General features: G+C 34.4%; 6 protein-coding genes and 1 long non-coding RNA gene across 10 annotated transcripts in view; 3 read left to right on the top strand and 4 right to left on the bottom strand.

Annotated features, from left to right (window-relative positions):
* Nucleotides 1-11,623: 11,623 nt before the first annotated feature.
* Nucleotides 11,624-12,668, bottom strand: LOC122580571. Its single transcript, XR_006320823.1, has 2 exons — nucleotides 12,440-12,668; nucleotides 11,624-12,165 (listed from the first exon to the last, which is right to left on the bottom strand). It is a non-coding gene; the product is annotated as an uncharacterized LOC122580571 (long non-coding RNA).
* Nucleotides 12,669-20,710: 8,042 nt separating this feature from the next.
* On the bottom strand, nucleotides 20,711-22,012 carry LOC122609712. Its single transcript, XM_043782660.1, has one exon. It carries the CDS (start codon nucleotides 22,010-22,012, stop codon nucleotides 20,711-20,713), a length of 1,302 nt encoding a protein of 433 aa, XP_043638595.1.
* Nucleotides 22,013-25,541: 3,529 nt separating this feature from the next.
* On the top strand, nucleotides 25,542-45,961 carry LOC122579917 (nuclear transport factor 2-like). 4 transcript variants are annotated; one of them, XM_043752181.1, is made up of 8 exons: nucleotides 25,542-25,673; nucleotides 27,652-27,841; nucleotides 29,671-29,968; nucleotides 30,061-30,489; nucleotides 31,005-31,126; nucleotides 31,211-31,276; nucleotides 44,849-44,912; nucleotides 45,415-45,961. In XM_043752181.1, the coding sequence occupies exons 2-8, from the start codon at nucleotides 27,656-27,658 to the stop codon at nucleotides 45,660-45,662; spliced, it is 1,413 nt and encodes a 470-aa protein (XP_043608116.1). In that variant the 5' UTR covers nucleotides 25,542-25,673; nucleotides 27,652-27,655; the 3' UTR covers nucleotides 45,663-45,961. The 4 variants fall into 4 exon arrangements, with proteins under 4 accessions (XP_043608116.1, XP_043608114.1, XP_043608113.1 ...); XM_043752179.1 differs by having other exon boundaries at nucleotides 27,619-27,841; XM_043752178.1 differs by having other exon boundaries at nucleotides 27,569-27,841.
* Nucleotides 45,962-48,925: 2,964 nt separating this feature from the next.
* On the top strand, nucleotides 48,926-49,833 carry LOC122609707. Its single transcript, XM_043782655.1, has 3 exons — nucleotides 48,926-49,025; nucleotides 49,131-49,254; nucleotides 49,296-49,833. Exons 1-3 carry the CDS (start codon nucleotides 48,926-48,928, stop codon nucleotides 49,831-49,833), a joined length of 762 nt encoding a protein of 253 aa, XP_043638590.1.
* A 5,944-nt stretch (nucleotides 49,834-55,777) lies between these two features.
* On the top strand, nucleotides 55,778-58,258 carry LOC122578613 (ninja-family protein AFP3-like). The gene is made up of 2 exons (XM_043750608.1): nucleotides 55,778-56,486; nucleotides 57,553-58,258. Exons 1-2 carry the CDS (start codon nucleotides 55,955-55,957, stop codon nucleotides 57,951-57,953), a joined length of 933 nt encoding a protein of 310 aa, XP_043606543.1. The 5' UTR covers nucleotides 55,778-55,954; the 3' UTR covers nucleotides 57,954-58,258.
* A 1,350-nt stretch (nucleotides 58,259-59,608) lies between these two features.
* Nucleotides 59,609-63,306, bottom strand: LOC122579183 (LRR receptor-like serine/threonine-protein kinase RPK2). The gene has a single exon (XM_043751297.1). It carries the CDS (start codon nucleotides 63,138-63,140, stop codon nucleotides 59,886-59,888), a length of 3,255 nt encoding a protein of 1,084 aa, XP_043607232.1. The 5' UTR covers nucleotides 63,141-63,306; the 3' UTR covers nucleotides 59,609-59,885.
* A 6,573-nt stretch (nucleotides 63,307-69,879) lies between these two features.
* LOC122578243 (exocyst complex component EXO70E2) overlaps nucleotides 69,880-72,089 on the bottom strand; it is a 2,304-nt gene continuing 94 nt past the window's right edge. Inside the window, exon 1 of the mRNA XM_043750157.1 lies at nucleotides 69,880-72,089. This exon is cut by the window's right edge and continues 94 nt beyond it. Within this exon, the coding sequence (XP_043606092.1) occupies nucleotides 70,018-72,015 (1,998 nt within the window). The 5' untranslated portion in view covers nucleotides 72,016-72,089 and the 3' untranslated portion in view covers nucleotides 69,880-70,017.

Below are 72,089 nucleotides of genomic sequence, written 5' to 3'. Positions count from 1 at the left end.
GTCGCCGCATTGCGCGAGCATAAGTCTAGTCTAAGTAAGTAAAAATATCTTTTTTAATTTTAAATATAGCAAATTAAGTGCACACGTAAAAAAAAAAAATTAAAATTTTAAGTTTCTTTAGTAATATAAATCAATGAATGATGAGCGAGTTTTGTTAACTTAAATTTTTAATAAGTTTTAAATTTATTTATTGCAACTTTACAAGGTTAACTTCTCTACTACACTCGCTCACGGGCAGTGAACCCGGTCGTTTATAGTATAGCAAATAGGTAAGACCAGGATCGTTCTCAGGGACTATGTCTAAAAATGCAGCTAGGTGTAATTCTAAGGTTGTTGGAGGCTTTGTCACGACTTAATTAACTAGAACTAGCATAAGCTTCCAACCGCTTGGCTAGCGAGGAAACAGAAAATGATCTGAAAATGAAAGACTATAATAATAATGAAAACAGTACATCTACTTGGAAACGGTTCACATGCCACATAGATCATCTACCATATTACTAACAGATGTTGAACGACTAATCACGACCAAGCTTCCTGTTAAGTCCCTCGGTCTAAATGGTCAAGATTCCTGTTAACTCACCTAAACCGATAATTAAGCTTCCTGTTAAGTCTCCTAATTAAGATTATAAACTAAGTTTGTTTTTATGACCTAACCTTTATAGTTTAACGGGATTCTTGTTATTTCACTCAAGCAGCTTGGCTTCCTATCAAGTCCCCAACCTACTTTAACTATAAATTCATATTCATTCACGTATTTAAACCTAAACATTTATGGGTCGACGGTCAACATAAAAATGGTTCAACAACTATAAATAAATAATATCACTATAAAGGCATGATCACATTATCCAAGCAGATGTAAACTAATTTAGCTACTCATGGCAAAACAAGTACTACTAACAATTATTAAAATAGATAAATTCATAATAGTAATCGCCAAACAAACAAGTCTTGCAATAGTATCTAACAATAATAATAAAAGTAAAGGAAAAATCAAACTAATAATAGAAAAATCAAAGTCACGCGGTCCGTAACCGTCTTGGTCGCTCCTTCGAATCAACACCACGGACCCTAATTAGTTTGACCTAGTAATTGTTGTTGTAGAGAATTGAGGCTTGATCTTCCGGATGATATGAAGGTGTTCGGAGGGTTGAGATATGATGAAAGTGCTTATTGATGATGGTGATGTTGTTAAGGATTGATGGTTACCTATATGTGTGATATAGAGGTGTAAGAAGGGTTTAGATCTGGTGAAAATACCCTAAAAACAGCCCCCAAGTCGTCTGGAAGAAGTATGTTGCGGCTCTTAGGATTTAGGTGGGTATTTATAGGTTTTTGGACTAAACCCTACCGAACCGACTTTCCCAACGGCGCTGAAGAAGTCCCAGCGGCACTCAAGGTATCCCAGCAGCGCTCAAGCACTCCCAGCGACGCTGGTAAGGTCCCAGCGGCACTGGTAAGCTTCAGGATAACTTCCAGCGGCGCTAGAGAGAAATGAGCAGCGCTGGAGGCTTCAGGTTCAACACGAAAGTTGTAGATCTTTCTCTCGTGTTTCCGTGGATAGTTTACTCGTCAAAAAAGGAGTACGTATGAAGAAGTTATGCCCAAAATACTAACATGTGGTCATTTGCTCCACGTCGACCTCAAATTCTTCATGTTCCACTTGCTAGTCTTCGTCCAAATGCCTTGTGGCTTCGTGTTAAGCTAAGTAAAGACGTTTGGCTTCACTTGCACGCCTTGTGAACCTATCATAACATGTCATCCAATTAAGTACCAAAAGTCCACCTTTCTTAACTAATTTATACATCAAAACACAGCCTAATGATATAGGAAATAATTATAAAATGGACGCTCATCAATGAATATGATAGATAATCAATCTTAATGATTTATAGGGTATCTAAATCTAAATGTAAATTTCATTGAAAGAGAATGTAATTTAGTATTTAATACTTACTAGTTTAGTATTTAGTAATTTAGGGAATAAATTTAAAAAAGGTAAATAATGCGAACAAAGTAATTTAAAGGCTAAAATTCAAATTTTTCATATGTGGCTTTTTTAAAAATGAATTTAGGGAGTTACAAATAACAAATATTTCATATGAAAATAAATCAAAAAATAAATGAACTTAAATGTTTGTAATTAAAATTTTACATGAAATATTAAACTAATTATATGTTAAGTTATATTAATATTAACTATATTAGTGCTATTGTATAATCTATTAAGAATATTTCCGAAAAAATGAATGTAAAATCACGGTATAATCATATGAAATAGTCACTATAAAAATTATGAAAATACCGTTAGTGAATAATATTTACATGTTGCATAGCGCGGGAATACCTAACCTTTGATATCATTTTAGCAAGGATGTTTTGGATTTTCACAAACTAATCGCAACATTAAGATAAAATCTCAATGAGATGTAAGCGTTGGAACCTATTGAGGAAGTTAAAAATTTTAAATCGCAATAAAATAAATTTGTAATGAGAAATTAAAACCGCAAAAAAAAACACAAAATTGGAAAGAAAAACTCAAATTCATGAAGAGAAGTTTAGAATCGCAATGAGAAACTCAATATGGTGATTCTTACAATAAACAAGAATTTATACTCAGGCGTTGCCTCGGAAATAAACAAAACGCTGATGACAAAAGTTTAAAAACATTAAGTCGAAACACAAATTTGTGTGACAAAAGTTAGGAAAATAAAAGTTGTAGTCAAAAGTAAAGAAAATGAAACTTTGGTAACAAAGTTTAATAAACAAAAGTTATGTCGTAAAAGCAAATAAAAGAAAAAATTTGGAGCGAGACAAAAAAAAAACAAATACTTGTACTTGAAAACAAAGTTTGTCTGTCGAAATTTTTTAAAAAAAAAATTATGTGACAAAAGTAAAAGGAAAAATGTAAAATAATAGGTTTTGTGTCGAAAGTTTAAAAAACAAAAGTTATGTAGTAAAAATAAGAAAGAAATAAACTTTTGATGTAAAAAGCTTAGAAACCAAAAGTTATGTGGCAAAAAGAAAGTAAAGCAAAACTTTGGTGTCAAAAGTTAAAAAAGATAACTCCGTTAAATATCCTTTTGTAACTACCGTTAGTTAGACCAACAACAGTTAACGATCGTTAAGTCTTTTATTTACTTTGGTTGTGCATTAGCAACTTATACCTTATGCATTAAAAGGAGTATTTTTAGCTACAGTACTCCCTCCTCACATAAGAAAGTTACTTTTTAGTATTTATATATAATTATCATTTTCTTCTTTTAGTTGCGACTTTGATGTTTTCTATTGCGATTTTATTTTTCTTATTAAGGTTTGTTAGTTGAGTATTTTGTGAAAATTCAAAAAATCTTGCTAAAAAGATCTATATTTATAAAAGTTTGAGTATTCATGTTATTATTCTCAAAATGTACTTTATAGTATTAGAAAAATGGATTAATATGTGTGAGAAAGAGAGGCATGATTGTGTATTTTATATGTGTTTGATGTGTTAAGGTTGATTAAAAGTATTTTGGAAATATTTCAAAAAAATGCTTAATTTGCTTAAAATGGGAGGCTAGTTTGTTTTAATATGGAGTATAAATTTAGATAGATAATAACCACTTAATAGAATTGAGGGCAATGTTTAAAAAAACCCTTAAATCAAACGCTTTATATGCACTCTAGATAAAAACATTATATGAGAGTCTAGAAAGCTCATTAGCTCAACTTTGAAGATATACCATTAAATAGATAGTAAATTGAGGTTTCAAATACGTCTTCAATTATGGTTTCATGTAATCTATGCTCCAAATAATCTTTTGTTTTTTTGTTTACAACGATACTAAATAAAATGTCGTGCCAACACTAAAAATAAAATGACATGCATTTGAAGAAAGAAGAAAGTGGAGGTAGTAAAATTATTAAGGGCAAAAGAGTAACATTAAATATTTTGTCATTATAAATGTTAGAGGCAAAATTATTATTAGAAAAAAATTTGTAGTACAATTGTTTTTTTCAAAACCGATACTTGTATCATAACACAGATATCGATTTAGCTAGCAAGTAAAATCATAAGTAAAAAAAATCACCTCCCTAAGAAAAAACACTTCGTACATGAAAAAGACTAGCAATTTCCTAAAAATGGAATCCAATTATCACGCATGTGTACCAAGACAAGATACATGTTTTGCAGGTCCAACCAATTCCATCTTATCGCAAACCTAACAAAAATTCCTTTCATTTGGTATACGTTTGCCAGATCTGATGCAATTTGTACCCTACGATACATGTTTGAAAGTAAGGTAGTAAAAAAAATAGTTTGTACATTTAAATTGAATTCTATCATTTGAAAAACAAATTCTCGTTTGTTTGTCCCTCAAAAGTCAAAATCTATATAGGTGCAATGCGTTGTATTGGATCACGTGAGGCACGAAGTAATTTGTATGACGTATATATTCCGATTCGAAAATCATTATCATGGTTAGAGCATCTCCATCGATTAAGGTGTCTTAGATCTTAAAGCGATGACACATCATCATTTAATTATTAAATTTACCACAACCCATTGACTTATCTATGCTATATTACTATGTTATAAAAAGAATAGCCATTTTTATTTTTGATAATGTTGAAAATATGTAATATTTTCACTTTGCATTCTTTAAAATACTTTCACATACACTACCTCCTTAACATTAATATTCAAATTACACTATCAAACCTTTATGTTTTAAAATACATCAATTAACTCTTTACATCAATTATAAACACAACTCAACGTTGCTTCATCACGAACCGTCGCTCAACCATCACACCGTCGGGGCCACGAATACCGCCGCATCGCGCGGGTACCGTGTTAGTCTTATTAAAATGGAATAGTCTTAGATGTTAAAAGTTACATAATACCATTAATGATTATGTTACACTATCAGTAATTTATCTTTTAAGATATCTCTATTAACTCTTTACATCTAGTACTTTTACATAGAATATTTACACCACTCGTCACCGCCTCTACTATCAGCAATCGTCCCCCACCACCACATCGTCGCCATCACGGATATCACTGCATTGCACGGGTATCGTTCTAGTAGAGTTTAAAGACTAACGTATAACGGTATAGGGATGTTTACGAACCGATTTGATCTGATTTTGATAAATCTCAAACTAAATCGACATTTTCAGTTTCAATATATATATATATGGAGATAAGAAGATAAGGCTGTTAGGTACCTAAGCTTAGGTGTGGAACACTTACATATTATTTTTTTAATCCGTAAAATTCATGGGGCCCAAGCATATAGTCATTAATAAAAAATATTAAAAATTTTGTATATAAGGGGTTCCACACTTAATTTTAGGTGTCAGACAACATTATATTCAATTTCCCCCACCTAAGCTTAGATGGGGAACCCCTCACACACAAATATTTTATTAGTATTTGTATTTTAAACAAATGAATGGGCCCCGATGATATTTATGGATTATATAAACAAATTGTGAGGGGTTCTCCATCTAAGCTTAGATGGGGGACAACCTCTTATTCACTCCCCCCCCCCCCCACATATATATATAGTTTCCTTATTTTGAGAACCATTTTTTTTTGTAAGAACCATGAGAACTCTTAACTTATATGTTTGTTCAAATGTTTTTTTATTCATTCACATGTGAAATAATATAAAAATGTATGTTGTAGAATAAATTTTTTGAAGAAACCTTCAAAATAACTTTTTGTGAACTTGTGAATGAATTTGTTTACGTTTTCTGTTCACATGTGACAAATGGCTATATATAAGGTTTTGAAAAGGAATTTTTTCCACAACATATATTTTTATAATATTTCACATGTAAATGAACAAAAAAAACATGTGATCTAATATAAAATTAAGGAGTTCTCACGGTTCGTCTAAAAAATGGGTTCTCAAAATAAGGGTCCTTTATATATATATATATATATATATAGGGTAACACTCCGGTGAGAACACTTAAAAACATCATTTTGAGGCATTAAAAGTCCATAAAACTAACATAGTGCATAACAAATTATCGTTATTTAAGTGTTTAACAACACATTGATCCTTGAAAATCAAAAAAATCACGTTTTTTATTTTGTGCATCCATCTTGGATGCATATTATCAAAATGATGCATCCAACAAAAAAACGTGATTTTTTTCGATTTTGACGGTTCCATGTGTTGTTAAACACTTAAATAATGATAATTAGTTATGCACTATGTCAGTTTTATGGACTTTTAATGCATCAAAATGTAGTTTTTAAGTGTTCTCATTTGTTCTCATTTTAAATTTGTTCTCATTTGATTGCCACTATATATATATATATATATATATATATATTAAGTTGTGTTAAGGGGTAAAAAAGCATACATCGTTAGCATAAAATGGAGGTCTTGACTATAAGTAAACTATTGGTCTTACTATTACATAAAATAACGCGTTTTGGGTGTATTGGCTATGGATGGGAAGAGAACTCCATAGTTAAGCGTGCTTGGGCGTGACAGTATGCATATATAAACCAAACCAGATTAAATATATTATTTGCACATACCGAACCAAATTATGTAAGTCGGTCCGCTTGGACAGTTTGGACCCCAGATGTTGTAACAAGGGTCACATGTTCGAATCTCATCTTGAGCATTGTTACTAACCAATATTCTTGGTGCACGAGTTGAATTTACCGGGTGAAATGGGTGGGGGGAGGGGATCGGGTAGGCCCTCTGTATCCAATCCGAATACTCGTGGTCTGGCCCTTCGCTGTTCTAAAAATATATATATATATATATATATATAATCCTTTCTTTTCTTTTTATATAACTTTGTGTATATTTATCAAGATTTGTTAAGAGAGAGTCATAACAAACATTCGAAATCAAAGCTATTCATATTAAACGAAGTACTAGCATCTCAATATATTTGTTTTAACATATTCGAACTTTAAGCAAAAACTTTAACTACGTGCTAATAACAGGTATAGAAACCAGATATAGAAAAGGTCTCAATTTATATTGAAAATGGATAACGATTATAAGTTTAAAATATAGGTGTGTCATTCGTAGTGAAATAATAAAGAATATTAAACATAAAATGCATTTTCGTAAGATGTTTAACCTTTATGATTTCAGATAAAGCAACATTCTTCTCGAGTTCTGAAAATATAAAGTACAGTTTAGTCCAGTTTTCATAGATTTTAATAGCTCAAACTGTAATTGGACTAAGTAACTTAGTTTTCTCAAAATTAAACAATCAGATCAAATTTTAACAACTCGATCTACCCAAACCAACTCAAATACCTTAGCTTGACTTTATATGATGGTTAGATGAACACCCATGCTACCGCATGAGGTAATGTTCAATCATGTTTGAAATATAACTGGACTAATAAACGACAAATTATCTTGCTCGTGTTATAAACTACACAACCTAGGACTTAAAAAAATGCGCTCATCCAACCACACATTATTGGAGTAATTAAATTTCGTTGTTTTTTTTTTTTAACAAGGTAAGTATCTTTATATAAACAAAAGACCAACTTGCTAGTAAAGTTCTAGATGTCAAACAGTATAATAAATACAATATAGAGATCTGAAAATACAAAACTTTACACAAATTAGACCTATTCTGAACTACATACCTAATGGTTAATCTATAAAAAGTTATTAATAACATTAAACAGGTTACTTAAGAGATTAAATATATATTATACATATAAAAAGTCTGATTAGACTAAATATTGGTCAACTAACAAGCATAGTCTAGACTCTAGACTAACAAGCATGGTTGTAGAAATCGACTGAAAAATTTTAAATTGGATATAGATCAGCTGTCTCATGAGTTGAGTCGGATCTGATTAGACTAAATATTAGTCGACGAAGATTGGTAAAACTCGGACGACTCGGTCAAAAATCGGCCAAATCAATCAAAAATCAACTTACCCTGGTCAAAACTCATGTCAACTCTGTTAAAATAAAAGTTTCTTTAATAAGTTTCAATAAAATCTTAAATTGATTTGAATTTATGTTAAATTGATTTGAATTTATGTTAAATTGATTTGAATTTATGTTAACTATTTAAACTTTGAAGTATTTATATATATATATAAGACCTAATATGATTTCGCTCTAATCCGATCCTGAGTTTATATAAAGTCCTGACTCTCCACCTTACCAATCCAATACCAAGTTTCTATGCTTGACTGCAAAGGATGCAATATATGCTAAATGCTGGTATTCACGAAATTACCAAGGTGACTCATATCATTTCGAACATTTTGTTTAAAGTATAATTATATAGACGGTAAAGTTTGTTTAAAAATAATAATAAAGTTACACGTGGAGCTGATACATTATTACTTTTATAATTAATCACATTGCATGTGATGTGAATAAAATTTACTTTTTAAAACAAAAATTACTAATTACTCCAAATTATTTAGTGAGGGGAAAATGATATATCCTCATAAAAAATCTGAATAATAATCCTCCTAACTCTATGATCATGGAATTATGAGGATTAGAAAAGAATATTAATGAATTACACTTGTAAAAATCAAATGATGAAATTAGAAAAGAATATTAATGAATTACACTTGTTATGTATTCATGGAATTATGAGGATTAGTAAGAAAATTTTAAGGAAGATATATTATTTTCTTTAATGAGAATTTTACAAACATATTACAAATAAATTGTTATATACAAACACATGTTGTATCTGACGTGGACTAATCAACAAAGAAAGGAAAAGAAAGAAGAAAAAAAAATGACTTGCATTAATTGATTGGTAAAAGATTTTATGTTTGTAATTAATTTGTCAACCTAGCATTGAATGCACGTCTATTTACCCATTGGGAAAAAGAATACATATAGCTCGTATTACGTTCTAACTATAAAATATACCAGTATATATTATATGATAGACTTACAATCAGGGCCGGACCTGGCCATGGATGGGCTGGACGACAACCCAGAGCGGCAACCAATAGGGGGCAAAAAATTTTTGGAGTCTATCAACACTAGATCTGAATATGTGTTCGAATTGACAGTGGTTATTTACAGATTTTAGATGATTGAGGTGCTTTAGCTCAATATCATAGTTGGATTGTTCTCCCTTGCTTGCATTCAAGCTATCTTTCATTCTATGTAGTCATTCGTTCATTCGTTTGGCTATCCGGAATAAGTGTTGGAGGTCGATTCGGATACCCCACCCTTATTATAAGAGAAGTCGACCAAAGAGGTGCCGATCAGTCCATAAAAGTCCCTAACGTGAGTGCTCTAGAATTTGCTAAAAGATTTATGGCCTGCCTGTCTCATATATGTGGAACCAGGTCTTTTTCGGTTCTAACTGTTTTTTCAGTTTGTCGGTCCCCGATTATAAGTTCTTGTTGACCACGGCCTAATATAACTAAACTATGTTTTTATATTGAAATTTGAAAGAAGTAAGTTTTATCTAGTTATGAAGAAGTTGAGTATAAAAATAAAACTTACGATTTGTGCTTCAATGGAGTTTTTTTGTGGGATGGGTTTGTGTGAATACTGAATTGTGAAGAAGAAAGATATTGTACACTAGATTCTTTTTTTCAGTTTCTTTTCTAAAGCCCCTTATAATAAGTTAGATTACATTTCAATCCCAAAGTATTATGTGGGTCGTTTTTAGGAAAAAAGTACCTCTTGACTAGCTTATATTTTCAAGATTTAATCAAGTAGGTGTTTAGTTTACGAATATACGGAGTATAATTTATTTTTTTTTGACTAGTTTTATGTTTAAATTTAAAATAGCTTTTCTATAATGAGATTCTAAAAACTCAATTAGTTATATTTAATTGTTTCTTTCATACTTATGTGTAATTCAGACTAAAAAGGTGTGGTAGAATATAAATATAAATTTTAATAAAGAAAATACAACTCTTCGATTTATATTTATATAAAGGTAGTTAATTATCCAAAAGAGCTAAGAAAGGTATTTTGTTTTTGTTGAAAGCATTACAAATTATATAGATTTCAAAGACCTATCTATTGAAAGTAGTCTAAATAATATCGACTATTATAATTTGATTAATGTAGTTATTACTTCAAGTTCTCACAATAAATCATTTTTGATGATGAGTATTATTATAACTTTTAATTCATAGTTTATTTCTTCAACTTATAGATCTGTAACATTTTATTTGTTTAGTAAGAATTAACCTCCATAACTTGATAATCCTATAAGCTCTTAGGTCATTTGATTACAAAATAAGGGGCAATTTTTGGCTATTTAGCCCTGAGCATTGAATAACTCAGGACTGGAACTGCTTACAATTATATGTTCACTTTTATGTGCGACTTATTTAGCCGGTCAGCTCGATTGCATCGAATAAAAAGTTAACAAGATGCAATATACCCCTTAATAGATCATTATATGACATAAACAATTGCGTGTAGTTCGTTACATTATAAAACCTTTTATTTAATATATGAACTCATCACTTATTAACATAATTATTAATTATCTATAAGAACGTATATAAAAACCCAATGAGCAATGCATATATAGTACTAGAAGAATAAAAATGGTGGATTGAGTGGAATGCGGGCCAATGCTAAATCTAGTACTCCGTAAAAGATTGGACCAAACCATGAAACGTAGCATGGTCTCAATGTGACATGACTTGTGATCCGCATGCGCATATAAATATACTATTGATTATTGAACTTGCCCCTAACTTGTGCTACGCCATTCCACAACTCATACTCGCATCAACTTTCTTTACTTTTTTTTCCCCATGATTATTAATTTATGATATTATGAATGAATCATACGTACGATCAAATTGTTAACCTCGTATGGAGACCTTAATTTATTATATAAATGAAAAACACGTACGATCAAATTGTATATAGGAAAATGATAAATACTCCTAACCAAACCATCTAAAAATCATTCTGATATATCCACTTATTAACACATGTAATCCACTAAATTCTTTTTTTAATCTCACTCTCTGATTTTCCACACGTTACAATTCTATTAATTAGGAGGATTTGTAGGCTAAAAACTTAGGAGGATTATTCATTACCCTTGTATATATGTCGTCCACACACGTGTGTCGGAAAGGAATTAAATTAACTACTTAATTATAATAAATTAAGTTAACGCCTTAAGTATTTGCATAATTCAAAAAAGACCGATACTGGGGTTTAACCAAGTCGCACAAACTCATTTTGGCGTTTTGACAACGTGATAAATCCATAATGAATTAATGATTCTCGTCTTAACCTATTATCCATTTTTTTCATGTACACTGCATTTTTGGGGTATATCATCTATGTTCACTGCTTTTGTTGTAGTTATATACCTAGCTACATTTTTAATTATCCATACTCCTATATAAAAATTATAAGCCCATGTTGAAAGTTTAGAAAAAATAGAACATATGAATTGACCAAAATAACCTTAATGATTTAAATCACCATCAACTCTTAATATTAAATTACACTATTAGTCCATTAATTGTATTATAAAATATCCATACTAACCCCCTTTAAATCAAATATCTATATTGTAACGCCCCAAAATTTAAAACTTTTTTTTATGTATATATCTTCAAAACTTTTAATTAATCATTTCAAAGAAGACATGTAATAAAATCCAAAAATGATATATTAAATATATATGTCAAAAAGATCCAATTTTAATTATTATGGGCACATATAAGTACCAAAAATATAAGTGTAAGGGATCACTAACCCATGATCACAAATAAGTTATATCCTCTAAGATATACTTCTGCACCGCAAAACTTCTAGTCCATCTTCTTCTTGTCTCGATACATTAGGAATGCTTATAGAAATGAGAAGAACTAAACAATAAGCGAATGCTTTATGAGTATATCTATATATTTACATACATGTCATGCCAACCACATCTCATATCACATCATGTTAGGAACGTTAAAGCCAATCGGGTCTTACATAACGTCCTAACCCTCATACATAATATGGATCCATATTAAACCACCAAGCTCATGAATCATTACCCAAGACTTGTGGCCTCACACAATATATAACCAGTTAATCATGGTTTGTTTTTCAAATCATATTAACCCCCATGACAGAATATATACATAAAGATATACTCACCTGAACCGCGACAACTGATACATCCAAATGGTTCTTGCAATTACACCTATCAAGTCAGTTACAATCTCATTAAGTCGCTAAGTTACATTGAATTTTCACTAGCATAATTCGTAGAATCCAATCCATTGTGGTGTCTAACTCAATTCCTTATTCACTTCAATCTTCATTACAACATCATTGTTTTTCCGTTCTCGTTTACATTATGGATTCTATCCATTCAGCCATAAGCTAACATATTATTGATTGATCCATATATAATAGATTGCCAAACACCACAATAGATTTTACAAAGAAAAATTTGCTACCTAATAAAGTATTACCTCAAACCGAACACGAAATAACTTAGAGAATCATAGCAACTAATTTCTTGTTTCTATAGCAACTAGCTTCTTGTCTTCCATGCACAACTCAGCTCCCATTTGATTTTCATTTGTTAATTTGGAAGATTATTATTATTTAACTTTATCTTGTTAGACATGATCAAGTTTATAAAGAAATCACATTGATTTGTAATATTGGTGTTGTTATGGATAAGAAGTATGGTAAAAATAAAATGAAGTGAAGAGATATTTAAGTTTGGATGATAAGTAAAAAAATGAATGATGGCTGGCTGGCTTAATTTGGTGTTAGCCACGTATCAAAAATCCATGTCCATTTTATCCTTTTAATTTCATATTTATCCAAAATAATGTCATTTATATAAATTAAATTATTTATTTATTTTTATATATATATAAAAATATAAATATAAATTGGGATGTTACATTTACCTACATCAATTGATGTTGTCACCACCGTCACCATCCGTCGCCACCATCACACCACTGTATCGTCATCGCCGGCTCGCCGCCGCATTGTGTGGGTACCATGCTCAACTCGTAATCATTAAACTTCTTTGTATACTGATATCTAAGAATTAAGTACGAAATGTGAATGATAAACTTCTAATTGGTATTTCGCTCAGTGAGTATTACCAATCAATATAGGTTTTGAAGTTTGATGTAGGATATTAGCTCAAGGCCGATATTGGGTTGTGCAATATGTTCAATAGAGCCGCAGGTCCATATTCAGAAAAGGCCTATAACTTTATTCCAATTGTGTATATATAGATCTTTTGTAATATAAGAATAGCAAACAAAAGATTATAAACACACAAGAGAATAGAAATTAGGAAGAGTTTTATTGACATACTAAATTTAATTTAACTAATACATACATGACTATATTATTTATAAACCGATCTCTAGTCTTTATCTATACTATCGAATAAAAAAATCACTTTTTTTTTCTTTAAACTTTCTACCATTAAAAAACCAAAAATATTCTTCATCTTTATAGACTAATTTTAACATCTTCATCTAATATACCTATAACACCCTTAATGAAATAATTTACAGTATAGATCCCCAAACACTTAAAATAACTACAATACCACTTTCAACATCAATTACTTTACATTTACCACCATCGTCGCCCCCATCACCGTCGCCACTGCCATCCCCACTACCGCCCCCACCACCGTTACAACCACTACCTTCGCCATCACTACCCCACCGTCTCCGCATTGTGCGGACATATTCTAATGTCATTGTAAACATAAATGAGATATAGGTCAAAGAATATGGATATTTAAACATAAATGATATCCTCTATCTAAAGAGCCGTTGGGAGCACTCTCGGCTTCTCTCTGAGATTGAGAGTAGATCTGAGATTGAAACTACTCCCTCTTTGGCTTGACTCCGTCTTGCCGTCGAGAATTTTTACAAGGGGTAAAACCCTAGGCCGGAGTTCCTTCGGAACCAGCCTCCCTACCTTTGTGTAGGGGTAAAACTGTCTACATCTTACCTCCCTCAAACCCGGCTGCTTTGCCGGATTGAGTACCGTTGTTGTTGTTGTAATATGGATAGCCACAATAAATAACAATACATTTATAACAATATTCTCCCTTGATTATTCATTTTATACACATTAAGATATTGTCTCGTTAAAAATCTTGTAAGGAAAACTCAGTAACTTAGACAAAACCTGCTTATTAAAAAAAAAAGAGCGCGATATGTATTTTCTCCTTCTGATGATAACAATCAATTAAGCTCCTTATTGGGTTGTCGCTTTCCAATCCCATAAATCAACATCTTGAATGTAGAGGTCGAAAGTGATTTGGTAAAAAAGTCTGTTAGATTTTCGCTTTGATATATTCTTGTTTAGGTTGAGTGATACAAGCTTGACTATCTTCATAGACTTTAGTTTTCTAATCCGCAACAACCGCGGGATACGTTTTTACACGACAATATTTTAGACCCGGATTTATGTCAAATATTTAAACCGAAATTTAAAAAAGACAGCTAAACATATAACAATAACAATAAAAAAATGTAAAAAATTAATAATAAGATATATAAAAATATAAACAATAACTATATTAATGTTTTAAATGTTACATGAATGTATTATATATAAAAAGACGGATGAAAATATAAAAAATCAAATGTTTAAAGGTAGAACCGTAACTGTGTAAAAATTGTTTGATAAAAACATGAGAACCCAAAGTTAAGTGTCAAGAAAATGAAACGAAAACTTTTACGTGGGACAAAAGTTAAAAGATACAAACCTTAGGGAGAAATGAAAATTGGTAAATATTATTATGCGTTATATGAACGCTTTAAATATTAGATGAACGTAAGACGTAAAAATGATAAACTTATTATATATTAAAAACGTTAGATTTATAAAAAACGAATAAAAGTTAAAAGTAAAACCATAATTGTTTGAAAGTTTTCTTGGTAAAAACATAAAAACCAAAAAGTTAAGTGTCAATAAAATAAAAATGAAATTTTGATTTGGGACAAAGTGAAAATATAGAAACTTTAAGGGGTTAAATTGATAACCGATAAAAATTATTATGTACTATAGAAACTTGTATATTTCATGCATAAAGAACTTGTATATTTACATAGGCTTTTAGGAATATATTAAAAACATTAGATATATAAAAAGGCGGATGAAAATTAAAGTAAAACCGTACTGTGTGAAAGTTGTTTGATAAAAATATGAGAATCCAAAATTTAATATCAAGAAAATACAAACGAAAACTTTAATGTGGGACAAAAGTTAAAAGATAGAAAGTTTATTAGGTTAAAATGAAAAAATGGTAAAAAAAAATATTATGTGTTATAAAAACTTGTACATTGTACGCATAAAACACTTGTACATTCACATAAGTTTTTAGTATGCTATAAATAACTTATTCAAAACTTTCGTATATAGATCGAAGACTTACTTTTTGCTTATGAAGTAGGACTATGCATAGTTGTCAAACTCGTACGAGTCACGAGTCGAGTCAAAATCAAGTAAAAACGTGGCAACTCGGTGGATGACTCGTTGTGCTCCAGACTCGTAACATGACTCGTGTTTTATTTTGCGAGTCGGTACGAGTCGTACTCCGAGTCACGAGTCACAAAAATAATTTTTTTATTTTTAGTTTATTTTTATTTTTTTTAAATATAACTCTTTTATATGCTTTCAAATTTGATTTAATTTTAATAATGTTTACTATTTTTAGCATAATATATCAATACAATACTATATTTCTACAATAAAAAATTATATATAAGTATAAATTTTTATATTATCAAATATCCTAACTCTTATGATTCGAGTCACGTTTCGATTCACAAGTCGAAAAATCAGATTTCGAGTCGAGTCAAAAATACCGAATTCATAACGAATAAAGTCATTTGACAGGTTATGGAACGTACATGGGAGTGAGTCAATGCACCATTCACAAACATAGGACCGGTCTTATGTACAATATAGGGTCAAAAAAGATCTTACAAAGTGAATGTGATTCGAATGTGCTCTGTATATAGTAAACGAAGTATGTAGTCCAATATTTTTATCTTTAATTTTACCACCGAGGTAACTTTATGAATTGATAATACGTGACGGAGGAGTACGTAATTTCCAATTTTTACTAGTAAACCCGCCTTAACTTTGCTACCAACTACTCATTATATAGTCGTATAGCTTACAATCTTACATGTTATTATTATATAAAAGTACAATTACTATTTAAACATTATCTTTAGTAAAAGTTACATAAAAATATGTTTAATAAGATTAAAATATATTTAATACGAAAATCTCATCATACAACATGTTTCGTTAAATAAATAGACATTATGAAAAAAAAATTTAACTTTAAAGGTGAATTTTCATTAATATGCACAAATTTACAAACAAATAAGAATGCCAATATTCTATCTTACACAAAGGACAACCTATACAAAGAACTACTACTAGGATCAACAACACATTCAAACACCACATACACAAAACAAATCCAGGAGCTACGTACTCAAGTTAGCATTAGAATGAGACCAAGAAGTGTCATCTTGCACCGCTCTCTATTCTCATTCGCACACACTAAAATGAGCGGTCTGCACACCAACAGTTCATCCTCTACTCTATTCAACAATGGCATTCAATTCATTATTTTTCCACATCAAATTCCATCTTCCAGCTACAATATCCACACTTTTTGACTTCTTAATTCTGAGAGATAACATCTTTTGTCTTACATTATCCTTGATCAAATTGGACAAAACATCCTCACTTCTTTCTTTTTTCTTGAAAGTTCTCAGATTCCTCTCCTACCATATGTAATAAACAGTTGCAGCCAACATAAGCTTGCATACAACTACTGAGATATTATTCTAGACTTTCTTAGTTGCAAGCTGACTAATTAAGTCTACCATTCTTATGCTGCCTCTTAGCATAGGAGTCAATTCATTAATGCACTTCCAGACTTTCATGGCATAACCACATTGAAAGAACAAATGATCATGGTTGTCCTCACCTCCTTTACACAAAGCACATTGGTACTCTACATTATGCTACCATACCAACATCTTATCTTGAGTCGTTAATATTCCTTGCACAGCCAACCGCACAAAATGAAAGCATGCCTAGGCACCATATGACTAAACCAGATCACCTGCTTCCACTCCACTTCAGCCCAATCATCTCTTAAATCCTTCCAAGCTTGATTTGTACTAAATTGCACTAAGTTGTTCTTGTTAGTGATCCATTTAACAGAATCAATTATGTTTTCATGTAAAATTGGCTTATTAATAGTATTTAAAAAACTAAATTTCTCCTCCCAACCATTTGGCCACTTCCACCCTTCATTATTACACAACTCAGCAAGTTCACTTAACCTAGCCTCATAAATGCCTCTTGTTGAAATTTTTTCACATAAAGTTCCATTCTCATACCAAACAGAAATCATCCTACCATTACCAATTTCATATCTAACATGCCCTTTAATCTTGTCTCTTAAATCCAACATGGTTTTCCAATCCCAGCTATCCTATTTATCAACTGAAACAGACCAAATACTTTTTCCTTTTAATTTGACTATATTAACCCAATTAGCCGAAAGAGAATCTTTATTTTCCAAAATTTTCCAAAACTGTCTCACAAGCAACACTTCATTCCACTGCTTCATATCTTTCAATCCCAGACCTCCTTGTTGTTTAGGTTTACAAACACTTTTCCATGCCACTCTAGCTTTACCTCTAACAGAATCTCCAGCATTCCACTAGAAACTTTTAAACACTTTCTCAATATCCTTATTAACAGAACAGGGAAACATGAAAACAAAAGCCCAATAAATTTGCATTGAGGCCAAAACAGATGAAATTAACTGAACTCTCCCAGCATATGACAACATTTTATTCCTCCAACATTCAATCTTCTCTTTAACTCTATCAATGAGAACCTTGCAATTTGCAGTCCCCAATTATTTTGCTAATAATGGAACCCCTAGGTATCTAACAGGAAGTCTTCTACATTTAAATGGCAAAACTTGAAGTAATTCATGTCTCTCCCTTTCTGCCATACTTCCAAAAAACATACTACTTTTATTAAGATTGGGCACTAAACCAGATACTTTAGAAAACTCATCTAAAGACTGTTTGACAACCTTAATTGATCCAATATTTCCTTTGCATAAAACCAATAGGTCATCAGCAAAACACATATATGAGAGCTTCAAATCCTTACAGCCAAAATGATACTGATGTGTAAAAATCTAGTTAAATTAAAATCTAGAAATACTCCGAATAAAATACCACACACAATCGAGCAGTGGGCCCGTCCGTATGCAATATAGACTAAAGTAAGTCCAGGTTCGTTCCACAGAGACTACAAAGAGCTAGCGAGATTTAAGTAGCTAAAAAGAGTTTGGTTTTTAAAGACACCACGTCATCTTGATTTTTGTGTTGAAAAGTTAGTTGTTTGAAAGAGTTAGAAATTCCGAAAAATTTATCGAAAAGAGAATTGTCGTATATCGAATAGAATTAAAAGATTATCCACTTCGACTCCATGACACACATTATTTAGGTTGCATCTATATTAAAACCAATTCAACTTGTTGATTTTATAACGAGGTTTAATAAAGAACTCACTAGTTGTACACCTAGCTTATTACCTATCCAACCCATTAACCAATCTTTCGACCCCTAAGTTCCGGTAACCACCTTCACCATCAAGACCTACTAAATTGACGAATTTGTATTGTTATTGTAAACAATCTTGTCTATCGATTTTACTAAACCGTTAACACTTTGAATTCTATTATCTATTGTTGTTTATTGTCTTGTTACCACAAGTCAACACCTATTAATTGTACCCAATTAACTAGAACAATGTACTCCTAAACTTAGATACCTCTAAATCATTCATACATTATCAACAAAACAGTAGATAAGAGCACAAGAACTCAAAACATGAAGATTACGACAAAACGTTTAACAATCAACTATAATTCATAAGATTATGCAACCATTATTCAATGTGTCACTTCATCTCAGTGGATGATGAAGTTATTTAGCTAGACATAATCATAAATAAGTCACAAATAGTAAAAGAAAGAGTAAACATCTTGTACCAAAGTGCGAAAAAGAATGAAAAGCTAAGAAAATCGACGTTTGAATGCCTTGAAACTCATGAGCAACCCTTAGATCTTGGTGGACGAAAAAGCTGCTGAATATTGCCTCAAAGAACCCTAAAATCGACTGGAAGTGAAAGTATATCCAATGGGAGGGTTTGGGTCTTGTATTTATAGTGTTTTGCAAAGGGAAAATTCCATAAAAAGGTAACCTATTTACATGAAATTCATATTAAAGGTAACCTATTTTGTTTTTGTCTATTTAAAGGATCTTATTTTCAAAAAATTCCTAATAAAGGGTATATCGTTAGTTTTTGACAGACGGAGCTCGTTAAGTGCCACGTCACTGATGCCACGTCATCAGTTTTGATGACGTGGCACTTGACTTTGACCGACTCATATAGGCCAGTCAAAGTCAAGTGCCACGTCATCAAAACTGATGACGTGACACTTAACGAGCTCCGTCTGTCAAAAACTAGCGATATACCCTTTATTAGGAATTTTTTGAAAATAGGATCCTTTAAATAGACGAAAACAAAATAGGTTACCTTTAATAGGAATTTCGTGTAAATAGGTTACCTTTTTTTTGGAATAAACCCTTTTGCAAAAGTCTTCTCAAACCGACCTACAGGTGCGGCGCACCAAGCATCAGGTGCGGCGCAGCCGCACTTGGCCTTGTTTCCAAAAATATCTCTGCCCGATATGCGACGCACCACAGGGTTGGTGTGTCGCACCTCCTTGTTTTCTCACATCTTCCAACTCTCTGATCAAAATATGCTCCGCACCAGCTCTGTTTTCATCCAAAACTTGTAATTTTCATTCCGTCTTCACTTGTACACGTCCACGAACCATCCTAATGCATCTTTTAATCATCCGAAAGCCGTTTCTAACCATTTTACCTGTTCTAAGCCTGCAATCACTAACAATACCATCAAAGCATCGAATATACATGCAATTTGCACATAATTAAGCTTAGAACGACTTAGAAACGATATGGGAATGTATATATAAATGGACATATCAATACTTATACTCCTTTGAAGCTGCAATGTTCTTACACATGATCAGGTTGACAGGTTGAAGACTTCCATTACCAAAGTAAACAAATAAGGAGATATAGGATCTCCTTGTCTCAAAACTCTGCCCCCTTTAAAATAGCCATGCACTTCTCCATTTACACAAATAAAGAATTTAGTTGAGGTGACACAGGTCATGATCCAATGCACCATCTTCTCATGAAAGCCAAATTTCTTTAAAATATTCCCCAAAAAACTCCAACTAATTATGTCATATGCCTTTTGAATATCTATTTGCATTTCACATCTCTTTGGACCATGCTTCCTATTATACCCTCTTAACAATTTTTGGGCAATAAGGATGTTGTCTTGGATGTCTACTAGGTACAAAAGCACTTTGGTTGATATGCACAATCTTTTCAAGCCCAGTCTGAATTCTCTTAGTAATTATCTTACTAATGCACTTATAAACCATTACAACATGCAATAGGTCTGAAATCAGACACCCTATTAGGAATAGCAATCTTAGGGATTAAAGCTATTAAGGTAGCATTCATTTCACCCAGCAGCTTGCCATTAATAAAAAATTACTTTACAGCAGCACACACATCCTTTCCAACCACATCCTAAGCTTTCTTAAAAAAGCTAGATGTGAAACCATCAGGCCCAGAAGCCTTATTACTATCAATATCAAACATTGCCTCCTTAATTTCATCATCAGATACTAAATTCACCATTTCAGCAGCTTTCTCATTGGTGAGAATATTTTTGAAAATATCATTTAATAATGGTTCCACTGGATCAGTTTTCCCAAGAAAATTTTCAAAATGTGCCACAAATTGTGCAGCCACTTCATCACCTACATAGCTATTTCCTAACTCATCACAAATCATCTCCACTTTACTTTTATTTCTTTGAGCTTTCAACATACTATGAAAAAAAGCAGTATTTCTGTCACCTTCTTTAAGCCACTGCACCTTCACTTTTTGTTGCAACAAATTCATTTCATCCTTTGCAGCTTCAATATACTCATTTAGAGACTTAGCAGCTTCTTTCCTAAGCTCACCATTATAAGGATCTTTATCACATGCTTCCGGATCCCTCCTCAACTTATCCTTTAGTCTATTTGCTTTCTCAAACAAGTTGCCATTACTCCAACTCATTCTATTAAGGGGTTTCTTTAACTTTTTAAAATTTTGCACAAGTCTGTACATATGAAACCCCATTCCACTATCTTCCCATTCCTTCTTGACCAAATCCAAAAAACCATCCTTTTCAGTAATGAAATTAGAGAATCTAAATGATCTACCTTTTCTAGGATAGTCTTCCTTAAAGATAACTACAACAGGGCTATGGTCAGAAACTAAGTAGGGTAAAAACATCCCATAAGCTTCAGGAATCTGTCTTAAAAATTCCTCATTCACCAAAATTCTAGCCAACTTCTTTAGAGTTTTGCAATCCTTACTCTTAAGTGATTTAGTCCAAGTATAGAAAAAACCATTACTTCCAATATCCTCAACTTCTAACAAATTGACTGTATCTCTGAATTCACACATATCCAATGTAGCATTTGACCCTCCTGCAGAGTGTTCATTAATATTCAAGGTAACATTAAAATCTCCCACAATTACCCAAGGCCACACTCCCACAAATTGCTTTTGTTTATCCAATTTTTTCCAAAGATCCCTTCTCTCAATCCCACTATTACTAGCATACACAAAACTACAAAAGAAATTGACCCTACCCTGACAAGCTTCAATCCTACACAGCATAACCTGCTTACTCATCTCAATCATCATAACTTTCAGATGAGATTCAATAAAAGCACAAATTTGCAATCTTTCTTCTCTAATAAACTTAATGGCCTTATTCTGCTTAAATTCATTATTCATTCCTCTAATATTCCAACATGCGATTTTAAACTCCATTAACACAACAACAAGACATAAATACTCAATTAAACAAGTGAGCATCGTTTTCACCTATTTCATCAGCAATCAACTCCTTAATTGCCTCATTCTCATTCTCTAGAACATTCACTTTATCCATATTCTCATACTCCTCCTGCACAGCTTCCCAACCCTCCTTAAAATAGTTAATCATCACTTTTGACCAATTCTTAGTTACATCAATAGATGGCTGCTGTTGATTCTTAACATACTTATCAACAATCAACTTTTCTCCATATCCAATTCATCTCCTTTTCCTTCCTCCTCCTAAGCTAAGACTGCAAATTTATTAACATTTCTCTCCTGTTCACTTCCTTCTTCATTCTGCTGAATTCTCCCTGCTTCTTTACTTTGCCATACTTTTTTATTAGGCCCATTAGTTTTTTGTTTACCATTATACCATTTATTCCTGTTATTCACAACATGTTTTCTATCTCTTGGTCTAAAAAATGTGTTCCCATTCTCCTTTTCCTCATGTTATTTATTATTAATTATTCTCCTCAGCAATCCTATCACAGTCTATCTCTTTACCATTCACTTTACATTTCTGACTAGTATGTCCAAACACTTTACAAAGCTTACACATGTCTGGCTTCCAACTATACTCCACATCAACAAACTTAGTTCTTTTAGTATTATTTTGCTCATCCTTATACACCACTTTTATTCTGTCTTGTGATTCATGTAAAGCATCAATTTCCACAAGAATTCTTGCATATCCTAATCTACCAACTCCTTTATGACGCATCAAAGCAGTCATAGTGTCCATCTTTAGAGGTTTCCCTAATCTACTGGCCAAGGTACTGATTCCTTTCACATTCCATGTCTCAAGAGGTACATTCATCATTTTAACCCATAAAGGAATTTTCCCATGATCAGTCTTTTCAATATTCACATCAACACTCCATTCTTGAACCACCAATGGTTTTCCATTCACCATCCAAGGACTTTGTTCTATCACATTAGTCATACCTTCCAAACTCCTAAACTTGAAATAACATATCTCATTCAAATCAGACATTATTTCCCCCAGTCCATATTTTCCCCACATTATCCTCAAGTTATACCTCGTTTCATTCAAACTCATTTTACAGCCCATAAAAAAACCACAAGCAGTAAACTGCCATTTCTTACTCCCTTCAGCCACTAATTCTTCCTCAAAAATAACAACCTCTTCTCCTTTCTCATTAACAATTGGTACAAAACACAAATTGTTATCTAATGCATTATTCTTAACAATTTTAGCATATGAAATACTAGGCATTAAAAGATTCTTATCAGTATTAACAACAGATAGAGAAGGAACATTACCAATATTGCCAGCACCATTAATTCCTTCATTTTTGCTCATCTCCTGCTTAGTAACACTTTTCTCTTCTTCACAGCCCTTCTTACTCCCTAATTCCTCTTCTTCTTCATCTTTTTCAGAATGAACATCCTTCTGCAATCCTGTTGATTCTATTGAAATCTCTCCCTTCTCAAAATCATAATTCTTATCAGTATTCTTATATGTATCATTTTTTACAATCATTTTTCTTCTCCAAATTGAAAATGCTGACGTCATCATTCTCAATTCTATTATTAACATCAATATTATCTTTAACTTTCTTATTATTCTTATTATTAATCACATAATCGCCTAAATTTATTGGAGTTTTAATGCTTCTACCAGATGATCTTTTTTTCGGCATTTTAAAACAAAAGCCCAAATTCTAGGGTTTTTTATTGCATAAGGAAACGTCAAAATTACTCCAATAGGGTTATGCGGAATGAAAAATAGATCAAAAATAAGAAAGAATGATGAAATTTGGTGGTAAAATGATAGAGAAAAGAAGGATTTTAATGGCGGAAATTTAAAAACAGTAATTCCCGCCTAAATCGCCATAGCGGAGGAGAGAAAGATAGCTTTTAAATTTGCAATTGTTAATATTGGATAGACATTATGAAATATAAAATATTGTTAGATATTGAAATTAAATATTAACAAATTACATTATGTTTCACACTATTTAATTATATGTGACAACTATCATAAAAACTTTCTAACACCATAAATAGGAAAACTTACTCCTTGGATACTATGTTACTTTTTATATGTATGTGTATACAATACATGCAAACAAAAATGTATGAGATTATGTAAATAATTATTACGAGAAAACTTTATTTTTAGCTTAGTAATGTTTTCTTTTTCTTTTGCCGAAACTTGATAATAAGAGAGTTAAAGGTTCACGTGTGATAAAAGAAAGATAAAAAAAAACTTTTTTTTTTATTGGTGTGCAAAACATATTGGTTAAAAATGGTTATATGAAAAAGAAAATAAACGAAAATAATATGGCAATGACCCATCACTCATCTAGCTAAGGGTTTGTGTCAATCTATTTGATGCCTTTGAGTTAATTAAGCTAGACGTGGAAGATTGCATTTCACCATGATTTGGGCCTTTGTCAACAATTGGGTCAATTTGATGTTGGTGAACCGAAGTTTACTGGTTTTGGACTTTAATGTTCCGTCCATGATGTTAGATCCTCACCTCACCTCACAGACTATAATGCTGAGTTCTTAAGTTTTTTTTGGGAAAAAAAGGGATATAAAGGATTTCAAAACAATTTGTGTTCTTGAGTTTTTTAATAGAAGGAATGGAAATGAAATGAAATGATATGGATGGATTTTTTAGTTGATTTTGTTTCCTAAATTTTCTTCCTAAATATGGGATGATTTGAGAAGATCTCTTCTCTTCTATTCTCATCTCCTCCATTCATTTCATTTCTTTTAAATCAAAACTTGAGAACACAACATAAAAACCCACATTTGTGAATAAGGTCGGTCCCAACGGGTAAAGTTCTTGCCCCGTTACGACGTTCCTGAGTTTGCGTTTTTCACACGATGATCGAGAACGAAGAGTGGTGGGGTTATGAGCGAGTTTTCTAACTTTCTATCGGCGAGATTGATGAAATTTTAATATTAATTAAATATACTGTACGTGTGCCACAATAATATATTACGGGTCACAACATTTGTGCGTGTATATAAAGAACGATTTAACTGTAATTTTGCATTTTATTGAATTTTGTGTTATGTGCTGCAGGATTACTTCCACGATACTAAGTAAACGCTCAAACATTGTCCTTAAAGAAGTTTTCATTCTTTAGTTGTTGTCTAAAAGTTAATGTTAAACGTATTTTATTTTTGAGAAAGATATATGCAATCATTTAACATTTTCATAAAAGTAATGATACAACCTAACAAATCAAGTTAATACTTTTATCACTTATTATGTGTAATCTACTCATTTTTATCATTTTCATGTGTAATTTCCATAAAAGTAATCATATTGTTAGATTGAGTATTAGGTTGGTTAATCATTTTTATACTAGTTTTAGTGACTTATTTTCAAGTTTAAAAAAAATCACCTAAAAATACCACAGCTACTAGCCTACTACTGCTACAAAACAAACATCATCATCATCAAACGAACACTCTCCGAATACTTTTTTGCGCTCTCATTTTATATATATATATATATTTTTATTTTCCCGCAACTCTCAAATCTCTCCAGCTTTCAATAAATCAAAATAAGAAATCTACATTCACTTCTCTTTGATCTCTCATAGATTTTGTTAAACAACCCAAATTCAAGGTAATTCCAATGCCCCCCATTTTTTTTTTAATTCATTTTCTTCATAACTATTCATAATATTAATAATATTTAGGGTTTTATATTCTGTCTGCATATTTTTAATTTATTCGTGTTATCGACATTGCGATTCTGCTCTTTGTTGCTGCAAACATGTACTATTTGGTTGATGGATCTCATAGTTTTTGTGTTTTATATAATTTGTTATTATTATTATTATTATCATAAATATACAATGCGCGTATATATATATATATATATATAGGTATCCCACGATATAGTATTTGAAGGCTAACCGAAACCTAGGGGGGCGGTTCTATGGAAATGAGTCTAAATCTAATGCATAAGCATAACTAGATGACTGATGACCATCGTAAAATGTGGCGGAGTTTGTTGGCGGTTAAAAAAGTGATGGTGGACGGACAGGACGGTAAGGTTATATATATTGTATGAGAAGTGGAAACGAGAGTTTTGTGATTGTCGTAATGAGCTTGCAATGTTGCCATCAAGTTGTAGACTTTGATATCCTTTTGTTGTAGGAAAGAAAACATAGGTGGTCTGCTATAAGTTTTCGTATCAACTAGTTTATTTGGCAGAAAAGTGACATGTACATGAGAACTAAGCGCGGTGTTTTTGTGTGTCTGCATCAAGTAAGTTTTGAGGCTGTTAACCCGCCGCTCGGTGTCCTCTTTTTTGAATTTAGGTGCTAGCTTGGAATTCAGAAGGAAGGGTTTGAATAGATGCTTGCATATCCTTGTTCATTATGACAAACAATTCTCTTATTTAGGTTATTGAGTATTCTTTGACTAAACTAAAAAAGGACTCAGCTTGTTAAGTCACTTTCATTTTATGTGATCTTCGAAGTTAGTGAATGATTGAATGCTGAGTCACAATCTTTTTCTGGTATTGGATTTCATGGTTTCTCATTGATTGTCCTTTTAAAAATGTTTTTCCTTCTTTGATGTAAATTTGTGCGTTGTAGGAGGACACCATTTTTGACAGATTAAAAAATCTGGACAAAGTCAAAATAATAGTAGTGAACAAAAAGATTCGGTTTCATTTTAGTTTAGTAAAAAAAAAGTGTTTAGAAACATATATGAGCTGATTTTATGTTACAGTCAGCGAGGATAAGGAGGGGGATGCTCAATTTCTTCTTTTTTGAGCTCCTTGCTAGCAATGAGTGCAGAGTAGAAAGAACCCTTGTTGCTAATAACCTTGATACTCAGTTAGCTCCATCATTTTGTGGAGCAAAGTACATGTTCGAAGATCTTTTTCAGTGAAACCAAAAAGACCAAACTCAAAAGAAAAGATATGTTAATAGTAGTCATATATCCTTTAATCTTTTAAAAGATCATTTTCAGTAAAACCAAACAGACCAAACTCAGAAGAAACAAATCTGTCAATAGTAATCATATATTCATATATCTTTCAATATTTGAAAGGAGATGTTAACCATCTGATAAGATATAAGAACGTAATTAAGAAGGTATTTTCAAAAAAGGTCTTTGTGAATACCCAGTGTAAGAGTTGTATTTATCTGGACGATAAGCCTAACCACAAATTAACCTGAGGTTCTTGTTCAAATAAAACAACTGTTAAAGTAAAACAAATAAAACAATCCTTTTCTCTTAACTGGAATCATTGTGCATCATGAAAATCTTCATGCATCAGTTTTATCTTGATACAATGATCAAGATCTTATTCTATTTGTTTTACTCTAATACTTAAATCTCCACTTCTCCTATATTGATTCTCCCTCTCGCATCAGTTCTGCATCAGATAATGAGCCTGAAAAGTATCATGGTACACAATAGGTTTTTGATATGGTGATTGGAGTAGTGGATGACATTTGTTGTCATGGTTGTTTTCATATTTTATTAACAAACATACACTTTCAGTTCGCTTCTTCAGATTAGGTGCATCCAACATCTTCCATATTTTGTTCCAGTTATCTCTGATATATTGTCGGTGCTACATTTAGCTGGATGGCAACACAAACTGAATCTCCATTAACCACTCCTAGTTCACAAGTGGTTGGCAATGCCTTCGTCGATCAGTACTATCATATACTTCATCACTCCCCAGATATGGTTCACAAATTTTATCAAGACTCAAGTTTTATAAGTAGACCAGATGAAGATGGTGCAATGATAACCGTGACTACCATGAAGGTAGGTTGACTCAACCTTGCTAGGTCTTTTTATGTATGCTTTTAAGATTATTTATGCTATTCGCTAGATGAATATTTTACGTTCCTTGTTATCTGAACAATTTATCACAGCATCTATTACAGTTCAGTATATGATAAGGAGCAAGGTGGGTCAAACTTTACAGAAAAACATATCCTATATACATTGTAATGTATACATAATTGATGAGCACATGAATCACTAAAGGTCAACCTGAATTGTTGTGCATGATTGGATATGTCAATTATAAAATATGCACATTGTTTCATGCAGGCAACTTGTGATGTTGGTTGGAACATAAGTTAACACTACAAATTCATTTGTGGATTATAATTCTTTTTTTTTGTGTAATCACGCTCTGTTGACCTTCTATATTAGGTGTTAATGTGTTATATTGGCATCCAGTATGTTGGGACTAACTATTCCATTGATCCTTCATTGAGTCTGTGACTAGTACAGTAGTACTCAAATACGCTAACCGGCTCTTAATACATTAGAAAATAATAATACTATTGGTCCAAAATCAACGATAGTTGCATCCTGTGATTGCTGCTAATGAGTAAAGAGGTTATTTTTATTACATCTTACTAAAAATGGAAATGTTGCATTTATTTTGGAACAACACACGCAATTTCTATTCATAGCTGGACCGAGGGAATGACAGTTTTGCCATTTTGGTGATGGTTCTTTTATAAATCAGGATCCGAGCTTATAGAGAATAGTAGCAACTTAGTGTTAATAATCATTATTTTTCTTCTAGAGTTAGAATATGTTTTTTTTTTCTTCTGAATTGGATAAGGTTATCAGGCTACTATTTGAATATCTCAAGAATTACTTGAAGCTTATAAAGAGACGGTGTTAATAGGTTGTAACGTTTGGTGTTAGTCTTGTGCTTTGTATAATGTAGGAATTGTCTATTCGAATAGAATGATGTCAGGATGTGGGTTACAAAATAAATTACTCCCTCTGTCCCATTAATAAGGTCCAGTTTTGAATTTTCAAAGTCTTTTTTCTACAACTTTGACCTAATATATTTTAATTTGTATTGCATAATACTTGATGAAAGTTATATGAATAGGTTGAGGTTTAGATGTGTTTTCATTGGGTATAACTTTTGTCAAGTATTATATAATCCAATAAAAAATATTTAAGGTCAAACTTATAAAAAATAGACTTTGAGTATTCAAAACTGGACACATTTAATGGGACGGAGGGAGTACTAGGAAGCAAAGAAAGAAAAGGAGCTATCTTGTCAATCCGGGGCGGGTGCTTATAGCAAGATATTTGGTGTGGCAAGCAGTTTTCTATGTGTGCCTGTGATTAATATGGAAGTAAAAGAACAAATTAATTCATGCAAGGGGAGGTTCCAACAATTAAACAGGAAAATTTCCGGGTTGCCTTCATTTTTTTATCAATCATATGTGTTAGCTTGCAGACACAGGAGAAGTTATATGTCTAGGATCTAAAAGCTCCAAGAGGGCTTAAGTTTGCTGACTCTTCATAGTTTATGACTATTGTTCTCCTGTGATTACTATAATTATCTAATGTGTATCTCAAGCCTTTCTAGTATCTTTTTTGTAGTTAGAAACTAGGGTACATAGTACTTGAATATTTAATGTCAATGTGGATAAAGAGACTTGTCCCCTTGCTTTTTGAAAGACTACAGTTATGAAAACAAAGACACATAAATAAATACACCTGTTGCAAAATAACCAAATAAAGTTTATTTTGAGGTCCTACTATTGTCTGTTCATAAAACATTAGATAACCAATACTGAGTATAACATAAGTTTTCTTCTTTTTTGGAGCAGGGTATCAATGACAAAATATGTTCAATGGATTATACAGCCTACAAGGCTGAGATAAAAACTGCTGATGCTCAGGAGTCCTACAAAGATGGGGTGATTGTTTTGGTAACTGGGTACTTAACAAGGAAGGAGGATAACTTAAGAAGGAAATTCATACAAAGCTTTTTCCTAGCCCCACAAGACAAAGGTTACTTTGTGCTAAATGATGTTTTCAGGTATGTAGAGGATAGCAGGCCAATGGAGGACAGTCATGTGATAGTTGAAGGTACAGACGAGAACCAAACAAAGTCCTCGATCCCAGGTGCACCTTTATTTATGTCTAACTTCATTTATTAATCCTGACTTCTAGTTGGCAGAAACCTTTGACACATTTGTTTGACTATGTTGTTCTAGATGCTCCTCACGCTATCGATTCCCCATTGCCAAACCTTGCTAGTGTTCATAAAGTAGTTAACAGTGTTGAGGAAGGAGCTCGAGATATTTCGGAAATTGGGGGACCGTTGGTTAAGGAAAGTAATTTAGCTGAATCTGAACCTCATCCGATTGAGAACAACATATTGGTTTTAACAGAATCTATTTCTTCAACTGCCATGGAAGATACTCCTAAAAAGTCTTATGCATCGATTCTCAATTCACATACAAAGAAGGGAGGTCCAGGGTCAACTAAAGCTAATGTTCCTGCCAATACTTTAAAGTCAACGCCTACAAAACCTGAAAACAAATCAGTTGCTACCGTGGCACAAGGTCCACCACCAGAAGTGTCTGCACCTATGGCTTCGAGTAGCATTAGTTCTCCTGATAGCAGTAATCTTCAAGATGAAGGTAAACATTATCAAGTTAATATCACCTCTCTTTAAAACGGAAATTAAAACCACATCTATTTCTCAATTTGAAATTGGACTAGAGCGAACTGAAATGAAACTGGAAAATTATAAATTTGTAGTGGAATGGATAATGGACTGATTTATAGTAACCATATGGTTCCGGTTTAATTCCAGACTCAATCTTGGACTAAACATAATCTTGAGGTTTTACAATGTAAAATTATAATTATAAAATGACGGTCTTTTCGGGTTTGGGAAAATTGTTGTTAGAATTTCTTCTGTCCGGACGTGAAGAACCGCCTCTTGAAATTAAAACCAAGACCTGCTATTTTTTAAAACTCTCAACTTAAGAACTTGTCCAAAGTAGCCTGTAAAGGTTCGGTTATGTCCTGTCTTGTCTAGTGTGCTTGTGCCTGTTCGAGATTGGTCCTCTAGTTATATTGGTCCGGACCAGTTTTTGAACAGTTCCGGTCCTTGATTTATTCTTTCCTGTACTGTGGTTACTCCATATAGGTGATGGTCATTCTGTTCATATTCGGAATTTGCCTCTAAACGCGACAGTACCTCAGATTGAGATGGAGTTTAAGAAATTTGGACCTATTAAGCAAGGAGGAATACAAGTCAGAAGTAATAAGGTTGGTTCATGTAATTGACACATATATCATGGGATAATTGTTATAATTATGTAGTGAATTGATGTTCCTTTATTATTTGACCAGCAGCTGGGAATCTGTTTTGGCTTCGTTGAATTTCGGGATGTCACTTCCATGCAGAATGCAATTCAGGTTTGACTAAAATCTTCTATAGTTCAGCTATCTAATACCAGATTTAGGTTATGTCACTTTAAGATACTTACAAAGTTAGAAGCTGTTGAATATATATGCACTCAATACCTGATAAATTTCATTATTGTGGCCATGTGACATGTGAGACTGGCCTTATACTTTGGCGATTGAGAGTTTTTGGATTTTCTAGGATGTACACACCATCAGACTGTTATGTCCATATGACTAGGTCTATGTCGTGCACATTAAGATGTGCATTATTTGATTGTTTATTAAGTCACTGCAACATCGTATTGCTTAACTTCTAAATTCAACTTACGACCACCGTACTGACCTATTAATTCCAATATCCAATAAAATCTTGCATCTCATCTAAGAATCAACAATATCCTTTGAGCAAGTAGCATGGGGATGGTATAATCGCTTTCGATAATTTTTATTAGACCGTGTATATGGTATATTGTGTTAGTTTAGATTATGTCATAGTTCTAAGGTAGTCGAATGTAATTTGTAATTCTATAAATTAATGTCAATGAGAAGGGAAAACCCCAAAGGAATTCATTATCATCTTACATGGAGACCAGGCATATCCTTCTTAATTTTTATTTTTTTTTCCGATCGAATTTGGGTTATGGCTGCTTCACGAAAAGTCAAATCCATACCAACCGACCCCCTCTTTATTCAAATCCATATCCGTTCGTGAATTAACAAAAAGCCTTCTTGTTATTTTCCAAACCCTAATTACAAAACCCTAATTACTTTTTCCCTCTCCACGCACTTCTATAATTATGGCCGGCTCCGACAAAGACAACAGGCAGCCACCACACCTTTCCACCCTGCAAAAACCGTCACCAACATCCGCAACCACATCCCGATCACCCTTGATAGCGAAGAAGGTAACTATAATTCATGGATGGCTCTTTTTAAGGTATAGTGCACTGCGTGTAAAGTCTTGGATCACCTTACTCCTCTTGCTACAGAATCCTCTTCAACCGCATCCTTTCTTCTCATGCGGAATGGCTTTGTCTTGATGCCATTGCACTTCAGTGGATTTACAGTACGATCACACCAAATCTGTTGATAACCATTCTTCATCCAGATATGCTTGGGCTGCTCTTGCACGTATTATTCTCGACAACAAACCGACCCGGGCGGTATATCTTGAACAAAATTTAGCACCACCAAGTTATTTGACTTCCAGTCCGTTTCGGTATACTGTCAAGAATTGAAATATCTGTCTGATCAACTTTCTAATGTTGATGCCCCGAGCAGATTCAAACTTAGTTCTCCAATTGATTACAGGCCTCAGTGTTGAGTATGATACGTGGATACTGCCCTTAAATAATCGGCCACCATTTCCACTTTTGAATCCGCCAGATCTCGCCTTGTTCTCGAAGAAGTTTGCAAAGCCCGTCAAGCAGCAAGTGCCAATCTCATAGCTACCACATACCATCCTGCACCAACCTCGACCCCTCCGGCTCCGGTTAGAATACCACTTCATCAGCTACCGATCCCCAACTACCAAACAACGAGGGCCGCGGTTATGACTATCGTGGCCGGCAGGGGTGGACGACACAGGGATTGTGGTCGTGGACGTGATAATAATGGGAACTCCAACTTTGGTAACTTTGGCTACTCACCTCATGTAACACCCGTCATTTTAAAAACTGGATTTTCAAAAGCTTTTGCCTAACGGCGTTTAGAAATGCGGAAACAGAACCTTTAAAACATAACTAATCCGTAACGGATAGTTCATTTATAAAAAGTGGTGTTACTACGTCCATATCATCAAAACAATATAAGATAATCCAGATTTGGCACCAACATGAATGCCAACATAAATGTTACATAAGTCTTAATAAAAGTAGCCAACATCATTATGGCCAACATAAATGACTAAGCGGGGTAACAGGTAACTACATGTCTTTTTCATAGCAACTACCCGCCTCACCAAGCTAAGTCTTTCAATAGCCCAAACCCCAAACCTGCTTAACCTGAACATGAATTTGAAAAATTTACCGATTCATTATATATTAACAAAATCATTTCATAATTGTTAATATCACATAATAATCATAACACAATAGGATCAACACTTTCCTATGGTGTCTATCATGTCACACATGATCAAAAGCATATCATAACATTTAAACAACGTACATAAATTAATACATTAGGATCCATCATAGTCCTAATTGTGTCTAACATCATAAAGCTTTACTTTTCATCTTTCTTTATTTCTTTACTTTTCTTTTGTCTAGACGTAGGCTATGTGATATAAGCCACTTATTTTAGGGATGTGGTGTTGTGTGTAGGCGGCCATAAGACCTTACATGGAGTCCTCACACCCGACTTGATGGGTAGACTGAAATCAAAGGGCATTACTTGAATGCTACTGCGGGTACATGCGAAGATATGATGAAAAGGGCTGTATTTGCCAGAGAATTGGGAGTTCCTATTGTAATGCATGACTACCTAACAGGGGGATTCACTGCAAATACTACCTTGGCTCATTATTGCCGAGATAATGGCCTACTTCTTCACATCCACCGTGCAATGCATGCAGTTATTGATAGACAGAAGAATCATGGTATGCACTTTCGTGTAGTCCATCGTCGTCGTTAACGAAAGACAAAGTCAATCCAATTGAGTTACCGTTTAAACTTTGCGCGTGTAGTAGTTAGTTACTCCACTCGGATACACTCAAACATAACTATGCCACGGGGAGGTATCTAGATTCCCACACCACGTGACCACTTACACACTAGCTCCGAAAAGCTCCGAAAAACTGGCATGGGTTAAGCTTAACACAACTTTACTTATGTTCGAGACTTCTTGATTATATTAGCTTCTTGGTTTTAAAAAGCGATAAGCGCACAAAAGCGATAGGGTCCATTTCGGAAGCGCAAAGCGCCAAGCGCAAAAGCGGTGAGCTTTTCGTACGCGAGGCGCACGCTTATGAAACAAATTTATAAATTATTTATATAGTATTTATAACACATAAAATAGCAAAACAACATCTGTAAGATACTAGTTTAAGTCGGGCTTTGATCAAATTTGGTGTTTGAAACGAAACTCTCAAAATATTGTTGCTCTCATTGAGGAAACAGAAAGAAGAGATCAATCTTGTTGACAAAGAAGAGGTAAGAAAAAGAAAATTACTTACTTCTAAAAAAAAATCCCCTTGTGTACAAAAAGCTCACGCTTTTTAGCGCCTTTTAGCGCTTAGGCTCACAAAAAAGCCCAAAAAGCGCTCGCTGCGCCTTGGGTACTAAAAAGCTCCAAGGCTTGCGCCTAGCGCTTCAGGCACGCTTATTAAAACCAAGATTAGCTTAGGCTAAACTTTCGCCTAAACTAATCACTTTCATCCTTCTTTACTTTATATTAGCTTAGGCTACACTTTCACCTAAACTAATCACATACATCTTTCTTTACTTTAGGGCCCTTAATCGTGTACGTGTCATGGCAAACCCATGGAAGTCTAATGACTAGGTAATCAAGCCATGCAATTAATTATATGACATATATACATCAACATATCGTCATCACATATTAACATCACATCGTCATATCATATTAGATCAGTATCATTCATGTCATCATATCGTTATTTCATAGTAACATCATATTATCATGTCATATAAGTATCATATCATCTTAACATGATAGCAACATATCGTCATATCATTTTATTATCGTAACATCATAACAATGCGTTATCATATCATGAATTGCATTATAGCATCATATCTTTGCATTAACACAACATTATATCGTATTAACATCATATCATCTTATCTTTACATCATAAACATTTCATAGTATCACATACCTTATTCCATCGTATCAACATAACATAACATATACACATTTCATTTCATCATAGCATGCATAAGATTACCATTCATTATCAATGGTAACCATAATCAATCTCATAATCTAAGTAGTTAATTTCAGTGGTATACCTGTTTTCGGTCCTCCACTGGTATACGAGTAAGATAATTTCGTTACCAGGATTTTCGGTCAAATTTCGGTGAAATCGGTCAAATTTCGGTCCAAATTTCGGTGGTATACCAGTTTTCCAGGGTTTTTTTTTTATTTTTTATTTTTGTCCAAACTTAAATACAACATAGGAAACACTAATTTTTGCAAGTATTAAGTATTGACACTTTTAAGCTTGGCTTTTGATATGTAGATTAAGTATTTAATTAATACAACTACTATTTGTGTATAATTGTGATTTTTTTGGTATATATATAATTATATATAATATTTTACATGATATTAAAATTACCGAAATACCACTGAAAAAAACCGGTATTTTGCTTACCGATCCTTGATCGAAACACCGAAATTTCGGTCATAATAACCTCCCATTCATTCCCGAATACATATAAACATATAACCATTCATTTGGGGAAGTTAACTTATGAAAACTATGTTTTGTTGTCCCTCATGTGATAAAAGATGTTATCTTACCTCAGTTCGCTCAATAATGAGTTAGGTACGTCTTACAGTGCTTGCTAAGTCCTCTCGACAACCTAGAACGAGTATAAGATCGATCTATAAGCTAAACAAGTCAAAAGTACCAAACTGGGCAAATATGCTCCGCATGGCCAAAATATGCCGCATATTTTGAGTTTTCAAAAGTCAGGGAATTTCATGCGTTTACATATGTACCAAAATTCAAAATATGCTCCGCATGGAAATTCCATGCTCTGCATATCGGGCTCCGATGAGCAAAACTCTAACCTTACTTGCTCTAAACGATTTCCATTTGAACCCAAACCCTTACCCCGTACTGGAGACATGAAATTGACCTCTTTTAAAACACAATTGATGACTTCAAACCATCAATTGATTCCTCCTTGATCCTTTACAAACATAAATCACTGATTTGATCACTCGAATAACATGAAATCGATACACGTTTTGCAATATAACCCAACCCAAACCCCATGGCCCAGATCGAATTCACATATACGACTCTTAAGGTCAGAGATCAAAGGAAAATCACCCATATTACCTGTAGATGACTTAGGGGATTCGAAATCTTAACAAAACTTGCTCGAAACACCACGAAACGAATAGATATTGGATGGAATTGCTTGGAATTGAGAGAAGGGGCGGCTTGGGGTGTATCACACGTATGAGAGCAGAAGAATGACAGTTAGGGATGCCTAAATGCCACTTAACCTCTGGCCATCACCTTCTTAAGTTATATTTTAAGTCCCTAGACTTCTAAACGTCGCATTCTTAGCTTAACTTTCCTACCTGGGAACTTAACAATCTAACAAACACTTGACTTTCTTAACTTTACTTTAATTACTTTCATTTAACATATTAAACACATAAGCATTTAATCACATGATCCCGTTTAGGTCACATAACTTAACGAAACCTAATGTTAACTAATGGAATAGTCAACAAGTCAAACACGAAAAGTTTGGTATGTTACACCTCAATGGCAGCAATGGCAGGTTCTGTATCATCCTCAATGGCCTATTCCACCATGCCCCTATCCTACTGTTGTTCCCCTGACTCAACCACCGTCACGCTATCCAGGGATACTTGGACCAGCTCCATTAGCATCATATGTGTCTGAACAGGATTACTATTCCACGCCCACCAACATCGATTATGCCTTCGGATGATGTCTTTTAATCCTAATTAGACTTGGTATATGGACAACGCAACAACGAACCACATGTGCAATAATTCAGCTATGTTATCAATTTCGGTGATATTTCGGTTTTGAATTTTGGTTTTTTTATCGTTTCCGAATATTTCGGTGGTTTTGACCGAAAATCAACTATCTAAATTTCAATGAAATTAGTGATTTTTTCTCTCTTTTGGGCCTAGCTTAATAAAATAAATGAGTTGCTTTTTCTTTTTAATAGCCCACATGTCAATTAAACCCATTAAACCCATGAGTAATAAAACCCACCAAAAAAAAACAACCGAAACCTAATTTCTCATAAAAACCGATTAGATCAAGATTCGAAGTAGTAGCAGTAGCGACTTCAAGCAGACTTCAAGCAGCAGCATAAACATCAATTAGGTTTTTGTATCTTATTTTCTATCTTAATTTCTATTTTATGAAGTAGCAACAACATAAATAACAATCAGCAACAAAGATGATGATGAACATGAGGATGATACTATGGTTGATGTTGATGCCTTGGCTAATGTGGACTCGGAAGAAGAATTTCAAGAATTGTGATTTCAGTTATGACTTTGTTAAACTTTCAGTTTGTTAAACTTTCAGTTGGATGTTGGCTGCTCATTGTTTTGTAATGTGCAATTCTTTTTTTCAGTTTCATGTAGACGTTCTGTTTTCTGTTTTTGGACTTCTGTTTTCTGCTTGCTCAAGTCTGTTTTTCAGTTTAAGTGTTTTCCGCATTTTGTTTTTAGCAATCCATTTTTCTGTTTTCAGCAATGTGATTTCTGTTTCAGCACTTCCAGGTTTTATCTTTTATTCTTATTTATGTATATATATATTAGAATTACCAAAATACCACCGAAAAAAACGATATTTCGTATACCAATCCTTGACCGAAATACCGAAATTTATGTCCTTAACTACTTAGCAACTCAGGTATGCTTCCTTCTTATGTCAATATAAATTTTAAACAAATCGTCGTTGGCAATGGTTCCCACATACTCACTACCAGAGTTGGCCAAACCACCCTAAAACCTCCATTTCCACCTTTAAAACTACCTAACATCCCTGTTTCACCCTCTTTGATCAAAAACTTAATCTCTGTTAAAAAACTCACTAGGGACAACAATGTTTCCATTGAATTTGATCTTCTTGCGAAGGATTTCAAAACCAAACGTCTGATTTTTAGAAGCAACATTTGTGGTGATCTCTATCTGCGATCTCTTCCAACCAACTGCTCTTAGCTTTTACTCAAGACATTTGGCATCATCGTTTAGGACACCCGGATTCTACTTTACTTCGTTTTATGCATAGTAATTCGTCTATTTCATTGTCTAGTTCGAATACTAAGAAACTTTGTCAATCATGTGTGTTTGGTAAACATATTAAGCTTCCATTTTTCAATTCATCGTATGTTACTTACACACCGTTTGATATTATTCATAGTGATATTTGGATCTCTCCCGTTGTTAGTACAGGGGGTCACCGTTATTACATACTGTTTTTAGATGATTTTACAAACTATTTATGGACTTATCCCTTATCAAATAAATCAAGTGTCTATTCAAATTTTCTACAATTTCATAGTCTCATTAAGACTTATTTTGAATAATCTATTAAAACCATTCGGTCTGATAATGGAACCGAGTACAACAGTCACCAATGTCAGCACGAGGGTTTAGGTTCGTGTGTTCTTGACAATCCATTCGCACGTTGCTTACCCATGCTTCTCTTCCACCGTCGTTTTGGCATCATGTCCTCGACATACCCACCTACATTCTTAACATCTTGCCTTCCAAATTAAAAGCTTTCAACACTCCGACTCATCTTTATCACAAATCCCCCTCCTATACAGATCTTCACACCTTCAGGTGTTTATGTTATACCCTTTTTCCCGCCACCACTATCAATAAACTTCAACAAAGGTCCACTCCATGCGTCTTTCTGAAAGAGATCATATTACGAGGTTTCTCAATGCCTCTCATTTACAGAATAAAACCCTATATATAGGGAGAGATACAATCAATACATCCCTATTGCCAGCACTATTTTTTAGGACTAGATAGATATCAATCTTAACCAAATAATATAATGATATCTCTACTATAATTATGAAATATATCTACATGGTAATAGCCCCCCGCAGTTTGATCGGGATGTGAGCAAATGGTTAAACTGGATCCGAAGGCTTGAAACAGCCGCCGCGAGAGACCTTTAGTGAAAATGTCTGCATATTGTAAGGGTGAGGGAACATGAAGTACCCGTATGTGACCAACTCAAACTTTTTCACGTACAAAATAAATATCTATCTCAATATGCTTCGTCCGTTGATGCCGAAATGGATTATCCAATAAGTAAATCGCAGATGCATTATCACAAAAAATTACTAAAGCTCGTCGTAAAGGAACTTGTAACTCTAAAAGCAAATTTCTGATCCATGTGGCTTCAGCAACTGCATTTGCCAGCTTCTGCACTAGAGTAGGAAACTACTGGTTAACGCTTGGAGGACCAAGAAATGAGGTTGTCCCCAAGAAATACACAATACCCACTCGTCGATCTGCGGGAATCAGGACAACCACCCCAATCGGCATCGGAATAAGCCACCAGAGAGTGAGATGCAGTTTTGAAAATGCGAATACAATAGTTATGTGTGCATTGTATGTACCTAATGATGCGTTTCATAAATGCAAAATGAGGATCCCGAGGCTCATGCATAAACAAACAGACCTGCTAAACAGCATATGAGATATCCGGTCTAGTGAATGTGAGATACTTTAATGCACCAGCCAAACTCCTATACAATGTGGGGTCGTGAAAAAGGTCCCCGTCAGTGGCGCTGAGTTTGGAAGACAAATCCACTGGTGTTGCACACGGTGTACAGTTAGACATAGAAGTTGTGGAAATAATATGCTTAGCATACTAATTTTGTGATAAAAATAATCCTTCAACTTGGCGAGTAACCTTAATCCCCAAAAAATGATGTATTTCCCCTATATCTATCATGGCAAACTCTATTGAGGGTGTGCTAATAATCTTATGTAATAAGGTGGTACTAGAAGTTGTCATCGACATAGAACAACAAGTAAGCAATACTCGAGCCTTTGTGATAGGTAAATAAAGAGTTGTCACAAGCATTGTTGCGAAAACCATGCGATAATATAAATGAAGCAAACCGAGTATACCAAGCCCGAGGTGCTTGTTTAAGGCCGTATAAGGACTTCTTCAAGCGACACACAAAATTAGGATACCTTTTATCAACAAAGCCCGACGGTTGGTTGATGCATGAACACTCTTTCATTTAAATGGCCATGTAAAAAGGCATTCTTTATATCTAACTGGTGAATCAGCCATGAACAGGAAACTGCAAGAGATAAGACCGTTCTAATGGTAGCCGGTTTAACAACCGGGGACTAAATGTGTCTGCAATCGATACCTACAGTCTGGGATTCTCCATTAACCACCAAGCGCGCCTTATAACGCTCCAAGGACCCATCTGACTTAAATTTATGACGAAAAAGCCACATGCAACCGATAATAGGGCTATTAGTCGGGCGAGGCACCAATTCCCAAGTATCACCAGTCTGGGATTCTCCATTAACCACCAAGCGCGCCTTATAACGCTCCAAGGACCCATCTGACTTAAATTTATGACGAAAAAGCCACATGCAACCGATAATAGGGCTATTATTTGGGCGAGGCACCAATTCCCAAGTATCATTAACCTGTAAGGCATTAAATTCAGGTTGCATGGCATTTAACCATTTAGGATTAGCAAAGGCTTGGGCATAATAAAAAGGTACAGGAGAAGTAATGCTAGTAAGTTGAGGAACTGATTGGTTAAGATATCATTATAGTATATTTCATAATTATAGTATAGATATCATTATATTATTTGGTTAAGATTAATGTATATCTAGTCTTAAAAGATAGTGCTGGCAATAAGGAATGTATTGATTGTATCTCTCCTTATATTTAGGGTTTTATTCTGTAAATGAGAGGCATTGAGAATCCTCATAATACGATCTCTTTCACTTTCTTGGTTACCCATCCAATCATCGGGGTACAAGTGTTATGACCTTTCGACCAAGAAATCCATATTTCTCGTCATGTGTTGTTCGATGAGTCCACCTTCCCATTTCAAAATACTCGGTCTCGGTTTTATCATTTCCTTTACGAGACAACCCATTTGTATCTTCATCCTCACTTCTCCATCATCCGACCACCCAACTTGCCCCGCCCCCTCATAGAACGACCCAACTCACTGTCCAGGTCAACCGACCGCTCCACTCGGTAACTCCTTTGAGGGTCGCCCAAACTTACACCCGAAACCGTACCCGTCCACCACAACCATCCAATCCCACCACTTTCGAGGCCCCTGTCATACCACCTACATCCCCGGTCCACCATCCTTTTTCCTCTCTATCACCTTCACCCACACCACCGGCTTGTGTTTATCCCATGCAGACATGAAGCAAAACTGGTCAATCCAAACCAAAACAACCCTTTAGTTTACATATCTCTATTACTGTCACTATCTTGTCTAAAATCTTAATCGAAACTCTTAATAGTCCTGTTTGGAACCATGCTATGACTGATGAGTTGAAAGCTCTTATTGATAATAAGACGTGGGAGTTAGTTCCTCATTCTTCAGGTATGAATATTATTCGTTGCATGTGGATTTACAAGCAAAAACTGAAATCCGACGGGACTCCTGAGCGGTACAATGCTCGTTTAGTGGGAGATGGTAGAACACAACAGGTGGGGATTGGTGGGGATTGTGGGCATTGACTGTTTAGACATTTTTAGTTCGTCCGTTAAACAAGTTACTCTTCAAACAGTTCTTTTGTTAGCACTTAATCGCGGTTGGGATATCACTCAACTTGATGTTAAGAACGCGTTTCTCCATGGGCACTTGTCAGAAACTGTTTTTATGCATCAACCTCCCGGTTTTCGGGATGCACGCTTTTCGGACCGTGTTTGTCAGTTGCGTAAATCGTTATACGGCCTAACAGGCACCACGAGCTTGGTAGTAGCACTTTACCGATTATGTCACACGGTTGGGTTTTCATCACAGTTCCATGATCATTCACTGTTTATTTATAGGCGTGGTACCAGTACACTGCTTACATTATCTTATATGTTGATGACATTATTATCGTTACTTCGCAAGTTTAGCTAAAGCAACATTATATGTCTCATTTATCAGCTGAGTTTGCCAGATAAGGATCTGGGTCCTCTCAGTTATTTTTTGGGTATCTCTGTCGCCCGCTCTTCTAATGGGTTATTCTTGTCTCGGTCGTTATGCCTCTAACATTCTCCAACGAGCTATGATGCAAGATTTTAACCCTATTTCTACTCTCGTTGACACTGCGGCAAACTTGGTGCTCAAGCCGGTGTTCCTTTTGATGATCCTACATTGTATCGTAGTTTGGCCGGTGCTCTTCAGATACACATTTACTCGCCTAGATATCGCGTATGCCGTTTAGCGTGTGTGCATGCACATGCATGCTCCTCATACTAATCACTTTCTTGCATTAAAACGCATCTTGCGTTTTGTCAAAGGGACTCTTGATATGGGTATATGGATGCGACCATCTTCCTTGTCTACATTTGTTGCTTACAATGATGCTATAGGGCCGGTTGCCTTGACACTAGGCGTTCTACATCCGGGTATTGTGTTTATATGGGGGACAATCTTCTTTCTTGGTCCTCTATACGCCAGTTAGTTGTTTCTCGTTCTAGTGCTGAGGCGGAATATCGGGGCATTGCAAATGTTGTTTATGAGCTATGTTGGATTAGCAATTTATTGCTCAACCTTGGCTGTCCTCTTCTTCAAGCCTCCTTGGTGTATACCGATAATGTTAGTGTCATTTATCTTTCTGAGAATCTAGTGCAGCATTAACCCACTAAGCATATCGAGATTGATATTCACTTCGTTCCAGAGAAAGTTCCAACGTGGTTAAGTTCGTTTTCTCCATGTTCTGTCCCGACATAACTTCTCTGACATCTTTACCAAAGGGCTACCGCATGTTTTATTCATTGATTTTCGGTCCAGTCTTAGTCTTCGGAATCCTCCGCCTTAGACTGCGGGGGTATATTAGACCGTGTATATGGTATATTTTGTTAGTTTAGATTATGTCATAGTTCAAGGTAGTCGAATGTAATTTGTAATTCATAAATCAATATCAATAAGAAGGGAAAACCCCAAGGGAATTCATTATCATCTTACAATTTTAATTTAGGGAAAGATATGTAGTAGCAATGTCATTTGCACATTTACTTTTATGTGAAAGATGGTCACCTTTGGCGCTTTTATTTGATTGACTGTAAATATCGTTGAAATTCCCAGTTAACTTGTACAGTATTTTATATGGTATTTATCTGATTTTGTATAAAGTGGAAGAAATCACAAAAAAATGAAACATTGATATATTGTTGCATTTGCTTCCATGTCCATTTTTAGCAAGTTCGGTCTAGTTAAGCTATCAAAATTAATTAAACTAAAATATACAAAATTTTCATCTCGTACTCATTAAGAAGGGAAGGTTGGAATTAATTTTCAAATTAGAGCAGCATCTTCAAGAGTTAGTTAAAATGAAAAATACGTATTGAAGTGGTTGGAAATATCAAAAGCCTTAGAAGTTATTCACTAATATTGTTAGCCTTATTAGGTGCTTTTGGATTTTCCGTTTCCAGTTAATCAGGGTTACTGATTAAGATCTTAATAGTCCTGGATGATGGATTGATGGTTGCTGCTGTTTTAGTAACTTACTTTCATGTATTGTTTCGTGGATGTTTGTTGTTGTAACTCTAATAGGATCTAGAAATTCTGATCCTGTCTTAAGAATATATATAGTAAACTAAATTTCTTAGAATGGCTAGTACCATCTCACAGTATCACATTTATCCATATCCCTGTTAGAAAATACCATTATAGCCAAAAGCTCCAATTGTGTACTTCGTAAGACCCCTGTACAAGTCCTCCCTATATTTCTACCAAACACTATGTTTATTGCACCAAAATGTACAAATTAAAAGGAAGAACGTGCAGAACTTCAAAGCATACATGTTGGTGTAAATATCATCTTTTTAAATGATGAGTAAAGGTACCCGACTTTTTCTTAAGAACTTGATAAGTTTCAATTTTCAAATAGTAAGGGTTTTCTGCAGAAGAGAACTTGGTTATAAAATGCTAATTTACAAGGAAAATAATCTAATAATCAGATTCAACTATGTCGTTTTAAAGGTGTATGTCTCTTTGTTTGAAATGACAAAAGATATGTACTTTTTCTTGTCTCATGGAGACAACTGTTGGACTGAATGGATATTTTAGCTACTCAGAGAACTATCCTGTACTGAAAAAAAGAAGGGTAACACTTTACAATCTGGAAGGAATGCATTGACCGTTTGAAATTTATCTTTTACTTGATTAGTTACAAAGAAAAAAAAAACATGGTTTTATCTGTAAGAAAAGGCAATGTTTGCTTTAATGTTTTGAAGCAGGGCTATCTTTTAGGACAAAGATATGTTTTGCAGGGCAATTTTTTTTTTTTGGGTGATGGTTGATGCATAACCCTAAACCTTTATTCTCTGTATCTTTTGATCAGTAGTTTCTTTGTTCATTGCATGACATTAATGTTGGATTTTCTGGAGACGTGCACCAAATATTCACTATACTATAAGTCTATAAGATGTTTTAAGCAGATTTGAGTTGGAAGCAATCTCAATGAAAGCACTCTGTTCTTTGATATCTCAATTATGAAATTTCTGTTCTGTTGGTAGTTTTAGAAAATCTCGTGAATCTCGCGCCACTGCATCCTTTTATGATATGTTCGAGTTATATGTTTTTTAGAATCCTAAATGGCAATCTTTCCAGCTAAGTAGCACTAATTAAAACTTTATCCATCCAGAGTTCTCCTGTCGTTATTGGTGGTAAAGAAGCTATTGTGGAGTTAAAGAGAACTACAACTCGAGGTTTGCGAACTTCAGCCTTTTCTTGTTGATTTTTTTTTTTTTTAATCTTCAGTACCCTTTCTGTCATTTCAAGATAATATTTAAGGCACTAATTTGATTGTGACAGTTGTTTGTTCTGATTAAACATGATCTTGCTTCCGTTTCATTTACATATTGATTAAAAAGTGATGCTTTCTTATCAAAGGGAAGATTGGCTTGTTTGGTTTGGGTTTAACGAAATTTTTAGCTAAAAGAGGAACAGATCAAATGTTTGAAATTTCATCGTCTATAATTCTATATGTTGATACGTACGACCTCCTAAACTGTTAATACATGGACAGAAGTTTTTGTGGGTCAAACCCAACCCAGCTGGTGCTGTTTTAGCTGGTACTAAAAAATAAAAATGACCCTTTTTGATCCGAACCCATTTTGATCCGTTGTTTATCTGCTCGACCTTCCACCTTGCCACCTTTGATTTTCTAACTTTCTCTGCACATTTAAACGCTAAACATTATATCTGCAGTTGGAAGTGGGCGTGGCCGTTTCCCTACAGGACGAGGTGGTTTCAGAAATGACAGTTTCAGGGGCAGGGGTGGTGGCTTTAATGGTGGGCGAGGCTATGGTAGAAGTGAGTTTGGTGGTGGCCGTGGTGAGTTTTCAGGTCGGGGAAGAGGCTCAGGTGGACGTGGTGAAGGTTATCATCAGCAAGGCAGAGGACGTGGTGGCAGAAGAGGTGGCTCCGTTCAGTATATAACCTCAACTGCCGCCTGATTGAATCTTCCTTTTTTGACAGTCTGTTTTACTGGCATATACCGACATCGCGGTAGAAGGTTAGTAAAGATTTAGTGATACTAATTTCATGACCAAAGCCAAATTATTTTTACTGTTAGTATCTGCCTCAGTTATTCTTTCTAACATAATTTGTATTAGATGGCTTTTGTTTCGAAAGGGTTGAATGTAATTTTGCAAATCTTACGTTCCCGATTAAATTCATATTCTACCCTTTGTTATGATAAGTTTGTTATGTGGAAATATCAACTATATGAAATTACAATTGTTTCTTCAAATCAGACTGATCTTGATGTCCGTTTGGCTACCAGAGTCTGAGTAATAAATTTGTTTGTATGCAAAGATTGTGTGACTTGCAGAAATCTGCTATCAAAATGACTCCGTGTATGGATATCCGTTGTGCACGCACCCACGATAGATCAATGGGGTGAGGTTCATGTAATAAATCTCCCCGCAGTAGAACGTTTAGGTAAGGTTTTGAAAGTAACTCTATTTTATGCACTCTTTCTACAACCTGATGCAACTTTTTTAATACTTATTAAGTTATAATTTACAACAGTACTTTTTACATCTTGATGAGCCAAAATCTTATTCCGAAGGTGAAAATATTATATCCAGACACATGTTAGCATCAAAATTTTTGATAGACTTTCCACTATGAGGAGACATTACTCCTTATCTTACCCGATACACGAGGAATAAATTTGGTCCTTTACCAAGCGAGCAGAGCTGTACTGAGTTGAACAATAGGTTTCTCTCTCTTCTCTCTCTACCCTCTGCTCTCTCACCTCTAACGGCTCTTTCTCCTGGATCTTGGATCGGAGATTGAGCCTATGATTTCGAGATTCAAATCGTGTGTTTGAGATTGAGAGTTTGAGATCGAAATTATTCCCATCCGGTTAAAGCTTCCACTCCGGTGGATCTAACTCTATTTTTACACTATTTGGGCCGGAGGTCCCTTCCACTTCGGTGGATCTGGAAGCAGCCTCTCTACTTTATATAGGGTAAGGTCTGTCTATATCATACCTCTCCCGTACCCCGGTTTATGCCGGGATTGGGTACCGTTGTCGTTGTCGTATTCCATGACATGTAACTCATAAAATAGTCTAAGTTGAGGTTTTTAAGATCTTATCTTGTTATATTCGGGATGTGCTTGAATCAAGCTTGCTTTAACAAGCATAGATGTCGCATATATGTTCATACCATTTGCCTTCCAAATCATGCTATTTGCTTTCTATTCATAGTCTTCCGATAAACTATGGAGCTATTTGAGCTCTCAAATTGAACTCAAATTTTCCTCATGGAAACCTCAAGTAAGCCCTGTTATGATTTTTTCTATGAATCCTTATTGGATCACTGAATCTTTCATGACTTTTTATATGAAACTCTTACAAAAGTAACAGCATACACTATCTGGCAGATCTTTTGTTGTAGAACACCGAATTAACTTAATAACTTGGTAAAGTTATTTCAAGTTTGGCTTAAATGTTTATATGCAAATAAACACACATTTGTATACTAAAAAGTTATACTGTTTCATAATCGGTTGATTTTATTGACAAACCTCTACTTAAATCAATATTCATTTTGTTCATTCTCCATCAAAAGTTGATTGAATGGGATGAATATTCGTCAGGCTGGGTGATAATTGTTCTGTATGCTACTGGATCATGTTATATAATTGTTCTTTTTAATTCAAAGGAAAGTGTTTGCTTAAAACAGGGAATACAAATAAGCCAAACTACTCAAGAGTTTGATTTGATAGAACTTTAAAACTAGTCGTGTTTAAACAAGCATAAACCGAGTTTGAGTTTCAAACACTTGACTCGATTAATATCAAAAAAAAATTAATATCAAAAGAGGTGTACATAATATAAGTTTTATATATATATATAATAATTATGCCGTCTTAAAAAAAATATATAAGTTTTAGGGTGATGTTGTTATCTAGTTTTGAAAGAGATGCCAATGTCTTAATTATCGACTTATCCACCCTATGTTATTGGCAATGAGCCAATAATGGGCCGACTCGTGATTGGTCCAATATGACGCAACTTAATAGAGATAACAAGTGAAGGCTTCATTTTTAATTTTTTAATTATTATTGTGTTAATATTAGATCTCTTACTAATGATGAGTTAGTTTTGTTGTTGTGATGTTATAAGCGTTGATTAATAATTAGTGACGGGGAAAAAAATTATGATATGATGTTGACAATTTGACATGAACTAGTTATGAGTTTATGACTTAACAATAAATGGAGTATTATGACTCGTCTAACCATTTGATTTAAAAAAAGTAAGCAAGTATGGGTCTCAATACCATCTACAGGATTATGTCTCAATATTATCTACGACGGTGTATGGTGTAGGTTGAGATGTAAACATTTTTACTTTACTTAAGTTAAAAAAACTGTTTCAAGTTTCACTTAAAGAGATCACGGTGCTCTCGTTCTACCTCGTTCCCCCGCTCGTTCCTTGTTGGAGGATGAGTGCACACCGTTAGGTGTGGCTCGTCCTCCCACTCGTTACTGGTTGTCCGTTCCCACAAAGACGAAAGTGACCTGCTCATTTTTATTATTATTATTATTATTATTATTATTATTATTATTATTATTATTATTATTATTATTTTTAAATGTAACGGTCAAAAAATGAAAGTTTTTAAAAAGGTGACACAAATGGTCCCTCTAACGGCCAGATTTGATTTTTGTACACATTTTCACATTTGGTTCTTTTTTTATCATTTATATATATAACATGTTTACATATCTAGTTTTATACACAAAAACACACTCTTATAAACATAAAACATACATTCATATATCTAAAATCATCATGTCTTTTCCATTTCCATCGAATGCTAATACGTACACTCGACCTGATTTGTTTACGAATGACTCCGACGATGAAGAACTTATCACTATAATGGGTGATTTTATCGATTTGGTCGAAAATGGAGAATCTTCTACCCCTCTCACTTATGTTCATATTACAAGAGATCTACTTGGTGCAGGACAATAGTTGTTGAATGATTACTTTGTAGAAAACGCAAAGTACCCGCCACACTTCTTCAGGCGGCGATTTCGAATGCGAAAAGAGTTGTTCATGTGTATAGCTAACGATATAGCTTCTTTCTCTCTAGTTGGTGATGAGTCTGTTCCTCGTCATTTTATTGAGTTGTGAAACCAGCGTGTAGATGGAAGAGGTAAACTCGGTTTTTCTACAATTCAAAAGTGTACATCCATGATACGTCAGCTGACGTATGGCAACGTGGCCGATTCACTTGATGAGTATCTACAAATGAGTGAACAAACTTCCAAATTAGACGCGTTTGATGCTTTTCGTAAGTATGTCTTTGACCTTTGCAGAGAAGAGTACTTACGATGACCAACAACAGATGATATACAGCGTCTCTACCACAAACATGCACACCTTCATGGATTTCCAGGGATGCTTGGGAGCATCCCTACTGTATGCATTGGCTGTGGAAAAAGGTGTCCAAAAGCATGGCAAGGCCAGTTTACTCGATGTGATAAAGGGCATCCAACCATCATGCTTGAAGTTGTTGCGTTGTACGATTTATGGATTTGGCATGCATTTTTTGGAACAGCAGGTTCGATGACATATATGGCCTTAATCAATCACATTTGTTTAGAGAAATCATTGAGGATACGGCTCCGGATACTTCATTTACGGTTAACGGAACCGATTACCAGAATGGGTACTATCTAGCCGACGGTATTTATCCTGAGTGGGGGACATTCGTCAAGGCTTTTTCATGCCCACAAGACGCGAAAAAGAAAAACTTCAAGAAGTATCAAGAAAGTGCACGAAAATATGTGGAACGAGCATTCGGAGTAATCCAAGGTCGTTGGGTGATCCTTACACACCCCTCAAGGTCGTTTAGTGTCAACAAGATTCGTCGAACCATGTATGCTTGTGTCATATTGCATAACATGATCGTCGAGGATTCGGGTCATGCAATAACCTCCTATGATCTAGAAATCCTAGCTGTGCCACCCCGTGTACCTATTCGTACCTTCCGAGAGAGGATGGCGGTCCACGCACGGACCAATAGGGAGCTTCCAGACCGAGGGGTTCTCCATGGTCTTCGTCACAATCTTGTCGAGCATATTTGGCGCCTCCCGTGATCCATTGTTCTTTGTTTTAATAATAAAATGTGAAACTATGTTGTTTTTAATTAATAATCTGTTATTTCTTTTAGTGTTGTATTGTATGTTTTTTTTTTATTTAATGGAATTTATAAGTGTGTTTTTATTATAAAAATTGAAGCTGTATAAGTTATAAGGTTAAAAGTGTATAATTAAATAGATGATAGAATATTTGATTGAAAAGGTAAACTTAAATAAATAGTGGGTCTTAGACTAGTTCTGACATTGTAAATGTGTTGGGGGATTAGTTCTTGGTTAGTCCTTGACTGATGTGGAACTGATGTGGTGTTCACATGGAATAATCCTTGGAGGATGAGTGAAGGACACTATAAATACTCTTATGATTTTGTAATGTGTAAAAATCAAACAGTTAACCTTTGTTTATACACAAAGATATTAATCATTTGATTTAAAAATATTTTAAAGATATTTATTATTTTCCATTTTAAAGTTCGTGTAGCCACGTCACATGGGTGAGGCCAAGGCCACAGTGCTTCATTTGACAGAAAGAAAGAAAGAGTAGTCAAAAAAAGTTATGGTGGTCGTGTGGTGCACATGACAACTAACCCCCTCTCTCAGACATTATTTCAAACCAGAAAACGGTGACGTTTGTGCTACTTCTCTCCTACTTCTTTCTTGCAAGTTGCCATGGTGGACGTTGATAGGTCCTTAGCTGTCTAACTAATCGTATTTCAACACGTATTGTATCTTAGAAAAACAATGGGGCCCATCAATTCGCAACTTGGAGCCTGTTTGGGCCCATCTCAGATCTGCTTTCTAGATTTGTTTACTTTGTATATTCTCCCAACTTGATAGGACAACCTTTCTCTTCCTATAGTTTTCAATTCGAAAAAGCAAATATATATGTATATTTTCTAAATGTTATGTTTATGTTATTTTTATTTGATCTATAAATGCTAGAACGTTACGAGTACGATGTGACAGTATAATAGTGTAATGTCGGTGGTGGAGGTGGCGGCGGCACGCAGCATTGGTGGCGACGACAATTGGTGACGGCGGTGGTGGTGGGCAATTATTGGTGGTGGTGGTGGTGACTACTTTAGGCTATTGATGTAATGTGGTTTTGATGAATGGTTGAAAGTTGAAATTTAAAATCACACAAAAACTCTATTTGCTTTAAAATATCTATACCATCTATATCTATAATATATTATAAGGGGGAAGGGAGTCATGTGGCTCAAAATCCCAACCTTCCCAAATCCCAGCAATTACATCTCAACAATTCATTTTTTCTTTTCAACCCTTCCAACTATTTTCCATCGCAATCATCACTTTCTCAACCCTCCTAATTTATTTATTTTTTTAAACAAGATTAAAGGCTAGTCAAAGTGATCCCAAGCTCCCAACAAATCTTTTTCTCTCAACCCTCCACGTAGAGGCGAAGCCAGAATTTCACGTTGAGGGGACTCAACCGTATTTCTTTCTCGATCGTTGTATACAATATAATGTGAAAGACATAATTATTTAATAAAATGTTTGTAAAATAAAATTTTATTGCGATGGTTTACTTTTATGGACCAAATGTAAAGGTTTTACTTAAAACTGTCATGGCTAAAACTCATACATTTATAGATTGGGATTGGTTTGCTTCAAAAAAACTTGTGTATTAGTTGACTATGAACTAGTCTTGCAATGAAAAACATGAATGGTTGGCGGAGGCTAAGCACCCCCCAGTCCCCCTACTAGCTCCACCCCTTCCTCCACGGCTTGAAAACCCTCCCAACCCCAACCTCTCTTAACCCTCTATGATGGCGGCGGTGTGCCTGGGAGGGCTAGGCCAACCCGCATGCCAACCCTCTACCACTTCCTTCCCCCCTAAAACAAGTAACCTTTGTCTAAAATTTTAAGTTTCAACGTTTACTTCCCCAAAATGTCTCTCATATCTATTTAGTATTTACCTAAAATAACTGTAATACACTTTCTCTCTCTTCAAATTTCAACCACTCATTTTTTTTCTCATCCATAAATCATTTATTCTTCTAATTGATTCAAAAAATTTTATCTCAAAAACCGTACATCGATAAATTATAAAACTTATATGGGTGTTCCTAAAATTTTATGTTCTTTCATTAGAGAGATCATTCGATATACGAGTACTTTCGATGAATTTTTAAATCCGATGGCAGAACCCGTACGAATAAGGGCGGAGCCCGTCAGTTAGATCACCCCATCACCGCCATTACATCACCACCCCACTATCACCGCAGCAACGCGCAGGTACCTTTCTCTCGTATTATAAAGCAAATTCACTTTTAACTTTCAACATTGAACTTAAAATTTCAATATTGATTTTAAATTTTAACAATGTACATATTCTAATGCATGATGTACCATACTTTATAGCTACATTACATTAATAGCTTCCACTACTTACCGCCGCCGCCGCCACCACCACCAATCTCCGCCGCCACCAGCACCAATCTTCTTAGAGGAGAGGCACACGAAATTAAGTGAGGGATTAGTGTCTCATTAACCTTAACTTAGGATTTATGACTCTCTATTTATAATAAGAGTATTTACACATTCATCTCCTTTGGTGTTTAATGTGTGCATTGTAAGTCTTAATTATAATCACCTAATGGGAAATCCCATAGTATGTCTTTCAGAATAAATACACCCATTATATATTTACTAAACATAGAGATTCCAGTTATCGTCAATTATCATATCAGGAATGATAGATGGTCAGTGACGGTCACACTAACGTGGTTCCAATAAACAAAACTTTGAAATACTTAAGTAACATATACCTTTTAGTAGTCAACCTAGTTTATATAACATGTATATTGAAATGTTATTTTAGGAACTTCAAAAATTCCAAAAATTTTTAGGAAGTTTTTAAATTAGCCTCAATTTCATTTTTTTAATATTATTTTTTGAGTTATTTATGTGCAATTTTATACGATAAGTTAAGTTTAAAATATTAGATGTTTAAAAATAATTTATCCGTACTAATATTTTCTATTTATATACTCATAGAAAATGTAAGTTAACATACAATTTCAATGCTACATTTAGTCTCATGTCAATTACATGTAGGTTAACAACATTTTTAAAATAAAATGAATTACAACCCTAATTGCCATCATCAATTGAAAATAAGATAGGTTTAAAAGTTTTTGTGGAGATATGTTTCTAGTAACTTAATTATTAATAAAATTAATAAAAAGTGTTAATTATATTTACTAGTATATACCTACGTGTATACAAAAGTATTCGATCATTATTTACAAATATTTATATAAATTGGTTAATAAGTATTATCTAAATTGATAAATCAAAAAAATGTTAGTTTAAAGTTTTCTTATAGCCTATAGGTTAGGTAAAAACACAAGACCTCCTAATTGAATTGAATATAATAATCGAACAATAAATAAAGTTATCACTTCTTACTAATTTGTTGTAATACACACACACGTTTATTAAATCGTAGTAAATGGGCTCAATAATACACCAAGTGGGGTTTAATATATATTTTCTTTACGTGTTGAGCTTTTCTAATTTATCTTTGTGAATAAATTCGTTAAATATAACACTATTAGGGCCACCAAATTTGATACTCTAGATCAACTTGATCTTAGGAAATACATGCAACTAAAATTACTTTACTTGAAAAAACAACAACTTGGTTATCAAGTGGTATTTGTTTACTTTAATAAACAAGCTCGAGAACTTGCTTATCATAATGATGTTATATTGCTGACAAGAGACGATAATTATGTAATTTTACACCTGATATTTCTCTCCTAACACTAAACTAATGTCTATATGAAGATTTATGTGTTAATCAATTTATAAAGAATAATTGGATAAAAACCCTTGATCCCATGTATCATTTGTTAATTAATTTGTAACATTATTTATTTTTATTTATTTTTATGAAAGAAAGGATGTAGATAAGTTGGGCATTTATGAAAAAAGGGACGTGGATAAATTGGATGTTATAAATTAATGTCCATATCTTTTTACTGTGATAAAGTTTGATATTTGTTTACACTTATAAGTGTAAATATCTTGTTTATATTTTTTAAAAATGTGAAAATAATAAATGAAAATATCAAGCATAAACTATACTATGGAACGTGTTTGATATGTCAAAAAGATTGACTTAAAGATGTGCACAGTAAAAGAAAGTAGATATATATAAATCAATAGTGATGATCAAAGTAAATATATATAAATTATGTGTCAAAAATGAAATGAAATGGCTATATTTTTTGGTTGGTGATCTATTTCTCCTTTTGAGAAGCTAAAGCTTCGTTTTAAATAAGTAAATCAATAAATCAAGAACTCATTGCTTTAAGGTGCGTAAGCTATAGCATACTATAGCAATGAATCAAGAACTCAACTTTATAGTTAAAGTTAATATTTGGACCATTGGATTAAAATCAAAGGTCAAGATTCCAATAGTAAGATTCAAAATTCATATTGGAATCTTGACCTTTGATTTTAATCCAAAGATCAAGATGTTCTCAACTTCATAAATGAAAGAGAAACCTTAATTCACAATTAGAAAAATAGAAACCCTTAAATGAAGTTCAATTTTTAATTAAAGCCATTAGATCAAATGATGATGTCATATACCTTATTTAACTTTTTTAGATTTAATTTTACTTTAATAAATTTAAATTATTATTATTTTCTTATTTAAGTTTGTAAACATTAATAATTAATGTTTTTAATGATATAAATATGAGAACTAATACTTTTATATTTTACATCATTTTTTATCTTTAAAATTAATTTTTAATGATTTTACAATAAAATTTTCTTTTAAATTATATATTTGTATAAGATTTTTATCATATAACGAATAAAATTTGGTTATAAGGATTTTTGTATAAGATTTTTTTCATATAAAGTTTTAATTAAATCAATGTTTTGAAAAACGGACTGGATGTCAAACCGATCTTCTTAATAAAGAACTAAAAAACAAATATGGAGTCTATAGTAAGCTATCACAAGTATATATCAGAAAATTATTGTGTGAAAATTGCAATGATATTATGCATAATTTTAAGTTAGATTAACACAACATGCGATATGTAGATTGATAATTAAATTGCTTAGTAATTTTAGTGTATAACTAAATTATTCGAGCAAAATGTTAAAGCACAAGTATAATGATAATGCTGACATGTCCGGATGAATGAAAGACATCCAAAGAAACAAAAATCTTACTTAGGGAGACCTCTAATAGATGATGTATCCATCTTTCAACTGTATAGTCACTGTTAACCAGAATCTAAACGACCACTAATGTAACTTCATGTTTTGTAGTGGTTTGATTTTTACCTGATTAAATATTTGTCAACTTATAATATTATAAAACTTTAACATGTCATTATTTATATATGTTTTTTGAGTATTCCGTGGGTAATAATATATATAGTTTTAAAATAAAGCAAAACTCGTTGATATAAGACTCACATGGTTAACGGGAGATAGAAAACCATTAACGTGTCATCTGCATCTTTATACACGTCACCACAATCCTTAAAACAAAACAACCATGATTCGTCAACTTGATAACCGGGGACCCCAACATTACGGCCTGAAATTGGAAGTTACCGGCTATTAAAAACCTACTAACACACGTGGCTATTTTCCCTCTGTACTCTCTCGACCGACACGTGTCCATCACTTAACATCCTTTGGCCTTTGTATCTTCTGAAAAAAGAATATATATATTAAAAAAAGAAAAAAACCTTGTCCTTTTATATTTGTTTTCTTCCTATGATTATTACGTGTACATATAACTTTATTCCATACTTCCACGTGTCGTAACATCATTTATCCATTACCCATTTTTCAAGGTCATTTTAGTCATTTCACCAGTCCCAACCACATTAAAAATCTCTCCATTTCTTTCTCTTCTTTTTTACACCTATATTTTCTCAGCATTTGTTTTCTCTCTATCTTTATATATCCATCCTCGCCGGCGGAGAAAAATCCGGCGACATTTTCCGGCCAACATTTGAAAAAACTATAAAATTTTTAATTTTCTTCGAATTATTCCAAGATTTTTATATATTTGGATACCCTTTTAACGAATGCTTGAAACCCATAAATCTTTTTAATGGATTTTTTGAAAAGATTTGGCGCCGGAGAAGGTGACGTCGGCCATTCTGTTAAAGAAGAAGACGTTGAACTGAGTTTAGGGTTATCATTAAACGGCCATTTTGGGGTTAAAAATCATAATCATAATAATAATAATAATAATAATAATAACGGTAAGCTAATTCGGGCATCTTCAATAGCTGATTTTTCAAGTTTCGGGTCGGTAACGGAAGATCCAACGCCGTTAACTTTGTATCCGTTAACGCCGTTAAATAGGACGTGTTCTTTGCCAATTGAGCCAGAAGTTGAATGGAAAAAAAGGAAAGAATTACAATCATTAAGAAGGTCAGAGGCTAAAAGAAAAAGAGTTGAAAAAATTAGTAAAAATGGGAATTTTGAGATTAAAAAAATGAATGGAAATGAGAGTTTGAGATCATCGCCGCCGGCAGGGTTGCCGCCGTTGCCACGGCCGACGGTGGTTCCGGCGGTTGGGTCTCCGGGAAGTGGTGGATCTTCTGGTGTTTCTGATTTGGAAAGTCAACCTTTTATGGGTATGTTATTTGTTTTCATATATTCTATTTATTCTGGTATATATAATATAATATGTATATATTGTTTCTATCTATAAATGTTTTTTTTTAGTTATAAATTATGTTACATATGTTTAACTATGGTCCTATTATATTTAGACATTCATAAAGATACCTAATAAATAACTGTATTTAAAAGGCATAGCATATTGGTGATATATTATTTATTTTGATTTTGATATTGATAGTAATTGTAATATTAGGTATTTGATCATTTGTTTGGAACAAAAAATGGAGCAAGTTGGAATATGTGAGATAGATTAATGAGTTTATTATTTGGCAATTGGGAAGTTAGAACTTACAAGGGCTTGTTTGTTCTTAAAGATTGATTCTATATGACATTAAACTGATCATGTGTGACATTTTTAATTGTTAATTTGAAAAAAGATTTTCCCAACGCATAACGAATGGTTGGTAGATTAGTACATTGATTTTAAGAGGATTTTATCATTTTATAAAATTAAATTCTAGTTTAAAGTTTCGTTTAACGAATGACAAGCTAACTGTTAATATAGATCAGATTTTGTATAAAATATCCTTCTAAAATATATGCATAGTAATTTTCCTAATCATATGAGCATTACGATTGAAAATACAAATGAAGATAGATTTTCTTAATATTTAAATCGCCAAAAATGTCAAAAGTTGCTCAAAATTTCCTTAAGTTATATCAATAAAGTAAGTTAGATAGCCTTATAACAATATCTTAATCATAATCAACAATAGTAGTGTTCCAAATTGTCATGCTTCATCCAATTCATCGAGACATATCTTAAAAGTATATTGAGGGAACACATTGACAATTTGACATAACAAATGCAACTTTATTAATATTGATATTTGGACAAAAGAATCATTATATATATAAGGATAATGATAAATAGGCCTAATTAGTATGCCTAAAAGTATTATAAACGATGTATTGATCTTTGTTAGATAATTTACTTCTGATTGTTATTTGTTGTATACATTTATATTGATACTTCATTATATAAATCGTTTCTAAAATCGTATGTTTAAATAACAGGAACAAACAAAGATGCTGAATTGAATAGCACGGCTAGTCAGCAATCCGTTTTGCATAAGAACTCGAGTTCAATCCCCTGTAGATCAAACTCTGTTGCTTCTGAACATGCTTCAAAAAATCTTCCGGTGACATCATCTAAGATCAACGGTGAAAACCGCTCCAGGAATGACACCCTAAAGATGATGTTAGCTGACATGCCTTGTGTTTCCACCAAAGGAGACGGGGTTAATGGAAAGAAGATAGAAGGATTTTTGTATAGATACAGAAAAGGCGAAGAAGTGAGAATAGTATGTGTTTGTCATGGCAGCTTTCTAACTCCAGCCGAGTTTGTCAAACATGGTGGTGGCGGTGATGTGGAATATCCTCTCAGACATATTGTCGTTAACCCACCTTCGCTATGATACAGACTACAAAAACTAGTCATACATGGAAACCGGTCTTTTGGTCCTCTTATGTGCCAAATGAAAGGTTCAATAAAGTTTCATTGATGTCGTAAGACAATGTAGAGAACATATTTGCAATCTTGATTGAAGTAGTATCTTTTGTCTAATCTAGTGTAGTTTTGGTAGTTTGTTTGCTGACTTTTATTGTTTCGGGTATGAGCAAAGCCAAAAGGTAGAGTTTAAAATGAGCCATCTCCTGTTTTGTTTGTTTGTTTTTCTGGTGAAAAGGAATATGAATATATAAATCTAAAGCTTTCAACATAGTTGGAGAAGGGAGTACAAGAAAATTGTGATTAGATCATTCATCAACACAAGTTATGTGCCGATTTACACGTCATCTTGAATTCTTGATCTAGAACTGAAAATCTGTATACCGAGTACATTCAGTTTGATCACCTAGCAAAGACAGGATGGACTGAGCAGTGTGTGGCAAGTTGCAGCCATAGAAATCAAGCAGAAGTTACTTTCTATGATTGATCGATATACACATCAAAACACCCAAATCAGCTGTTATTCAGCTTGAACCTGCAAGTCAAGAGATTTGAACTTCACTTTTTATGCTACAAGCAACCAACAAGTAACACAAACTCATTCCTTTGTCATCCTGGTTATCCATGCTTTACAAGTTCTTAGCAACTTGCATAAATTTCTTGATCCCATCATGCTACTTAAGTACCTAATGAATGAAAATTTTCAACCATAACTCATGATGAATTCCACCAGCGGAACAATTAGTACGGTAATGCACTAATGCGTTTGATTGTCTTAATTCCATTGCTACAATCACACACTAGCAAGACACCCAAATGCTACTGTCCCCAATATTTGAGCTATATAGGTCGCACAACCAGATAACTTCACGTAGTATAATCAACCTTGGAACTGGCAGCACAGATTACACATGTTGACGGGTTGCCAGGTTAAGCAGTCTATCGAGCCTTGGTGTAAAAGGTGAAACTCAAACAAATGGTTTCCTTTACAGTAACCCAATTATTCCTGTTATGACTCGATCCATGTAAACTTGCCTAGCAACTTGTCATCAACTGAAAATGATAAGCTACATTCACAAAATTTCATTTTTGGCTTTAGAACCCTCTTCTAACAATTTCCACTGCCTATGGATGTTCATTGATTATGTTTGACAACAACGATATCAAATCCTGTCAACGAGTTATGGAGAGGTAATATGTATATAGTATTACTCCTATCATCCGAGGATACAAAGACTCCTTCCAAAATAACATTTGACTCAGTTCAATCGAGTTTAAACAAGAACAATCATTGTGTGCAGAAAGCTTATTTATCAAATGTGCAAAAAAAATAATCATAATGCTTTCAATATCAGTTTCTTTTTGCATAAATATCTGATGTAGTGACCCGCGAAGAGGCATGGATGGTGTTGAACTGTCGATTGGTTGCGGACAGCGAAGGATGGTGACAATTTGTTATTTCTTGACTGTCGAAGTGGATGGGTTTTGGTCATTTCATGACCAGGGACAACGCAGCTGTTCATGAGCGTGACAAATTGGGAGAGACGTTAGTTTGTGAGGTTCAATAAATAGTAGTCAGGGTCAAAAAATTCATAAAATGTTAATAGTACGACATATATGACATAACGAATGAAAGATGACTATGAAATGTTCTACTCTGGTTTTTACATAATACTAGATCAAGCCCCCAATTACTTGTCTGTAGAATCAAAATAAATGTCATCAGACAAAATCAAATACAGCTTTAGAAAAATTCTATACAAAAAAAGCAAGCAAGACCTTACGCCCGTGCGGTTGCAACAAATCTTCATCTGTGCAGATCCGATCATTGTCAACAAAACATATACAACAATTTACAAATAATAATCAATACTAACAAATACTATATAACAACACTGTGTTAACATGATGGCGGTTGCAGTTGTTTCAGCCGCCGTACCACTTGCTTCATCGTAGGTCTTGTGGATAAGGAGTCCACTGTGCAAACAACCGCGAGGTGCAATACGTCCACTAGATCATCATGTGGTCCAGCCTCCCACAAACCCGTCGTGAAAAACTCCTTTGCCTGTCCTTCCCGAAGTAGCATTAATGCCCAACCGACAATATTGAACCCGTTTCCATAAGATGAAAAGGACGGGTCTAAAGCTTTCTTGTCGGATAAAAGCTCCAAAAGTACCACTCCGTAACTGTAAACATCGGCTTTGTCCGAAACCCGACACGTCATCGCATATTCCGGAGCCACGTACCCAAATGTTCCGGCAACTCCCGTGGTGGCATGAGTCTCGGATGTACCCAAAAGCCTTGCTAGACCGAAATCAGATAAATACGCATTTAAATCATCATCTAGTAAGATGTTACTGGGCTTTACGTCGCGATGAAGGACACGTGGAACACATTGATCATGGAGGTAAGCGAGTGCACGAGCGACATCCAACGCGATCCTGTGGAGGATTCGCCAGTCAACAGCTCTTGCTGATCGCTCTTGAATAAATCTTTCTAAGTTTCCACCTGGGAGGTAGTTATAAATTAAGAACATTTCGGTTTCACTCGCATGATATCCCATTAGTGTCACAAGATTAGAGTGGCGGAGTCGCCCTAATATTTTAATCTCTGCCTCAAACTGTTGAACACCCTGAAAGCGTCCTACTGCCAGTCGTTTTATCGCCACCAAGTATCCAGGGGAGATCTCGGCCTTGTACGTAGCTCCAAATCCACCATTTCCAATGCAATTACTAGCATTGAAATTACCTGTCGCCTGTATCACCTTCTCAAAATTCAACGGGACCCCGATATTGGTAAACAGCGTGACTTCTTTTTGAGTCGACGCATGGGCCACTGACTTCGGATGCCATCGGGTGCAAAAGAACAGAACAAGCAAAGCTAAGAGAACTGACAAAATGGCAGAAGCCGATGTTATCGATGCAATCTCAATCGAATTGAAGTTCCGACCACCACCTTTTGGGGCAGGAGTCGAAGATTCATAATTTGCATAATTGCCACTGGCTGTTGTACCTGGAGGCACAGGCTGTTGTTCTGGGGTTGCCAACATGTTTTCAGGTAACGGGGCCGACAAATTATTGAACGACACGTTGAATTTCACGAACCTAGTGATGTTTGCAAAACCAGATGGGATCTGTCCGGAAAGCTTGTTGTTGTTGAGCAAAAGAAAAGTCAAATTTCTGAGATTAACAAGATCTTCTGGGATCGGGCCAGATAGAGAGTTTGAAAAAAGTTCAAGAACTTCTAAAGATTTCAGCTTACCTAAACTTATAGGAATCGGGCCGGTAAGATTGTTGTTTGATAAGGAGAGGTTCTTAAGATCATTAATATTGCTAAGGCTCACAGGTATCACTCCATGTAACATGTTCTGGCTCAAATTAAGTGCAACAAGGGAAGCCAAATTACCGAAACTAACAGGAAGCATTCCGGATATTTGATTCCGGGATGCATCCAAGGCCCGCAAAGATCTGCAAGTTTGACCAATATCTGACGGGATTTCACCGAATAATCTGTTGGAGCTCACATTAACGACAATCTCTTTGAATTCAGAACATTTATCAAACAGAGCTCCAGGAAACCGGCTACTAAGCTTGTTTTCACCAGCAAGAAAAGTATAGATGGACTTCTCTCCTGTTCTTGAAACCGGGATTGAACTCGCCGTTCCTGTGAAGTTGTTCCCACTAAAATTATGTATTATTGCAAGATTTTCAACATCGTTCACATCTTTAAATGCAAAATATCTTAAATAAGCTGCTGATGTATCGAACGGTGCACATTTAGCATAAGGAAAAGACGGTATTGACCCAGAAAAACTATTGCTACTAACATCAAAAACAGTCATACAAGAAACCGGAAGTTCGTCACTAAGTTCTCCTGTCAACTTATTCGAGCTCAAATCAAGAAAATGTAACTTCTTGCATATACTGAACAACCTGGGAATTTCACCGGTGAAAATATTCTGAGCCAAATTTATCACTTCCAAGCTTCTACAAGCACCCCAGTTGTCCGGAAACTTGCCCTCCAAAGTCGTTCTTGGTGCCCATAGCAGCTTCAAATTGGGCAAACTAGTAATTTCTACAGGCAATATACCCTGAAAATAATTATACTCTTCTCCAGAATGAGCCAAATCAGTTTGCACAGAATCACCAACATTAGGGACCGGATCAAATAGGTTCGAGAGCACAAGAACCGACATTGCCCTACAATTCCCAAGCTGTTTCGGAATCGCACCACTAAGACTATTTCTTGATACATCCAAAACTTCTAGCACACTAAGCCTACCAAGCTCAACAGGAATTTCTTCTTGAAGTAAATTCGAATACAACAAAACTGATCTTAATTTAGTACAATTCCCTAAACTTGCTGGAATCCCTTCAACCAAAAAATTATCAGCAAGTTCTAAACGCTCAAGATTCCCACAGTTATACCCTATCTCGCTCGGGATCTTCCCCGAAAGCTGGTTGAACGACAAATACAACCCCCGTAAATCACTAAACTCATTAAAAAACCCCGGAATAGACCCGTTCAAACGGTTTCCAGCTAAATTCAAAACCTGCAGCTTTTTCAAATTCGACAACGAATGGGGTATTTCTCCCAATATCCTATTAAAACCGAGATTGAGAACCTTTAGTCCCTCCAAGCCCTTAAACTTAAATCCCAAACCACCACTAATTAAATTCCCTTCAAGATCAATCACTTCCAACTTCTTCAACCCCCAAAATTCATCACTAATTTCACCACTTAAATCATTAAAAGGCAACGATAACACTCGGAGTTCGGAAAGCTTAGAAATTGCGTAAGACAACTTACCCATTAACTTACCATTACTCACAATACAATTCTTTTTAACCCCAAATCCATACAATTTATATTCATTATATTTAGTACAAGTAAAAGAACCATAATTACCTCCACCAGTAATATTAAGACCCACGACCCGATTACTTGACCCGCATGTGACTCCGACCCATGAACAAATATCCGAATTGCTTTCACTCCAGCTCTTTAACACTCCATCTGGGTCAACAACGGATCTTTTGAGCTCAAGAAGAGCTGATTGATCAACACTGGTCCCCAAAACGACGTCGTACGAGTAGAAAGTGAGCATGACCCACAAATGTAAGATAAGATTTTTGGGTTTTTGATGATGACCCATTTCTGGAAACCTAAAAGGGTGTCAGAAAAATCAAAACTTGGTGTAAAAAGGTGTTTAATTAAAGATCTGGAATTCGGGTTGAAATGGGGGGTTTTGTTCAAACCCTAATAATTTTTTCCTGAAGTGTTTTTTGGGCATAGGAATTTAAAAAGTCAATGTCTACATAATAAACTGAATTTTAGATTTGAGCCTGTCTTTGGTTTTCATTTCTTTTATATATGCGAAATTCTAGTGGTATACACATCTGTTTCCTTTATATATTCACAAAAATTTTAAAATATTGGTTTTCATTTTATTTTTAACTTATAACAATTGTGCTAAGTGTTTATAAATCTATCTATATCTATACTACATAATAAAAATAATAGCCCTCATATTGAAAGTTACATGGAGAAAATACCAACACTACCATCTCTAATAAACTCTCTTATTTTTATTTGTACACATTCACATACACGGAACTCTCTTTTTCTTTCATTTACACTTTGTTAATGGTATCCACTGCAACGTGCGGGTACGATGCTAGTTATAATTTATACATTTTGGAAAGAATATATATATAAAAAATACTTTTAAATACGGTTTTAAAATTACATTACATATACATATAGAGTAAGTTTATTGACTTGATAAAATAAAGTTGTTTTATTGAGTAACATTAACAATCATGAGCTATGGTGTTTGAACACTCCAATTTTATGTCGACTTCGAGACAATTACACAAATTTGACACTGTTTTAAACGGATGTTATATAAACTTTACGTGATTAACATCTCAACAAAGCAATGAGTAGGCATGAATTATTGCTAGCAAATTTTATAACTAAGTAGCCAAGGCCTGTGTGTAAGACTACCTACATCAAGAGCGTCTATGGAAAATTTGTATTAACATGAGGATGTTTCTAAGAAGGATATTGCTGCAGGTAGTATCCGTTATAGGGTTTTTGTGTGGAAAGGGAAGAAAAGACCCTCATGGCTCATGGTCAGTGAAGACTAGGAGCGGTACATATGGGGGCAAGGGGTGATAGAGCGTCCATTTTGTGATAAAAAACCCTATCAAAAGGCCTCATTTCTATGTCGTAAATGAGTTAATATTCCAGAACTGTCGGTACTTAATGAATCGTATGGTTACACAGGTTTACGTAAGATGCGAGTGAGGGTAAATGGCATCAAGTGAGTCAAGATGAAGACCTATGAAGTTACAAGACACAAAGAGGTGCTTAGGGAGCCGAACGAAGCAATACGAAAAGCAGCAGGAGCTTCCAGCGCCGCTGGCCCAAACCCAGCGCCGTTGGGAGCCCATCCAGCGCCGCTGAGCGGCCCAACCAACAACCGACTTTCAGCTTTATTTAAGTCAAAGCAACCCTCAAAACCCTAAGAGAGAGCCGATTCAGCAACCCTAGCAGTCCATATTCAACCCTAGGTCGACTTTGCAGATTCCAAGGAGGTTTTGGAGCTCCTAACACCTTCCGATCTTCATCCTCAACCTAGATCTACTCTTTTATTTTACTTTCGGTTGGTAAACAATGTATTTCATCTTTTCAGACTTTGTTATTTCTTTAATAATGTCAGGCTAGTAGGTTGAATACATGTTTGGATCGATGTGATCATGTAAATGTTTATCAATTTTACTTTATTTGTTAGATCTATTGGAGTGTGTTTTACTGTTTATCGTAGATCCATGTTTTACTAGTTTTTCATATAATTATTGGTTCTATATCTACATGTATTGATTTAATTCTGATGATCGGTCTATAATCATATACTATGATTAATACATAAGGATGGAAAACACTACTCGGTCTATAACTAAATGTAAAAGGTGATTCACTTGTAACCAAGGGATCCAGAACCGTAGTAGTTAGGATGAATAGAAAATGATGCTTAACAATGTCAGACGCGATCCAGTGACTTGGAAACGAGCACTGTGGTCACCAGAGAGAATTATTATCTGGTCGTGACTTAAGAGCAGGGTAACTAAAAGATGAATTAGTAACACAAACTTTAGTTCATTAAAGCTTAAAGAATGAATCTAACAAGAATTTGTTTATAGAGTAGTGTGAATCTAGTGACAGTACTAGTTACTTAAGCAAAGTGAATCTAAAGAGAATCTGAGTCGTAATTAAGTTTCCAAGAGTCTAGCAAGTAGGTAGAATGATATTTGGTCGTGTCATGAGATCGGACATTCCAAACAAGTATTTTAATTTAAAAGCTGTTATTTGTTTTTTCAAATTATTTTCAGACTAAGCCTCTCGCTGAATAAGCGATTGCGGCTTCTATTTACTTTTCAGTATTTCAATTAGTTTAATAGGAAATCGTGACAACCCCACAACCGCTAGAATTACACATATTACTAGCTTAGGTAAAGCAACGCGTCCCTGCGAACAATCTTGTTCTTACACTAAACTATACTACATCTGACCGGGTCCCTGTCGATAATAACTTGTACAACATTTTTATAAATTTAAACACTAAAACGAAACCACCCATCAGGGGGCCAATGCTATCCTTGAAATTTTAATTTTGTCATGTAATATTTAATTTTTCATGGATTTCTAAATTTTCCTACGGGTTTCTAACATTTTGTTCTCTTTTAGATTTATTTTTCAAAAACTTTTTAATTTTGATCCTTCTGTTACTTTTTTCCCTGGTACCACCTCTGCCGAAGACGATGACGAAATAATTAATTCTTCCACCTCATTTTTATAATTTTTACTTACAACAGAAAAAGACGGAACAAACATGCACCCTTTTGAACATGGTTGTGGCCACACAACCCACACATACAAATGGGCTAATGGTTAACGCCAGGCCGCCTATGTGGTTGTGGTTGACTCAACACAAACACCCATTGCTACCTCTGTTAGGCCTCTCCTTATAGGAGCCACTTCTTCCCTACTTCTTACCCACTTCTTTCACTATTCATCAGGTTTCTCTCTCCAAGAACACCTCCCTCCTTATACTACTCACTTCTTCCCTACTTATTCACTATTCATTCACTATTTTATTATTTCATTTTTTTTTACACAAAATTAAAAACAAAACACATTTTATTAATAATTAAATACACATTACATTACTTAAAATAAAAGACAATACAATAGAAAAAAAGACAATACTGGGAAAAAAACATAAAATACATAATAATGATATGATTACTCTTCATCGTCATCATTTTTTATTGACATTTTTCCTAATCTACGGTAAGCCGTTTCATTGGCCCACCACTTGTCGTGTTCTGGGCATTTCACTTCCCACGTTGATTTGCCTTCTCCGCAGTTGTCGTGGTACGATTCTGTCCAAGTGCATTGGTCGGTCAATGTGTGACCGGCCTTAAAAACATTGTTGATCACCATCTTCACTCTTTTGCTCTCATCCTGCAGAAAATAAGAATATGTCTCTTCGTGTTTCGAGACCCTGCGGTCTGGTGCTTTTATTTCCTGAACGTGTTGGTCGCATTGGTGTCTCTTCTTCCGTAGGAAACCCAGAACCCCAGAGAGTTCATTTTGAAGGAGGGTGTCCTCATTGATATAGGCCATGATTCGTGTTTTCATCTCATTCTCGGTGAGACGAGGTCGGTCAACGTTTTTCTTTGATGATGATGAAGCCATTTGGAATATTGAGTGAGTTAGCAGATGAAACAAGTTCTTTGAATGGTGATGAAACTGGTAAATGATTTGGGTTGGTATTTATAGAGTAACATTGTAGTAGCCCGTTAAGGGACTGTAAATGAATTTTTTTTTTGAAATTTTGGCCGTTTCAGGGACTGTAATTGTAAATATTTTGAAGTGAACGTTGGAGGGACTGTAATTGTAAATATTTTGAATTTTGAACTTTGGAGGAGCGTCTTTGGCATCTCAGCTATAAATACCGCCTCCTTACCAGATATTTCATTTCAAAACTCAAACTTTTATATATCTGCAATGGCTTCTTCATCAAATGCCCCTTACCGAAAACGTCCAATGACCGTCGATCAAGTGAATGACAGTATCATGGCTGATATCCTCGACCACCAAATGTTCAAAGACCAACTTGTTGAAATTGGTCTAAAACTTCAAGCGAAAAAGAAATGGTGTCTCGAACAAATCAAGTATATACAAACGGGGCATTGTATTGAGCTTGAGTATCAATACTTTACTTATTTGCAGAGGAAGTTTGACAAGATTCAAGAAACCGTGGAAGAAATTGCTTGTGCGGTCATCACCTTGAATGAGTTCATTAACCAAGCCAAAGCAGTTTATGCCCAGAAGAAATAAGTAGGCTCTTTTAATGTTATGTTGTATGTTTTTCTTTATTTCCGTTTGTAATGTTATTAAAATTATGAATAAACTTATTTTTATTAAAGTAGACTTATTTTATTAAAATACTTAAGAACATTACAATAGTAAAAGACAACACACACTTCAAACAAACACACACACACTTAAAAAAAAACTAAAGCACACTTAATCAAACTAAAAAGTCTACTTCATAATCCAAAACGACTAAAAAGGAACAAAGATAAGCTGCCTGAAGCAGTGCTCGTATCTGAATCCCCTCCCATGCTTCTCCCGATATATCTGATGCGCCGTTGCATAATATTGCTCATCCTTTCCGTTGCCTCCTTGTGCAATCAACCGCGTCTAAATTGCCTCAAACTGTTTACATTCCTTCCGCATCTTCGTCCAGTGACTTTGCAGTTGAGCCTTGCTTCGTGGTCCTCCATTGGTCTCCGCGTTGAACATTTCAGTAACGTCATCCCAAAAGGAGACGCCGGGATGACTCATTTCACACCTACCCGTAACAGGGTCCGGTCTCCTCGTCACCCAACATCTCGACAAACAAAGATCTTCTGCTTTATTCCACACACTTCTAGACATTGTGAATGGAATGGTTATGAAAAATGGTTTATGGAATGGTTTGAGAAAGATATAATGGTTTGGAAGTGATAGAAATAGATGGTTGTTTTTTAAAATGGTAGTGTGGAAGTGGTATCAATAGAAAAAGAAAAATTTTTTTATAAAAAGGCTACTAGCCGTTTGGTTTGAAAAATTATGTTTGAAAATTTTTATTTATTTTTATTGGTTCAAACGGCCACATCGGGCCCCACAACCACTCAAGCCGCGCGTCCGAAAATGGAATAAACGATCGAGACGTAGCCGAAGATGCCGCCGTGCTAATAACGTCCTCCGGGTGCCGCGCGACGGACGCCGGAGGAAGTGACTATAAGGACGGGCCTTAGTAAACATAACAAAGTACATAATAGATCAGCTAAAGTACTTCAATACTTGTCTAGTAGACTAGTAGTATAATTTACTGTATAACTTAATAAAAAACATTGATTCTTATTTTTTTTTTTTTAAGAACATAAGAATAATGTTGTTTACGTAAAAAAGACATTCTTTTAAAAGATACAGAATAATGTTGTTTACATAAAAAAGACATTGCTCCCTAATGTCGATCTCAACTCAGCATCAAGCTTGAACCAAAGATCTTGGTGACATCAATATCGCTAAGTGCCGCTTCAATGGACCAGTCATTCATGTTTTTAGGTTAACTCAAAATACAGACACATGTACATTTCAACTGAGTATAGCTAAAAGATTTGAGCCCACAATATAATTTCTCGTTAAAAACTGATTAATCGATCAACTTGACATACATGAGAATTGGATACCCACATTTTGAGTAAAAAGGTATTTCACCCTGGTTCATGTTAATTGGATACCCACATTCAAAAAGGTATATTTTAAGAGAATTAGACTATGTCTCAATGCACAGGACAAACATTCTGCTGGTTACAAATATATATCTCGTGGGAATCAATTTCAGCAAAGCGTGTTCTGTTTTACAAGTGATTTTTCTTGAAAATCGAATTATTACCCTCATTTTGCAATCACCAAAATCTTACGAACCCCATGAGGTATTACAAAAAAGGGTAGAGGAGGACACTGTGTCCCAGAACTACATTGAATCCCTACCATGATCTCCCTGTAATTTTTTTGTTTATTGGTTCGAATATAAATAGGAGTACATTAACCCAAATGCTATAAACCTTAATGCTCTTGATATTTGATGATAACTTAATTAGAAAACGTAAGCGGATGTTCCAACTATTTATCATAGAGTATATAAGAAAGATCCGCTTGGTGCTCAATCCTGCATCTACTTTCCGGGTGATTTAAGTACAATATTTTTCTCAAGGAGAGGCTACAAGGCTTCTACATTCGAGACGACAGTGAAGTGATTTGCAAGAGTCAAACTGGATTGTCGATACCAAATAATCAACTTTGTGGGCAAATAAGGAACTCAAGTTGGTCATGTCGAACTAAATCATAACATTATAAACATAATGAATGGTCCACTACAACAGTACATAAGAGACTCACTGTTTTATTCCTTTATAGTTTATACAACTTCACCAACTCGACTGGTCCTTGAAGGTTCGGGCTTAAAAAACTTATCCCAGACCCGTTCTATATGATTGTCACCACTTATTTGTTTAGACTGCATCCAACATTTCAATATTTGACTTTTTCAGTAGACTCATTCACACAGCCTATCAGTTTTGAATAACTAATTGAGTTATTGACTCTTAAAGTCAAAATAAAGCCACTGATGTCCTAAAGTTTGAAATTGGTCTCTTTTGGCAATAGCAAACTTAACCCAATAACAAGAAGGAAGATTCATGTAACACAAAATACAAGTCCAAAATATCAAAAGTCCAAAATCTAACAGAATGTATTAAAAAAAAAAAAAATTAAAAAATTACAACTATTAACAGTGTATAACATAACTGTAACTTGAAAAAGATTCACACACAGTAACACCACTTTCTTGCAAAATACATTTTACAACGATGATATGAGCACAAAGACAAAAACCAAAGCTAATGAGATCATTTTCTATGGAAACTATGCAATGGTCTTGGAGAACCCTCAAAGAGATCCAGGAGATAATTCTCAAGATCATCGGCGCTATACCTAATATACTTCTCGCTTATATTATTTGCGTGCCTACCAACAAAAGTTCGATAAGCTTGAATCACCTTAAGTGACATTGAGATCCTTAGATCCTCACAAAGTTGAGCATTTGGTATCGACCATCCGGTTTGACTTTTGTAGATCTCTTCAAACGAAGTGTAAAACCCCTGCAGTCTCTCTTTGAGCAAAGTTTTGGAGATTGAACCCGAATTTCCAGAATGGTGAAGCCCCTCGTCTCTTAGTAGGCTCAAGATCGAGCTCCATGTGGATCGTTCATAGCCCATTGCGTGTTGTTGGAACTTCCAATTACGCTTTCTAATCCAGTTGTCACCTAGTACATTTCTTAGCTCTGACCCTTTAACCTTTTCAGCCATATAATGAATATTGTTCATCAAGAAAAGATGCCCCAATGCATCTTCTCTGTATAATCTTGATTTCTCCTCAAGGTTCGATTCAAGAAGTGCCATCAAGGACCGAAAATGCAACCCCATTGGAGATAAAGATGAACGCTCATTCGTGCTATCATCTTCAATGGCCGGACTTACATCTGGTGAAGACGATGAATCTTGATCATCGCCTTCACTAGGGTCCTTCAAAAGTATATTTAGGGAATGACTATAGTCAATAAGGGTTCTAATGTAATTCATTACATATCGAGTGAGATGGTGAATCCCACCTCCAGGAAACGCGGCATTTGACACATTAGACCCCACCGCATTTTTGAACTCAAGAAACGTTGAAGTCACACAATCACCAACCCGAATAAGCACATCTTGAAACTCTGTCCTAATATACAACCCATTGTCATCAGGGTAAAAAGACTCGATATCTGGTGTAAGATCTGCCAAGACTTCATACATGTCTAGAATCCTGAGTAACTTTTCGGGTTGGTGAGGTCCAACTGAAATCGCTTCTGCAAAATTCAAAAGCTGCAAGATAGAAGCTTTCGACGACTCAGATAAACAAAACGAGCTAACTGACTCACGTTCCCCGAAAATCTGCTCACACAAAGACTTCTCACTAGCAAGATAAATCCTAACAAACACCCTCAATGCCTTTGTCCATCTCCTAATCTTCGAATTCAACGTTGCCCATTCCATTTTTACGACATCTTCGATGCTCGTTTTTTCAACTTCAAGAATAAACAAACAATCATCTAAAGCATCTTTTCTAACACTAATAAAAGCTTGAGAACATTCTTTACCATAATTTGAATCAAACATCAAACTAGCAATATTTTTTAAATCAAGAATCACATTAGGATTAATCAAATCCATAACATAAACCTCAGCTCCCCTGCTCACACTATCTCTTTGAATAGAATCATCAAAAGAATCATCCCCAAATGAAAATCTTGAACTATCTTCAAACCCATCATCATCATTAGACCGAAAAGATAAACGTTCCGGTTCGAAATTCTGCCTATTATGAACAAGCATATGCTTAAACTCTTCCTCAATTTTTGCCATAGATATTTGAAGAACATCACTAGCTTTTCTCAAAAGCTCATATTCTTCACTTTCTTTACTTGGATTAAAACTTTCCAATTTCTCAACTAACTTTCTAACCTCATCCACACCTTTCAAATACTCTCTAGCTTCATCAGGACCAGAATCCCAAATCATAGATTGACCATTTTCCCAACTCATAACCTTCTCAAATATCGAATCAAGCCGGTTTTTTATATCACTTAATTCTGATCCATCTTCTTCTAATTTTCCATCTTGATTATTTTCAATTGTGTTTGTTATAAAAGATGACAAACATGTCCCTAAATCACCCAAGATTTTCCTAGCTTCACTAGATAAATTCTTGTTTTTTAACCCCAATTCTCTCATAATTAGCCTAGCTGCATCTATTAGTTTCTCTTCTTCAAGTACTTCCATCATGGGATTAGGATTACAACTTCCCATAACAAAACTATATACAAAAAGAATCAAAAAACAAGCAAGAATATGTATATATATTATATATATGTATATATGAC

The sequence above is a fragment of the Erigeron canadensis genome, chromosome 8, assembly GCF_010389155.1.
Source record: "Erigeron canadensis isolate Cc75 chromosome 8, C_canadensis_v1, whole genome shotgun sequence".
NCBI lineage: Eukaryota > Viridiplantae > Streptophyta > Magnoliopsida > Asterales > Asteraceae > Erigeron > Erigeron canadensis.
Note: the sequence above shows the minus strand (reverse complement) of the source record. Positions and strands in the feature narration are given on the sequence as shown.

What these genes read in the sequence shown, in the direction of transcription:
- LOC122579183 (XM_043751297.1), bottom strand. Translation starts at nt 63,140, where the DNA reads ATGGGTCATCATCAAAAACCCAAAAATCTTATCTTACATTTGTGGGTC.
- LOC122578613 (XM_043750608.1), top strand. Translation starts at nt 55,955, where the DNA reads ATGGATTTTTTGAAAAGATTTGGCGCCGGAGAAGGTGACGTCGGCCAT. An exon ending in GGAAAGTCAACCTTTTATGG is followed by an intron (nt 56,487 to 57,552) that starts GTATGTTATTTG and finishes TTTAAATAACAG; the next exon opens with GAACAAACAAAGATGCTGAA.
- LOC122609707 (XM_043782655.1), top strand. Translation starts at nt 48,926, where the DNA reads ATGATACGTCAGCTGACGTATGGCAACGTGGCCGATTCACTTGATGAG. An exon ending in AGACGCGTTTGATGCTTTTC is followed by an intron (nt 49,026 to 49,130) that starts GTAAGTATGTCT and finishes ATGGATTTCCAG; the next exon opens with GGATGCTTGGGAGCATCCCT. An exon ending in ATGCTTGAAGTTGTTGCGTT is followed by an intron (nt 49,255 to 49,295) that starts GTACGATTTATG and finishes TTGGAACAGCAG; the next exon opens with GTTCGATGACATATATGGCC.
- LOC122609712 (XM_043782660.1), bottom strand. Translation starts at nt 22,012, where the DNA reads ATGGAGTTTAAAATCGCATGTTGGAATATTAGAGGAATGAATAATGAA.
- LOC122579917 (XM_043752181.1), top strand. Translation starts at nt 27,656, where the DNA reads ATGGCAACACAAACTGAATCTCCATTAACCACTCCTAGTTCACAAGTG. An exon ending in TAACCGTGACTACCATGAAG is followed by an intron (nt 27,842 to 29,670) that starts GTAGGTTGACTC and finishes TTTTTGGAGCAG; the next exon opens with GGTATCAATGACAAAATATG. An exon ending in AAAGAGAACTACAACTCGAG is followed by an intron (nt 44,913 to 45,414) that starts GTTTGCGAACTT and finishes TTATATCTGCAG; the next exon opens with TTGGAAGTGGGCGTGGCCGT.